The 65,333-nt window shown below is 55.5% G+C and overlaps 8 protein-coding genes across 14 annotated transcripts in view; 4 read left to right on the plus strand and 4 right to left on the minus strand.

Moving 5' to 3' along the window:
• The first annotated feature begins 489 nt into the window (after window positions 1–489).
• On the plus strand, window positions 490–8,348 carry PIGV (phosphatidylinositol glycan anchor biosynthesis class V). Of its 4 annotated transcripts, XR_010607480.1 has the most exons (5): window positions 490–561; window positions 3,404–3,557; window positions 5,069–6,223; window positions 6,821–6,930; window positions 7,170–7,254. XR_010607480.1 is itself a non-coding variant. In XM_065650658.1 (4 exons), the coding sequence occupies exons 2-4, from the start codon at window positions 3,471–3,473 to the stop codon at window positions 7,458–7,460; spliced, it is 1,533 nt and encodes a 510-aa protein (XP_065506730.1). In that variant the 5' UTR covers window positions 490–561; window positions 3,404–3,470; the 3' UTR covers window positions 7,461–8,348. The 4 variants fall into 4 exon arrangements, 3 of the variants coding, with proteins under 3 accessions (XP_065506730.1, XP_065506731.1, XP_065506732.1); XM_065650658.1 differs by lacking the exon at window positions 6,821–6,930 and having other exon boundaries at window positions 7,170–8,348; XM_065650659.1 differs by lacking the exon at window positions 6,821–6,930 and having other exon boundaries at window positions 3,404–3,479; window positions 7,170–8,348.
• A 222-nt stretch (window positions 8,349–8,570) lies between these two features.
• On the plus strand, window positions 8,571–21,842 carry ZDHHC18 (zinc finger DHHC-type palmitoyltransferase 18). Of its 3 annotated transcripts, none has more exons than XM_065650664.1 (10): window positions 8,571–8,636; window positions 11,529–11,689; window positions 12,966–13,115; window positions 13,944–14,081; window positions 14,496–14,544; window positions 15,008–15,110; window positions 16,830–16,939; window positions 18,132–18,231; window positions 20,394–20,486; window positions 21,294–21,842. In XM_065650664.1, the coding sequence occupies exons 1-9, from the start codon at window positions 8,605–8,607 to the stop codon at window positions 20,433–20,435; spliced, it is 885 nt and encodes a 294-aa protein (XP_065506736.1). In that variant the 5' UTR covers window positions 8,571–8,604; the 3' UTR covers window positions 20,436–20,486; window positions 21,294–21,842. The 3 variants fall into 3 exon arrangements, with proteins under 3 accessions (XP_065506736.1, XP_065506733.1, XP_065506735.1); XM_065650661.1 differs by lacking the exon at window positions 8,571–8,636 and adding an exon at window positions 9,003–9,262; XM_065650663.1 differs by lacking the exons at window positions 8,571–8,636; window positions 20,394–20,486; window positions 21,294–21,842 and adding an exon at window positions 9,003–9,262 and having other exon boundaries at window positions 18,132–18,383.
• A 2,735-nt stretch (window positions 21,843–24,577) lies between these two features.
• SFN (stratifin) lies at window positions 24,578–26,051 on the plus strand. The gene is given in 4 exon segments (XM_065650575.1): window positions 24,578–24,607; window positions 24,609–24,695; window positions 24,698–24,778; window positions 24,781–26,051. Coding segments are annotated over 4 exon segments (969 nt in total). The 3' UTR covers window positions 25,552–26,051.
• A 3,661-nt stretch (window positions 26,052–29,712) lies between these two features.
• GPN2 (GPN-loop GTPase 2) lies at window positions 29,713–35,762 on the minus strand. 2 transcript variants are annotated; one of them, XM_065650688.1, is made up of 7 exons: window positions 35,709–35,762; window positions 34,126–34,571; window positions 32,100–32,256; window positions 31,791–31,951; window positions 31,184–31,297; window positions 30,897–31,027; window positions 29,713–30,387 (listed from the first exon to the last, which is right to left on the minus strand). In XM_065650688.1, exons 2-7 carry the CDS (start codon window positions 34,540–34,542, stop codon window positions 30,315–30,317), a joined length of 1,053 nt encoding a protein of 350 aa, XP_065506760.1. In that variant the 5' UTR covers window positions 34,543–34,571; window positions 35,709–35,762; the 3' UTR covers window positions 29,713–30,314. The 2 variants fall into 2 exon arrangements, with proteins under 2 accessions (XP_065506760.1, XP_065506761.1); XM_065650689.1 differs by lacking the exon at window positions 31,184–31,297.
• Window positions 35,763–36,653: 891 nt separating this feature from the next.
• GPATCH3 (G-patch domain containing 3) lies at window positions 36,654–42,207 on the minus strand. Its single transcript, XM_065650769.1, has 7 exons — window positions 41,868–42,207; window positions 40,870–41,282; window positions 38,436–38,610; window positions 38,022–38,081; window positions 37,623–37,744; window positions 37,349–37,476; window positions 36,654–36,938 (listed from the first exon to the last, which is right to left on the minus strand). Exons 1-7 carry the CDS (start codon window positions 42,205–42,207, stop codon window positions 36,719–36,721), a joined length of 1,458 nt encoding a protein of 485 aa, XP_065506841.1. The 3' UTR covers window positions 36,654–36,718.
• Window positions 42,208–44,739: 2,532 nt separating this feature from the next.
• On the minus strand, window positions 44,740–46,341 carry NR0B2 (nuclear receptor subfamily 0 group B member 2). Its single transcript, XM_065650738.1, has 2 exons — window positions 45,828–46,341; window positions 44,740–45,011 (listed from the first exon to the last, which is right to left on the minus strand). The coding sequence occupies exons 1-2, from the start codon at window positions 46,339–46,341 to the stop codon at window positions 44,740–44,742; spliced, it is 786 nt and encodes a 261-aa protein (XP_065506810.1).
• A 1,490-nt stretch (window positions 46,342–47,831) lies between these two features.
• Window positions 47,832–56,588, plus strand: NUDC (nuclear distribution C, dynein complex regulator). The gene is made up of 9 exons (XM_065650771.1): window positions 47,832–47,973; window positions 49,170–49,247; window positions 51,189–51,392; window positions 52,229–52,312; window positions 52,635–52,748; window positions 53,176–53,370; window positions 53,478–53,561; window positions 53,901–54,019; window positions 55,714–56,588. Exons 1-9 carry the CDS (start codon window positions 47,878–47,880, stop codon window positions 55,763–55,765), a joined length of 1,026 nt encoding a protein of 341 aa, XP_065506843.1. The 5' UTR covers window positions 47,832–47,877; the 3' UTR covers window positions 55,766–56,588.
• A 6,012-nt stretch (window positions 56,589–62,600) lies between these two features.
• Window positions 62,601–65,333, minus strand: part of KDF1 (keratinocyte differentiation factor 1) — a 6,210-nt gene continuing 3,477 nt past the window's right edge. The window contains exons 2-4 of the mRNA XM_065650772.1: window positions 65,049–65,333; window positions 64,088–64,162; window positions 62,601–63,433 (exon numbers count right to left, since the gene is read on the minus strand). The exon at window positions 65,049–65,333 is cut by the window's right edge and continues 829 nt beyond it. Of these exons, the coding sequence (XP_065506844.1) occupies window positions 63,351–63,433; window positions 64,088–64,162; window positions 65,049–65,333 (443 nt within the window). The 3' untranslated portion in view covers window positions 62,601–63,350. The remainder of the gene's footprint in view (window positions 63,434–64,087; window positions 64,163–65,048) is intronic.

A 65,333-nucleotide genomic window follows, 5' to 3' on the forward strand; every position in this document is an offset into this window, starting at 1 on the left:
TGGTCAGGCTGATACCCCGGAATGTCGGGTTTAAGCCCAAAGAGTCGCTGCAGCGGGGCCTGGACCTGGCACTGTGGTTAGGCTGAGCTTGGTTAAGCTGAGCTTAGTGACGGTGAAAGCAAAACGTCGTGTCTGCAGCATCACCTGGATGAGATCTTGAGGGAAACCTGCCCCCCCTCTTTTAATAGTAAGTAATTAATACAACAATAAGCTGGTGATAAGCTGGTGTTACGTATGTCGCTCAGTGTGTTTTGCAGGTTTGGTGAAGCCGCGGCCGCCGTGCGGCTCCATTTGAGGTTTGGCAGCTCCAGGAGCCACAGCCAGGTGCTTTTTTTACTACTGCCTTTCCTTTTTTTTTTTTTAACAAAACCCTTTATTTGGGTGCAGTGTGAGCTGCCCTGGGCCAGCAGGGCCCGCCACACCCGCCCTTAACAAACATGGCGCCGCCCGCCCCTTCCCCCACGTGACTCCGAGGTGCGCGCAGCGCCGGAAGAGGCGTGGCCGGAAGCGGCGGTGACGGCGGGATGGAGCCGGCGCGGGAGCCGCGCGGCGGGCGCGCAGGTGGGGGGAGCGGGTGGGCGGGGCGGGGTCTTGGCTCCTCCCCCTGCACGGGAGGCCACGCCCCCCCCCCGGTACCGGGGGACACGGGGACCGAACCGCCGGGGCCCGGCGGGCGGGGTTTGGGCTTTCGGGCCCTACGCGAAAGGTCCCGGTAGCGAGACGGGTCCTTGCGGCCGGTACCGGGGCTGCCCACGCGAACCCGTCCTGCTCCGGCACCGCCTGGTCCCGCACAGCCCCGGGGATCGATCCGTTAACGGACACACGAGCGTTAATTGTCCCCAAGCTTCGAAACGGTCCCGTTAAGCGCTTCGGCCTCTGCGAATTCCTGGCTTGTGGGTGCCGGGGCGACGGGGACGGCCCCGCGCTCCGTCCCGGCCGCTCGGACACCGGTCGCGGCCGCTCGGACACCGGTCCCGGCCGCTCGGACACCGGTCGCGGCCGCTCGGACACCCGGTCCCGGCCGTTCGGACACCGGTCGCGGCCGCAGCGGCTCAGCCCGCCTGGCGGGACCGGAGCGCGAGTCCCCGGTGTCGCAGCGGCCGCTGCTCCGGATGCGCTTTGCGGAGCGGGGTCCGTTGAGTCTCTGCCCGCGCCGGTAACGGCGGCTGCAGCCCCCGGTGTGTCCTCCCGCTCCCAGCCGGCCCCGGGACCCGCAGCTCCGGCAGCGGCTCCGTCCTGTCGAGCTGAGCGATCGGGTCGCGTTTGACCCAGCGCAGGTCAAATTTTGTTCGCAAATTGTCACCAGAAAAGCTGTGAGAGGCACAAACGTTCCTGTTTGCACCGGGGCTGCAGCCTCCGGACAAGAGGGGGGAAGCGGCTGCGAGGCCGAGAGCTCCGGGGCCACACGAACAGCGCTAAAACAGCGCAAAATTCGGGTTTGTTTCTTTGGCATCCCGGTTAGAACAGGCTCTTAACTCTGTCTGGAGTTTCCCCCGAAGCTCACAGCGCTTGGAGAAGGAGCAGGAGGCGCCCGAGCCGTTTCTCCCCCGGTTTCTGGGTGGGTTTCCCGGCAGGAATCCTGTGCCCGCTCCTGGTTGCGGGGCTTGGAAAGGGCTCAGTGGCGAGTTCCTGCTGCCACCGGCTGGAAATCGGCGTCCACTGCACCTTTGCAGACCTCGCTGAATTCATATTTTCATTTACGTGATCATTTACCCAGCGCCTGTTTTGTTTGTACGTGCGCCCTTTTCTCAGCACCGTTTGCAGAGTGAGCACAACAGCATTCGTATCTGAGAGCAAAGAGAAACGCTGAACGTGGAGGGAACAATACCTTTATTCATGAAGACTTCACGTTTTTTTCTGCTGAAATATTTCTAACCCACTTCTGCCTTTTCAAATCCTTTTTCCTTCCGTGCAGGTGCTCTTTCCCACGCGCTTTTTGGGGCAGAATCACCCCAGCTCTGCCGCTGCGTCCTCTGCCAGAACGGCGCATATTTAAAGCGCCGGGACGATTTTTTGCTGCTGTGCTTTAATAGGATTTGCAGCTGCGAATGCACTTTAATAGAATTTACAGCTGGCCTGAAGTATTCCCTCTCTTAAAGTAACATTGCAGCTTCGGGATTTGGGAGAACGCGCCTCCCACCAGTCGCTGCAGCTCTGGAACAAGAGGAGAATACGAGCAAACCCCAAACTTTTGCATGTGGCTAAATCAGAAGCGTAATCCTGTGGCTGAGACCTGGAACCATAAATGAGCGTCTTTGGATCTTGTTTTGTGCTTTGCTCTTGTTTTGTGCTTTCTGCTCTCTCCTGCAGTTCTTAACCTGCCAGGGTTTTTTTCTCCATCAGTACAATAGGAACAGGAAAAACTCGGGTGTTTTTAGATCGTGAGGTGATGGGTTTGGGGATCTTTATGTATCGTGAGGTGCTGGATCAGGAAGGTGGCAGGTGGGAAACGGTGCAGGACGTGGTGTTGTCAGAACTCAGCGAGAGCTGCGGCTCTTGTGCTTCTCAAACTCAAGAGCAGTTGGTGGCTGCGGAACCGACGGAAGAACCGCGTTGTCTTCAAAGAACCGCGTTGTCTTCAAAGAACCGCGTTGTCTTCAAAAGCCGCGTCGCAGCTCCTGCCTGGCTGGCTCCGGGCCAGCGGTTTTCATAGCTGGTCCCAGAACATCGATCCAGAATATACAGAAGTGAAAGCAGGGAGGCTCCCAGGGTGGTTTAAATCCCGCAGGTGAGGTTTGCAGGGAAGAGGTGGAAGAGAAACACCTTTCACAGAGTCCCAGAATGTCAGGGGTTGGAAGGGACCTCGAAAGCTCATCCAGTGCAACCCCCCGCCGGAGCAGGAACACCCAGCTGAGGTTACACAGGAAGGTGTCCAGGCGGGTTGGAATGTCTGCAGAGAAGGAGACTCCGCAACCTCCCTGGGCAGCCTGGGCCAGGCTCTGCCACCCTCACCGGGAACAAGTTTCTTCTCATATTCAAGTGGAACCTCCTGTGGTCCAGTTTGTACCCATTGCCCCTTGTCCTGTCACTGGCTGTCACCCAGAAGAGCCTGGCTCCATCCTCCTGACACTCCCCCTTTCCATATTGATCCCCATGACTGAGTCACCCCTCAGTCTCCTCGTGGCTCTGCGGGGGGCGCGGGGCGAGCGTCACGTCCTGGAGATGCCGTCTCAGAGCAACGGAGGGGCTGGAGAAACCTGCGGGTGTGAGGAGGCTCTGACGGAGCTCGCGGGGTCGGTGCCGTGGAGGCAGCCCTGAAAAAAACCTTTTTTGGTTTTGGGGTGAAATCTGGGCAGAGAGCTGGGGAGGAGACAGCGTGCCTGGCCGGCTGCGAGCCCCAGGCCGTGATCTCTGTCGTAAATGACTTTCTGTCCATGTTTACGCGCTCTTTTTATCGATTCAGGTTTCCAAAACCGGAGGGAGAATTTCCCGGGCGTCAGCGACCTACGGAGGCGACTTGTGAGCGCGGGATGGAGCCGGTGAGCAGGCGAGACCCCCTCCTGCGGGAGGTGCTGCGCTTTGCGCTGCGCTGCAGAGCCCTGGCGCTCCTGCTGCAGGCAAGTCTCCCGTTCCCAAAGCAAAAATGCTGCGACATCGGTTGTTTGCTGCTCCGAGGCTTCTCCTGTTGGTCCTGCCCTGGGCTCTGTGAGTTTGCTGGTTCTCCTTGGGTGGGAAATCGGCTTCTCCTTTGGAGAACCAGCAGCCCAGGGAGGCAGGTTGCTCTTAGGTAAAATTACAGCCATTTCCTCACAACTTAGAATGTTTTCACGCCGCGGTTGCGAGAGGTTTGGCAGCACGAGAAGCTGATATCTCTGTTTGTCCGCAGGAGAGGAACAATAATCTCCTCCTGCGCGTTCCTCCCAGGTCTCATTTCCAGAGACATCTCCGATTTTGGGAGAACTTGGTTCTCGCTCCATCTTCCCTGTGCATACGGAGACAGCCAGCAAAGCATCCCACTGTAGCCCTGGCCCTCCCGAAACAAAATCGGCCCCAAAAAGCTCCGCAGCAGCGGCCGGAGCCAACTGGCAGGTTGTGGCACCGCTGGCACCGCTGTGACCATCAGCGGAACCGTCAGCCGGGATGAAAGGCGCCGCGTTACGAATGCCAGAGGCCTGGTCAGACCAGACGTGTGCTCGGTGGTCAAACGGCGGCTTTGTGCGTCTTTTAGTCCCAATTTGTCCAGCGTGGCCTTTTTTCCTTCTGCCAATGCTGGGGACTCATCCCAGTCTACATGTAGCTAATCTCCACAATTTACCATCTGAGGTTTTGGGGTTTTTTTTTTTAAACATATTTTCATTTGGAATTATATTACAATGCATTAAGTTGCCTACATCTTATCTCGTGAGCTCTCTGGGTTTTTCTCTCGCCTGTTAAAATGTGCTCAGCACCAGAAGCTCTGCAGGCAGGGCGTGCGTGTTCTGCTCGCTCCTCTCCAGAACGCAAACCCCTCGGTGCGTGCTGCGCTAGAGGGGGGCCCTGGGTGTCAGCTGCTGCCTTCTGCCTCCGTTTGCTCTGGGAAAATCTTCTCTAGTTCTATTTCTTCTCCCTTGTACATCAGCTGGGACGATAATGCCCAATTCAGTACAACGGGAGGTTTCCCAGCGCTGTGTACGCAGTGAGATGTGCCCAAGCGTGGGGCTGGGCAGCTTTCCCTGTCCGCTTCTGTGAGGATTCCTGCTGGATGTGTTCGGTTCAGGTGTAAATGCCCCACAAGGTTTTGTTTGCACCTTTTCACAGTTTTACTGGTGTCCTTGCCACAAAGCACCTCAGCCTGGCTTTGTGCTGCTCTTGTCCCTTTTGAAACCCACGAATCCTCCTGCTTGGTGCTTTCGTAGAATAGAATAGAATCGTTTTGGTTGGAAAAGCTCCTCAAGATCATCGCGTCCAACCGTCCCCCCAGCCCCGGCACTGCCCCATGTCCTGAGAACCTCATGTCCGTCTGTCCAACCCCTCCAGGGACGGTGGCTCCAGCACTGCCCTGGGTAGCCTGTTCCAATGCCCGGCAACACTTTGATCCAACCTTTCACCAGGATCTCCGCTGGATTCCAACCCTCTCTTCTTTCTCCAGGCTCTGTTTAACCTCCTGATCCCCGACCACGCCGCAGACGCCTTCTCCCCTCCTCGCCTCTCCGAGCCCGGCCCCTGGGACCTGCTGGTGGAGCGGCTGCTGGGCGGGCTGTCGCGCTGGGACGCCGAACATTTCCTCTTCATCGCCGAGCGCGGATACCTGTACGAGCACAACTGCGCCTTCTTCCCGCTGTACCCCCTGAGCCTGCGCGCCGGAGCCGAAGCCGCGCTGTGGCCTTTGCAGCGGCTGCTGCGTTTGCGGAGCCGCCTCCTGCTCTCCGCCGCGCTCCTCAATTCTCTGTTTTCCGTCCTGGCAGCCGCCGCGCTGTACAAACTGGGCTGCGCGGTGCTGCGCTGTCGCCGGGCGGCTTTTCTCGCCGCCGTTCTCTTTTGCGTCAGCCCTGCCAACGTATTTCTGGCAGCTGCTTACTCGGAGAGCATGTTTTCCTGCCTGGCGTTCGGTGCCATGTGGCGGCTGGAGCGGGGGCAGCGCTGGCTGGGCGCGCTGCTCTTCTCGCTCGCGGCCGGCGCCCGCGCCAACGGGGTTGTTAACGCCGGCTTCTTCCTCTACTCCTGCGCCAAACGCTTCATCCTCCAGCTCCAGGTGCGTTCGGGATCGCTAAGGACGCTCCGTCCGTCGTGGAAGCGGCTCCTTAGCGCGGCGTCCTCAGCCGTTGTGTGCGCTGGGGTGTTTTTGCCTTTTGCTTTGTTTCAGTATTACGCCTACGTGAGGTTCTGCGTGCCCGGCGCTGACCTGCAGCGGGCTGTCCCGGAGCCGCTGCTGCGACTGGCTCTGGACAAGGGGTATCGGCTGGCGGGGGCGCGCGGGGTTCACCCCCCTTGGTGCTCCCAGCGGTTCCCCGCGGTCTATCCCTATATCCAAGATGTTTACTGGAACGTTGGCTTTCTGCGGTATTTCGAGCTCAGGCAGATCCCAAATTTCCTTCTTGCTTTGCCCGTCACGCTCCTGAGCTCCTGGGCTGCCTGGACCTACCTCATGGCAAACCCCCGGCACTGCCTGACTCTTGGTCTAGAGAGGAGAAACAGCGAAGAAGAAAATAAACCAAGAGCTGGATTTTGCTGCCCCGCTGTCTTCGTGTACGTGGTCCACGCCACGGCCCTGCTGCTCTTCGGGTTTTTCTGCATGCACGTGCAGGTAGGACCTTCGCAACAATGCACGGGAGGGATTTCCAGCGCGCTGGCCGAGGAGGTGACAGTCACAGCCCGGCGTGTCCCAGCTTTGCCTTTCCTCCTCTGGAGCGACTTCCACGAAGAATTCCCAAAGCCAGTTGATCCCTCTGACAAAAAATTACCTTAAAATCGTGGTTATATGCAGTATTTGTTCCCTCACTGGTTTTAACTTTTTTCTCTTTTTTTTTTAACATGGGAAGCAAAATTGTTCTAAGCTACCCGATTAATTTATATGGCAGGAATGCAAGTTATAATAAAAATGCCATAATCGGTCATTTTTGGTTCAAGTATTTTACAGCCTACTTCATTTTCAAAGAAGGATTTTTAATGTGGTTTGGTTGGGTTTTTTTCCATACACATTTTAGAATCCTAATCTTAAACAAACCCAAAAAGTCTTCCCAGGACTACTTTAGTATCTTAGCAAATATTAAAGGAGAAGAATAGCTCAAACTGACAGAAAATTTAATTGTTAATTGCTCAAACTGACAAGAAATTTAATTGTTTTGGGAAACTTTCCATTTTGGCAGTGTTAGCTTTATGGTTGGACTCGATGATTTTAAAGGTCTTTTCCAAGCTAAATGATTCTACGGGCTCTATAAATCTCCCCTGAAGCTGCTGCTGAGCGCCTGAGCGGGACGGTGACAAGGATTTCAGCGAGATGGTGACAATTCGGTACCGTGCTTGTCCAAAACCTGGGGACCACTTGGCTGTGATTTACATATCTTAATAAGTAAAGCAGGTTTTGCTGAGAGGGGTTTCGTTTCCACGTAATAAATCCCGACACCATGAAGTGGGGATGTATTTCAGTCCCTTTATCAGCAGCTAAGGCAGAGAGATCTCAGAATCAGGGTTGGTGACATGGGGAACCTGCAATTTTTGTGATTTTTTGGCTCTGCCTGTCGTCTCTCCAGGTGCTGACCCGGTTCCTTGGCTCCTCCTCTCCCATCCTGTACTGGTTCTCCGCTCACCTGCTTCAAGAACACGAACCTTTGCTCTGGAGCGAAGGGACCGATCATCAAACCACGTCTCTTCGGGGTGAATCTCCCGGTTCCCGCGGGAAAGGAGCTGCTGCGAACCCCGTCCTGAGGCTGCTGAGCAACTGGAGGTTCATCACCCCCCTCAGCAAATGCGTCCTGGGTTTTTTCCTGTCCTACTGGCTGCTGGGGCTGGTTCTGCACTGCAACTTCTTGCCGTGGACATAGCGGGGGGTGTTGGTACGGACGGGTGCAGCAGCACTGGTCAGAACTGAAACTCGCTTTGGCTCAAAACCTCGATGTATTTGCGAAGATGCTGTTGTCTCAGTTACAAAGGCGTCACTCCTCGGTGACTACATACGTATGGAGCTGTCGCCGCGTGGCCGTGGCCAAAACGGGCACGTTGTCTTTGCTGGGATGCTCCAGCATCCAGCCGCTGTCATTGCCAATGGCCAAAGTTCCCGTGAGCTGCCTGGGACAGGGAATGTGTGTTGGTTCCTGCGTCTTCTGGGGGAAACGCGGCCTCCGAGAAATAATTTTTGGCGAGGATGCTCAGACTTTGCAGATCACCAGGAGCGGTTGGCAGCAAACCATCCAGACTTGGAGAAAAATCAGGATTTTCACCTTCTGCTATTGGCGATTAGGGCTGGATGTGGGGAATCCTGCGCTCCCGACCCACCGGGACCTTCTGATCTCTGACCTGCCTGAAAGGAGCTTGGAGCCAGGGGGGGTCGGGCTCTGCTCCCCAGGAACAAGCGCCAGGACCAGAGGAAACGGCCTCAAGTTGCGCCAGGGGAGGTTGAGGTTGGATCTGGGGAACAATTTCTTGCCCAAAGGACTGGGAGTTTAATTTGGAACGTGAATAGTTTTGTGCACATTATAGAGCTGGTTTTAGTGGTTATCCCGGTACTGAGGCCTAGTGTCTATTGAACTGAGGGGCTTCCAGTAACCGGTGGCACAAATAGCACTTAATGTCATTAGTGTCATCTCTTCAGAGGAAACGGCCTCAAGTTGCGCCAGGGGAGGCTGAGGTTGGATTTAGGAACAATTTCTTCCCCAAAGGGCTGTGGGGCATTGGAACAGGCTGCCCAGGGCAGTGCTGGAGTCACCATCCCTGGAGGGGTTGGACAGACGGACATGAGGTTCTCAGGACATGGGGCAGTGCCAGGGCTGGGGGAACGGTTGGACTCCATGATCCTGACGGTCTTTTCCAACCAAAGTGATTCGATGATCCGTGTCTGTCAGATCTGTCGGGAAACCCCCGGGAAGGTCGGTGTGGGGAGCGGCTGTCGCAGGGAGGATCCCGCTGCCCCACGCCAGCCCCCGGAGCTCCCCGGTTCCTTCTCTCCGTCAGTCGTTGCCCCGGCTCGGGATGACGCTGTGGACACCGAGCGGACCGCGGCGGTTGGTGTCCCGGCACACGACAGCTCCGGTTTACCGGCCCATCCCCGGGACCGGGACGGGGCCGCCCCGTTGGGCGGGGGGCGCTGCCCGGCGCGGCCGCCAGGGGGCGGTGCCGGGAGGGGCGTGGCGGACCGAGGGGCGTAGACGGGAGGGGGCGTGGTCTGTAGGGGCGGGGGCGGACCGAGGGGCGTGGTCGGGAGGGGGCGGGGCCTATAGGGGCGGGGCGGACCGGGGGCGTGGACGGTAGGGGGCGTGGCCGATAGGGGCGGGGCGTGGTCGGAGGGGGCGTGGCCGATGGGGCGGGGCGGGGCCGACACGTCCGCCGGGCGAGCGGCGGGGCCGGGCCGGGCCGGGCGCTGCGGCGCCATGAAGGAGTGCGAGTACCGGCAGATCCCGCCCGGGGTAGCGGCACCGGGCACACCGGCTGCAGTCACCTCCCCGCCTCCCGCAGCCGCCGGCCCGGAGCGGCCCGGTGCGGCCCGGCGGCCCCGGCGGAAGTGGGAGGTGTTCCCGGGCCGTAACCGCTTCTACTGCGGCGGGCGGCTGATGCTGGCGCGGCACAGCGGAGTGTTCGCGCTCACCCTCGGCCTCATCCTGCTCACCAGCGGCCTCTTCTTCGCCTTCGAGTGAGTCCGCGCTGCCGGGCCGGGGGCTGCGGGGCTCTGGGGTGTGTCCCCCCCCGCTCTGCCGGGGGTCCCTTTGGTGTCCCCCCCCGCCCGGGGTCAGGCCCCTTCCCGGGTGGGGTCTGTCCCTCGGGTCCTTCCCCACGGGGGTCTCTGAGCAGCTCGGGTCTCCCCCTTTAAGCTCCCCCGTTTTGGGGGGGCCGTGGCTGAGCTCCATCCCACCCACACCCTCGTGGTGGGCTGGGGGGCACCACTCTCACCCATGGGAGCCCCAAAGTCCCGTCCTTCTCCCCACTGCCCCCTGAGGCATTCCAGCCCCAGAGCCACACTGTGGATGGTCGCTGCTTCCCCTTGGTCTGCAGGAGGGGTGGGCAGGGGCAAACCTGCACCTTGTTTGCTCAATCTGGCCCCAGGAGGGGTTTAACATCCTCCCAGGTTCTCCTCCTGGTCTCTAAATACCCCCCGGCCTCCCCTCTTGCTACCAAGAACTGGTCCAGAATTGCAGCCAGGACCCCCCCCGAGACTGATGGATTTGGTCCGTAGCAGCAGCAGGAATAGCGATTCTGTTAAAGGTGCCTGATAAATGGTGAAATCCTTTGGGGTCCCACCTCGAGGGTCTGCGCTGGAGCGAGAAGAGGGAGCTGCGTCCATCCCAGCCCCCTTTCCTTTTGGAAAGCTGGTCCTGGGAAGCTCCCGCACCCCAAGGGAGCCCGGAGCACCCCGTTATGTCCCGCACTGCCCGGAGGAGCTGGGGAAGGAGCTCCCTTGGTACTGACACCTCGGAGGGTTCTGCTCTCCTGCCGCTGTGTTTCTCAGGAGGCAGCGAGCTTGTTTTCCCTGCAACGCGGGGGGGTCACGGCCGCCTTCGCATCCCGGCGTTATCTCTGCCAGCCTCCCAGTAGAGCTGCCCGCGCCTGCAGGGAGATGAAGGTATTTGATGGGATTAGGGGTTCTGAGAAGGAGCTGAAGGGGGCGGGCAGCTGCGGGAGGCAGGGACGGCGGCATCCCGGCGCAAAAACTCCTTTCTTAGTGTCATCTGTGCCTCTCTGCCAGCTTTCCTGCTGGATTGGGGCTAGTGGGCAGCACCAGCACAGTAAGGGCTTTGTACGGGGCCAAGCAGAGGACATCTGTTCTCCCCTCCCTCCTTGCATCATCACTCTTTCTTCGTTGAACATGCCCCGGGGCTTTCCGAGTTGTTATTTTAGCCATGTGCTTCTGTTGCACGGGTTACAGTTTGCTGGATGTACAGCAAATACATCTCGCCTGTGACTACCGCTCACATTTTTTTAATGTGATTTCTCATTGCCTGACAGGGGCAAGTGGGATCCAGAGATTCTCCCAGGAAAGGGGCAGCAATAAACTCGCATCTCTCATTTCAGAGGCTTTTCTGTCCCGCTGTCAAGGAGGCGACCGAGGGGCCGGGCAGCAGCGTCGGGCTGAAGGGGTTTTGTTGCTCGGTGGCTGCTTTGTCCCGGACAGCTGAGCTTGGGGGTTGAAACAAAAGTTGTTTAATCCTCTCAAACTGCGGCGCAGACATCACGGCTCAGGCTGCTCGTCTGTCTGCGCTCGACTCCCGGGACTTATCGGGGCTTATAATAGCAAATCCCTCTGCGGAGCGAGGGCCGGGAGGGGTGTCCGGCAGAGCTGTGTTCCTGGGCCGTTGTCACCTGTCACGGAGCTGCCCGGGTGCGGTTGTGCTGGTCCCCGCCTGTGGAGAAACAGCCCCAGGTTGTAGTAGAGTGTAGAGCGAGCCCGGGAGCAGCAGCGTCTGCTGAGGTGCCTGGTGGCTTGTGGCAGCGGTGACAGTGCTGAGAGGTGTCCCCAGCCGCCCCGCGCAGGGCACTGGAGTCACCCAGGGACAGCAAAGCTGAATCGAAGCCAAGTTCCCCCTTGGCTTCACGTGTTGGACCAAACGGGATCGCGGTCACGCCGGTTTGGATCCCTGCGTGTGATCCGCGCGTTCGCGGCGCTGCTGTCATACAAGGCGGTGGGGCTTTGGGGCAGCTGACGGGTTTTTGAAACGCGATTCTGGGACTTTGGAAGGGTAGATTGTGTGCAGGAGCTGCTGCTGCCGACTTTGTGCTGAAGACCCTGCCTTCCCCGTGCTGCTCTGGTGTCTTTTGGGCTGGATCTTGCTGTTCCGGAGGTCTCTGCAGAGCAGCAGCGCTTCAGCCCACCCCCCGTGATAATTCACGGCTCGTAGTGTCCCAGCTGGTGGCCAGTTCTGCAGCCGTGGCTGGTAACAACGCCATTTTTTCTCTTTCAACAGCTGCCCCTTCCTTGCCCGTCACCTCACCTTGGCCATCCCCATCATCGCCGCCATCCTCTTCTTCTTCGTCATCAGCTGCCTGCTCCAGACCAGCTTCAGAGACCCAGGAATCCTGCCCAGAGCCACCCCCAGCGAGGCCGCAGACCTGGAAAAGCGGATCGGTGAGATTTCTGTTCCCTCTCCTGGGTTTGGCCGGGGTGTGTGTGTCTGTGCCACATATTTTGGCCTCAGTCTCTGGAGAAAAGGCCGGAGTATCAGATCACGAGGGAGACCTGATTGTGGCATTTCCAGACTTGAAAGGGGCCGATAAGAAAGATGGGGACGGGCTGTTGTGACGGGACAAGGGGTGATGGTTTTAAACTAAAGGAGGGGAGATTCAGGCCGGACATGAGGAAGGAATTGTTGGCCCTGAGGGTGGTGAGAGCCTGGCCCAGGTTGGCCAGAGAGGTGGTGGCTGAACCATCCCTGGAGACATCCCAGGCCAGGCTGGACGGGGCTCTGAGCAACCTGAGCTGGTGCAGATGTCCCTGCTCGTGGCAGGGGGGGCACTGGGGGAGCTGGGAAGGTCCAACCCAAACTATTCCATGATTCTTTACTGTACTGGTTTCTAACAACATGCTAATGTCTGTCCCCATCACAAAGTGCCATGTCACGCTGTTTCGGTGGTGGCCAGGACGGTGTGTGCAGCCGGCACGTGTGGACCTTGTAGATGCGAGCCGTAGTAACAAATGATTTGGCAGAGCTGATGTGAGACAGCTTGAATCCGTCCCACTGAAGACAGTTGCAAGGCAGTTATTCTACATCTGACTAAAAAAAATGGTTTTAAAATCTCCTCAGAGCGGTTATCCGTGTTTCTATTTATAAATGCCTAGAGCAGTAATCTGGCTGCAGATGCTGCCTGATGTGCCAGCTGTTACTGTTAATATAATCCGCTTATTATCCTCTTAGCACGCTCACTGTTACATCTCTATTTTCTGAGACTTCCTCAGAGTTAGAAAGGTGCTTTTCTAAGAGCGACTAAAAGGAATAACCACCAAAATTGCCAGTGTGATACGGAGTTTTTCCAGCTCACGCTTTTACTGAGCAGAGAAAACACTCTCCAGCTGCCATCCCCAGTGAAAAATCAAGTGTTAGAACACAGGGATGCAGCTCCAGTGTCCCTAAAAATCCTCAATTTTGAGCTTGGAGAGGAGGAATCCTCTTGTGCTACTCACGCACACGTCAAATTTCAATGGAATCTGCCCGGAGCAGTTGAGACCCGCTCGCTGTCCTCCCCACTGTGATGGAAATCCGTCCCTCGAGCCCGGCGGCTCCGGCTGCGGGTGGCTGAGTTGTGTTCTGGCAGCGGCGCTTCAACCCGAACTGTTCTGTGATTCTGTGATACGAGGGTTTGGGGTTCACCTGCTCCGGTCCGACGGTCCCTCCCTGCCCTTGCAGACAGCATGGGCACCTCCACCTACCGCCCGCCGGCCCGCACCATGGAGGTGGTCATCAACAAGTACGTGGTGAAGCTCAAGTACTGCTACACCTGCAAAATGTTCCGCCCTCCGCGCACCTCTCACTGCAGCGTCTGCGACAACTGCGTCGGTAAGTCCGGAAAGGGGAGCGGTGCTGCTGCCTCGTGTGTGTGTGTCCCATCCCAGGCCAGGCTGGACGGGGCTCTGAGCAACCTGAGCTGGTGCAGATGTCCCTGCTCGTGGCAGGGGGGGCACTGGGGGAGTTTAAGGTCCCTTCAACCCAAACTGTGATTCTAAGCTTGGGAGCTCTGCATTTGGGGATAGCCGGGGGTGGCCGTGACTCCTCCTTACGCTGGAACAAGTCTGGAAAGCGGTTGGGGCCGTGTTTGGAGAGGAGCTGTCTGGGGTGCAGACGTGCGACGGGTTTCGTTTGCTCTGGTGTCCTGTGGGACAGTTACCGCAGTCCTGTTAGTCCGAAACGCAGCCCTTTCATTAGAAGGCGGTCGGGAGCGCTTCTAGATCTGTTGTACCTGCCCTGGGTTCCCAGGCAGTTTCTGTGGTTTTAGAGGCGTATCTGTGTAACTTTGAAAACTATTTTCTGCCCCGAAGAAGGTGACGGGAGCTGACGGGCAGAGAGGGAGCAGCGATGCTGCGTGCACACCCAGCGCTGCTGGCTACCGGAAAAACTGCTGCGCTTGCCCCTTTCTCAGTTTTAATAATGGTCAATGTCACCAGTCACAAGGCTGGTATTTATGCCAGGTTTAGCCTTTGAAGATAAAAAAAGGGCATGTGAGCAGGCGGCAGGGCAGCTTCTTGTGAACATGCTGCTGCAGAGAGGTTCTGGTCTCAGGGTGGTGGGTGGAAGCTCCGTTTGTAGCCCCTGGTTTTGGGAGGCTCATTTCGCTCTGTGACGTGGCACGAGGTGTCGGGAACCCTCACCGTGTCCCTTTTGTTCCAGAGAGGTTCGATCACCACTGCCCCTGGGTGGGCAACTGCGTGGGGAAGCGCAACTACCGCTACTTCTACGCCTTCATCCTCTCCCTCTCCTTCCTCACCGCCTTCATCTTCGCCTGCGTCGTCACCCACCTCACTCTGCGTAAGTCGCGGCAGCGCTAGGTCACCGTTCCTGTGGGACAGAGCCCGGGAAGGGTCTGGGTGGTTTACACCGGGCTTTTTGGGGCAGGTTGCCTGAAAAAAAAGGAGGTTTTGGGCTGCAGGGAACCACAAATCCACCCTGCACCTCACTGCAGAGAGACCTGGAGAGCTGGTGGCCGGGTTGTCCCCCCCCAGAGCGGACGAGCTGGTGGGTGCATCTGCTCTTAACCTGGTGGGGAAGGTGACTTTTGCCCATCAGCCCCAAATCTCCTGGAGCTGTGTCTCTGCACAGACGTTTCTGTAAAGCTACAGGCTGCAGACGTTTCTCAGGCAGATCCATATAGCCCACGGGGGGTGGCCGGAGGTGCACGGCTGCCTGATGGGACGTCGTTCCGTGTCCTGTTTTGCTTTGCAGGCTCTCAGAGAGATGGATTCCTCACCACTCTGAAGACGACACCTGCGAGATATCCTTGTGGTGCCGGCAGCTGCTCGGAATGTCGAGCGCCGGTGCAGCAGCACTAACCGTGTAACTGAGAAGTGCAACGAGCCCTTCGCAGGGTCGCCCTGTGTGCTTTCCACAATTTAATGTAGTCCCTGAGCTACCCGGTTGGGGTGGGCAGGCGCCTCTTCAGCGCAGGCTGCTAACATCAGCAAACGGGGAGGACTTTTAGTTCGGCACCAGGGACTAAGAGTGGGTGACAAACCCGTTTCCCGGTTTACAGGCTGTGCCTCGGTGGGTGTCTGCGGAACGGCGCAGGGAATGGGGAGTTTGCTGGGTTGGACTAGATGAGTTTTGAAGGTCCCTTCGACCCAACCCATGATTCACGGCCCAGTGTGTGTGGCCACAGCACAGACCTCTCAAAAGTCCTCCGCCTCTCCTTGCAGGACGACTTTGTTCTTGGCGACTTCCTTGACTTTTGGTTTCACTGTGCTGGAGCTGGTGATCTGTTTTTTCTCAGTCTGGTCTATTTTGGGCCTCTCAGGTTTTCACACTTACTTAGTCGCCTCCAACCTGACAACAAATGAAGATGTAAGTACCTGGATGCTTGTCCTTCTGCAGGGCTGGTCCTGGTCCTTCCAAGGTAGAAATGGGGGGTTTGGGGGATCCTTGGCTGTGGTATCTCGGTCATGCTGCCTGCGTTGCCTGCGATGTTCCACTGCAAAGCATTTCCAAGGCACTTAGGCTGTAGTTTTGGGTGGCTGAGGGCGGGAAGCAGCAGCACCACGCGACACGTCTTGCTCGGCCGTGTCAGGCTGTGAGCGTCACAGGCTGCGATGTTAGAAAGGTCACGTGTGTGTTTTTTCCAGTCCGTATGTGGCTTTGCTTTTAAAATTAGGAGCTCCGAGATTAAAAAAAAAGGAGGGCTGGCCCTAGAGATTGATTTGGGTGTCAGCCTGGGACATGGCTGATCTTAATTCAGCACCCCACGTAACCACAGGTTTCCTCTGAGACCCCGGGCAAGTCCCTTTGTCTCTATCAGTTCCTCATGTCTAATAGGCAAATAATGTACAGACGTGTCCTGATGAGCTTTACCTTAAAGTCTGGGGTGTGTGCAGCCTGCAAGGGCCAAACGAGTGCCCTGAGCGGGGCGGATCGTACGGAAAAGCAGGATCTGTCTGATCCTCAGAATCAAAATTCACCCTTTGGCTAGAAGTGCCTGTAATCCTGGCTGGAAGCTTCCAGCACTGCACAAGGCAGGTTCGCATCCCCTTTTTTTTTTTTTTTTTTTTTTTTTTTGCCTTTTTTCCCCTGCCTTTCCCTCTCCACCTCTCTGTTACGCTCAGAGGTGTTGGCAGGGATGCACAGGGCCGTGTCAGCGAAGCGCACGGAGGTTCTGAGAGCACCAAGCGTGTGGCCCGTGGCCTCTCCGGCCGCGTTGCCCACATTGCCAACCTTGTGCTGCAACTGCGGAGGGGAAGTTAAAATAAAAACAAAAGGAGGAAACGGGGCAGTAAGTGGTTCGCTGCAGCCAGGGGCCTGAGAGCAGTTATAGCATCTGCCCATCCGTGCGCCTGCGCTTGGTGCGAGCGGGGTTTCGAAACCAGAGTCCCGGCGGCAGCTGCTCGGGGTGGGGACGGATGAGGCCGTTTCCTCCGGTCGCAGCGCGGTTTGGGAATCCCCTCGCTGTTTGTTCAGTCCGAGGAGCCCAGGAGGGACCATGAGCCAGAGCTCTGAGCTTTCAGCCTCCTAGAGAACGAGGAGGCTGGCGATAAAGATGGGAACGCGGACAAGCTGCTGTGCAGCATGTGGGGGACGCAGCTTTGGGGCTTTCCAGCCGCAAGGTTGGACCTTGGCAGAGGCGGGAGCAGCAGGGGAATGGTTTTAAGCTAAAGGAGGGAGATTCAGGCTGGACACGAGGAAGAAATTGTTGCCCCTGAGGGTGGTGAGAGCCTGGCCCAGGTTGGCCAGAGAGGTGGTGGCTGAACCATCCCTGGAGACATCCCAGGCCAGGCTGGATGGGGCTCTGAGCAACCTGAGCTGGTGCAGATGTCCCTGCTCGTGGCAGGGGGGGCACGGGGGGAGCTGGGAAGCTCCTTCAACCCAAACTGTTCTGTGATTCTATATTGCTGTCTCCTCTGGCTGCCTTTCTGCAGTGTCCTGCTTGTCAAAGCAAAGAGAGGGAGGACATTTGCAGTAAGACAAAACGTTACACCTCCTGAGCAAGGGTTTGAACCGAGTCCTTTATCGTGTAATTAGCCGCTGTCATGTCTTTCCTATCTTAACCTGCGTGTATCCTTTCCCTTCCAGATCAAAGGGTCCTGGTCAAATAAGAGGGGCTCAGAGTTTGCCAATCCCTACAGCCATAAAAGCGTCCTCACAAACTGCTGCGCGGTGCTGTGCGGACCCTTCCATCCCAGGTGAGAGCCTCTGACCTCCACGGCATTGGGAATCGCATCCTGCTCTGTGAGAGGGGCCTTGGAAAGGGCAGATTTACCACAATTTGGGGGAGACCGTGTCAGCACAAACACATCAGCTCCCACGATGGTGGGGAAACAGTTTCCCAGTCTCTGCAGAGAGCACCTGGAGAAATGTCTAAGAGATAGAACTGTTGCTGCTTCTGTGTTTGAGCTCGACCAGTTCGGGTCACTTTTGATTGTTTCAAGGATATAAGATAAGACACACCCTGCGATTCAATGAGGGGAGACTGATGGCACCAAAGGGCTCAGCAACAGAAGAAATTGTTCCTAAATCCAACCTCAACCTCCCCTGGCGCAACTTGAGGCCGTTTCCTCTGGTCCTGGCGCTTGTTCCTGGGGAGCAGAGCCCGACCCCCCTGGCTCCAAGCTCCTTTCAGGCAGTTCGGAGATCAGAAGGTCTCCCCTCGTGATTAAATGCTCAGTGACACCCCTCCTGAATGCTCTTACCTGCAGCACGGGATTATTTATCGCTGCTGTGTCACCAGAGGGTGCAATTGGGCAGAGTGGGGCCGGTGTCCCCTTGCCCCGTGCTGCAGGAATTAGGAACCTTCCCACCGCCTTGGAGCCCTCAGCCTGTCCCAGGCCGTGCGGGGATCCTTGAGACGAGTTTATTCACTGGGTCCCATTTGGATTTGAGTGGAGCGTCAGCAGGGAGGGCGTCTGAGGCTGTGCAGCTGCAGTCGGGTGTGTTTCACATCTGGCCCTGAAGCACCCCCAAGCTTTTTGTTGGATTCAGAGGCGCTGAAGTGCCAGCACTGCCACTCAGAGATGGTAAATCTGCCAATTCAGGGAGCCGGGCTCTGTGCTGGGAGGTCGCGGCAAGAGAAGAGCGTTTTACTCCAATTCTTTCCTCATTCACGCTGTTTTCCTGTTGTAAAGCCCTTTTGCCAGTTCCCACTTCGGGTTTGTGGTGACCCAAAGCCTGAACTGCCTGAAGGCTCTTTGGTGGCTGGTGTGATAAGTCTGCGGTTTGTCTGCTGGGCCGGGAGCTGTTGTGTGTTATCCGGCACCCCCGCGATGCTTCGCTCCGCGGTTCCCGCGGGGACAGCCCTCCCCGTGCCTTGTGAGCTCCCGTGGGGTCTTCATCTCCTTAACCCCGCTCCCCGTGCGCCCTTCTCTTTCTCTTTTCCAGTTTGATAGACAGGAGAGGATTTATCCAGCCAGACGTCGGGACCCCGTCCAGTCCGAAGAGCGAAATCCCTTCCTTCGGAGCCAAACCCGACACCAGCATGGTAGGCGGCATTCCCTAGCCCCGTGCCTGCCGCGCCTGCACCTCGTTCCAGCCGGTACCGTCCCCTCCGAGCACCTCCCCAGCCTCAGGCGGGACAGCCCTGTGATGCAGAGCTGCCAAAGACTCGGTCAAGCCGTGCATTGCCTTTTTTTTTTTTTTCCTTCCTATTTTTTTATAATTAATTTATTTATTATTTTTTGGTTATTTGTTTCACTGTGATGTGGCCTGTCTGGAATTTGGACTGACAGAGCCCGACAGCATGCAAGACCCTCAGACGCGAGCAGAAAACGGGGCGGGGGGGGGATTCCTGCTGCACCTGGGAAGAAAATAGGTCTGGGGAGCCCCCAGAGCATCTGCTCCAGGGGGTCGCTGTGATTCCTGCCTGGAATAACGAGATGGAGACCGGCAAATGGTTCCTTCTCTGAGCTGGGCTGTCGCCCCTCGTCTTCGGGGCTGGTGGAGGTGTAAGTTGTTCCCTGGTATCCCCGGTATCTCTGCGAACACCTCCCGCTCCTCTGTGCCAACGCGGGGGCTCCGTTCTGTCTCCTCCCGGCCGGGCTCTCACCTCGGCTGCTGCCGGAGCAGCTTTTCTTCTCCAGAAGCTGCTGTGCCTTTGGAAGTCGGGGCTGTTCAGCTGGCTCCCAGCAGACATAGGTGTCCCAGCTCCTGGTTTTTTGGCTGGTCACTGAGGGGGTGCTAAAGAACTCTTGGTGTTTTGGCCCTGCCGGTCAGTAAGAGAACATTTTGCAGCAAGGACATGAGTTAGGGTGACCCTCCTGTTAACGGGGAAGAAGAAACACGCAGTGTTCTGCAGCACTCGTCACGAGATGCTGCTTGGCACGGATGCAGCTGTAAGATTTGGGCAGCTCAGCTTGCCAGCAAAGCCGGGTTCCGTCCTGGCTGTAGGACACCGAAGGGCACCAGAAAAGCGGGTGAAATCCTGCGGCTCGCACCCTTCCCGGGTGGAGTTTTACGGAGGAGGTGGTGAGTGGGTGCTGGTTGCTGATACCCTCCCGTTGTGCTCTTGGTTTGGGTTTTTGGCCGGCAGCCGAGCGCAGGGCTGTCCCCAGCGTGTCCCTGAGCATCGCTCGGTGCCTGCAGGGCCAGGAGAGCTCTGCCATACCGACACTGCAGCGCGGAGACGAGTCACAGCCCTTATCAGCAATACTTGAATCGCATTATTAAAAGCTGCTGGATATTTTTGCACAATTTGTAGAAATTTTTTTTTTTTCCGATGTAGAACATTTTATACTCGGTGCCGGTAGCGTTGTGCATGTTAGCACCAGGGCAGAGGCTTGCGGCGGTTTGTGTCAAGCTGCCTGGTCTAGGTTTCCGTGGGTCAGACACATATTTTGACCTCGGGCAGAGGCCGCACACGTACGGGGGGCTGTCTGTCCCCACCAAACGCCCCAGCGTTGTGCTTTGGTCACTGCGGGTGACTGTACCAGCCCACATGCAGCTCCAGAGATCTCGCTGCTTGTTTGCTGTGGCCACCAGCTTGATTTTTTTTTTTTTTTTTCCCCTCCGGGAAGAGCCCAGATGAGAACACAGCAGCGGAGGCTGCTGAATTTCTGCCGGACCCTGCCAGCCCTGCAGCCTCATGCCCTCTCATGGGCTTTAGCATCTGGAGAGGCCACCCTGCCCTTCCGTCCCCCTTCTCCCGCAGGGGTGTCCCCAGCGGGGCTTGTCCCGGCTGTCCAGGAGCCCCGAGGGGACAGAGTCTGGTGCTGGGGAGAGAGGAACAGTGCGGGGGGTGTCACAGGGGCCAAACTCCTTCCTGTTTTTATTTAAACCAGTTTTGTTACTCAACATAATAAAATTATATTTTTAAAGAGTTAATTGCTTGGATTATTATTTGATGCCTTTCAGACAGAAGAGGGCAGGTGTCTCGGTGTTCCAACGTCTGTCAGGCGCCAGCTCTTTATAGGCTACGAGGGATGCTCAGCAGCAGTTGCTGTTGCCGTGACTTGCTGGAGCGAAGGGATTTTTCTGTCCCATGGCTCCAGGCTGGGCAGGATCTCATCCCTTTCCTGCAGAATCCGTCCCCTCAGCATCCTTTCCCCAGCCACGCGGTGCAGGGCTGAGCCGCGATCTGCCGTCTCTGTTCCTGACCCAGCCATCCCGGCAGATGTCGAGGTGCGTAATCTCTGGTGTCTTCCCCAGGAGGACGCCTGCCAGGACTTTGCCATTTCCTGCACAGCCTGACGGGATCTGTCCCCTCCGCGGACGTTAGCCCTGCTTTCTGAGGGTTAGCTGGTAAGGAAGCGCTTTCTCCTCCTTCATCATCCATTCGAGCGACCCATCTCATCTCCAGTGCATGAGCCCACGGAGCCCATCGCTCTCCAGCTGTGCAGACATCGTGCGCCACATCCATCCCACCCGCATCCCAGCGGCGCGAGGGGTTCTGACACCTCGGTGCGTGGCAGAGGGGTTGCCCGCAGCCGTGGCGAGAAGAAAGGGATGGTGACCCCATCCCTTGGGGCTTGGTGCAGGCCAGAGCTGCCCGGTCTGTGTGTGCGTGTGCATGGTCCCGCTTGGAAAACATTGGCACTGGGGGTTTGTGGAGCCCAGGGCCTGCGGATGGCACTGTGGTGGTGGTTTGTGTATGGTGGTGCTGCTCTGATGGGCTTGGAGGAAGCTGCCTTTAGTGTTTGGGGCAAGCCATGGCCCGAACAGAGGAGCGGGAGCCTGGAACAGATTTCTAAACCCAGCTCTGATCCGCCTCTGTGGTTCAGGGTTCCCTCCGTCTCCCTCTGCCTGTTTTCCTCTCTGTAACACCAGCTTCCTCTGACATGCCAGTGACCATGGTAAGTTCCTTCCAAAGCATGTTGTGGCCAAGTCCTGCTCCACTTGTGGGCATAGAGCTGCCCCTTTCCCTCCCGGCGTCACCCCACGAGCTCTGCATGCTCCCGCCTCGGCAGCAGCGATGAAGGTGCCAGCGCCCTCCTCCATCCTGCTCTGTTCCCGGGTGCTCCGTGCTGCTCCTCACTCATATTTCTGGCACTAACCCTCTCTTTCTCTTCCTCCCCTCTCCTCTCCCTCGCCGTATCTCCCTCCCTCCAGTACGAAGCGCCCTGGCAGGCTGCAGCCCTCTGCCTCTCGCGGACGCGCTGCGGGAAGCCGGGACACCGCGGGGACCAGCCGGGGCCACAGCCGTGACCACAGCCGTGACCACAGCCATGACCACCACGAGTGCCTCCGCTCGCCAGGGCTGCGCGGCTGCACCTCCCTCCCGCTGCCGGAGAGGGGCCGAAGCGGCCGTGCACAAGGAAAAGCTTTTCCGCCCCCGCTGTGGGAGCCGGGACGGCCGTCCCATGGGTTCCGAGCTCGAAGCCATACCAGCCGTCCCACCCACCTGCAATAACCGCAGCTCCTGCTGGCTCCCGCCGCTGGACGGACTCCCCGTACCCGCCAGCCTGACCCCAGCCAGGGTGTCCCCGCTCCCGGAGACGCTGAGGGCGGCGATCAGCGTTCCAGTGGGATTTCCAAGCCAGCGCGTTTACAGCTGAGCCGGTGGTGTTAACGCCCCTGACCCCAGCAGCCTCTCTCCGAGCGTTTCCATGTGTCGGACTCTCCTCCCTGGGTGGGAGTTAGTGCATGGTCAGAATTTACCTTGGAACCCCACCGCGGCCAGCTGCTCCTCTCCTCTTTCCTCTTAGCTCTAGTTTTAGGGGAAGGGGTTTCAGCCCCATGGGACCTTGACCAGGAGGCTGCAGCCCAGGCGGCTGCTCTGGTACCGGTGCTCCCAGTGCCCGGGCTGGGAGCTGCGCAGCCGCACCTGCCCAGTATAGAGCCCAGTAGGATTCACCATCTATTTATGCCTTTTACTTTTGTAACAGAATAAAAATTTCTCCTATTTACTGTATACCGGTGTCTGGCTGTGGCTCTGCTGGCAGAGGGGAGCGGTTCCCAAACTAAAGGAGGGAGATTCAGGCCGGACATGAGGATGAATTGTTGGCCCTGAGGGTGGTGAGAGCCTGGCCCAGGTTGGCCAGAGAGGTGGTGGCTGAACCATCCCTGGAGACATCCCAGGCCAGGCTGGACGGGGCTCTGAGCAACCTGAGCTGGGGCAGATGTCCCTGCTCGTGGCAGGGGGGGCACCGGATGAACTTTGAAGGTCCCTTCCAACCCAAACCCTTCTGTGATTCTATGGCAGGAGATGTGTGCTCGCTTGGGCAGTGTCCCCTGGGGCTGGGGCTTGGGCTTCACTGGGTGTCCCTCTTTATGGGACAATTCACCTTCTGGTTCTGCTCCTTGGGGCACCCACGGGTGCTCCACGGGGTGATGCTGCAGCTGAGCTCCCCCTGCAGCGATCTAGGGCTCTGCCCTTCACCCACCCCGCCGATTTTTCACGAAACCGGTAGAGCAGAATGTTTTTGCAGCCTCCTCTCAGCCAGCGCAACCAAAATTTGGCAGCAGCTCAGCCCCTTTGGCAGCTGAGACGCCTGAGCCGAGGCTGAGCCATCGCACACCCCGGCCAAGCCCCCGTCCTGCCGGGGGGTCCCGTGGGGCCAGGGGTCTCCCCATGGGGCCGTTTTGGAGCAGAGGCAACACGAGGGGATTAAACAGCCCAAATGCAACTGGGTGGTGCAGGATCAGCCCCAGGGTTTGAAGTTCTTTGCCGGGGCTGGGGGCTGCGGACCCCAACCCCACCACGTCCAGCTTTGCTGCCTCACGTTTTTGCAAGAGAAGGAGGTGGTTTTTGGGGGGCTGGGTACATCGGGTTGCCCGTTTATCCCCGAGCCCCGCCATGGGGGCTTGTGTGCTTGGCTGAAGCTCTTAGAGGGTCTCAATGGGTCTGGCTCCCCCCAGCACCTCGCCTGTGGGGCAGGGGGTGGGAGACGGGCAGCGGTTTGTGCGGCCGTTCCTTCGGAAAACGCCTTTTCCCGACTCCGCAGGGCGAAATCTGCTCCCACGGCAGATCCCGTTCATCTGGGGACAGAGCTCGAGTCGCCCGGGAGGCTCCGCACGTGGGGCGGCTCCGAGGGGACACATGGAAGGGCTGGATGCCCCTGTGCTGCTGCTGCGTGTGAACCCCTCGATAGGCGGGGGGGACCCCAGAGCCACCACAGGCCCTGGGGCTTGGCCAGGAGGGGGCGAGCAGCCCCAAATGCCCCTGGCCAAGCTGGGGATGGCGTGGTATGGAGGCTGGGGGGGTGTTTTCCTGAGCCACACGTGATTGGGAAAAGCATCCGTGGGTCTTTCTCGCGTCCTCTGTCCCCAGCATCCTCCATCGTCCCCTCCCAGGGGACCCAGGCGAGGCGGGGGGGATGGCAGGGATGGGGCGGCACCGAGCGCTGCTCGCAGGGTTGAGTAAAGCAACGAGTCACAATGACTAAAAAAAAAAAATAAAAAGCACCTTTTTGCCTTGGCTGGGCGCCGCCGGGCGCCCGCCCCACCCTGCCCTCCCCGCACGGCTCCCGCACGGCGCATCGGCCGGGGTCTGGCGCGGGCGGCGCGGCCGCGGCTTCGCCAGCGCAACCGGGAGCTGCCAGCGCCCGACGTGTGGCAACAAGCCGGAGCAGGTTGGGAGTGAAACTGCAGTGCAAGGCGAAGCCCAGATCCTAATCGGGGCGACGCGTTTCCACCTACAGAAAGCTCATGTAAAAAAATTTTTTTTTTTTTTGGAAAAAAAAAAAACCACCCAAACAGATAACCCAAAACTCTTCAATTCCAGCTTAAGAGCTAATCCCTGGCGGGATGCGGGTGGGACACGCAGCCCTGGGCTGTGGGGAGCCCCGAGTTCAGCGCGGTTGGGGGTTCCCGGCCGCTGGCCGGATCGCCGCTCGCACCCCCGGCGGGTTCCCCATCGCGGGAGGTTTTGGGGGGGTCGGGCCGGTCCCACCACGCAGCGGCTCAGGGGCAACGGCACCCGCTGCGGGGCGGCCCCTCCCGCGGCGCTTCTGCCTCGTTTTCCCCAGCTGTGGGAATAAATACCTGCCCGTCAAGCCCTTGCAATTACCAGCGAGTTAATCACCATATAAAAAACCGACAGAGATATGATTTTTTTCTTTTTTTTTTTTTTTTTGAGATGGGGAGGAAACCATTTTTACGACCAGACACACCCCACGGCCCGTTTCTCCGAGGAAGGGGGAGTGGGAAGAGCTGAACGTTGCTGCATCTTTGCGGACCCCCCCCGAAAAGATAATCCACGCGCTGCCCCCCCCCATCCGAGCACTTCCAGGAGTAGGATGGGTGTCCCCTCACTCCTGGGGGGGGTGTCGGCTGTGGGGGCACCCGTGGGTGCTGCACCCACCACCGACCTCTCCCCAGGGACCTATGTGGTGGGTCAGGGCGTTGCCCACCCCCCTCACCCCTTCCCCAGCACCCACCGCCCGCGGCAATCGATGATTCACAGCAATTTTCCTTTTAAGGCCGGGGCTCGGTGGGGAGGAAGCCAAGGAGGAGGAGGAGGAGGACACTCCTTCGGCCTCACTGGCTCCTCCCGCTCTCGCTTGAGGCTCCCGACGCTCAGCCAAAAACCCAAACCCGGCGCTGGGGCTCGGCAGAGGCTCCGACGGCTCCCGGCCCTGCTCCTCGCCCAAAAGCGTCTTGGCCCTCGCGCCCCGGCGTCCCAACCATGGCAAGAAACCACCAAGTGCAGAAGGCCAAGCTGGCCGAGCAGGCTGAGCGCTACGAGGACATGGCGGACTTCATGAAGGCGGTGGTGGAGCACGGGGACGAGCTGTCCAACGAGGAGCGGAACCTCCTCTCCGTGGCCTACAAGAACGTGGTGGGGTGCCAGCGCTCGGCGTGGAGGGTCATCTCCAGCATCGAGCACAAAACCGAAGAAGGGGACGACAAAGCGCAGCTGGTGAACGAGTATCGGGAGAAGGTGGAACAGGAGCTGAACTCTGTCTGCAACAACGTCCTGGACTTGCTGGACAAGTATCTCATCAAGAAGGCGAGCGACGCCGAGAGCAAAGTCTTCTACTTGAAGATGAAGGGCGACTACTTCCGATACCTGGCCGAGGTGGCCAGCGGAGACAACCGCCAGAAGACGATAGACAACGCCCAGAAAGCCTACCAAGAGGCCATGGACATCAGCAAAAAGGAGATGCAGCCCACGAACCCCATCCGCCTGGGGCTGGCCCTCAACTTCTCCGTCTTCCACTACGAGATCGCCAACGCCCCCGAGCAGGCCATCTCCTTGGCCAAGACCACCTTCGACGAGGCCATGGGCGACCTGCACACGCTCAGCGAAGACTCCTACAAGGACAGCACCCTCATCATGCAGCTGCTCAGGGACAACCTCACGCTATGGACAGCCGAGTGCGCCGGGGAAGACGGCGGCGAAGCTGGCGAAGAGCCCAAGAACTGAACAGCCCCCCCGCACCGCGGAGCCGGGGGACCGGCCCCCACCTGTCCCCGGCCCCCAGTTCTTTGGTTTAATTTTTTGGGGGGTTTTTTTTTGTTTGTTTGGGTTGGTTGTTTTTTTTTTTTGGGGGGGGAAGGTGTGTTGGGTCCCCCACGACCCCCCCAAGTCTGGATGCCAGGAGCGGGGGGGGGGCTGTGTGTGGTGGTTGCTGGGTGGCTTTGGCATGGACCCCCCCCCCAAGCTTTCCCTCATCCTCTGCTCTGGAGGGGGAAAGGAGGGAGAAGAGGTGCCTCCCTTCTGCACCCCCCCACTATTTAACATTTTTTGGTGGGACAACCCAGCCCAGCATGTGCCAACCCCAAACCCCCTGTCCTGGAGGGCTGGAGCTGCGACGAGAGGAGGTGAGGGGCCGAGCCGGGGCGAAGGGGGGGTCCGGGCATCCCCCCCATCCCGAGGAGGGGGTTGATGTTGCCAAAGCCTCTGTGCATCTCCAATAAACCGTCTCCTGCACGCCTGCTCTGGTCTGCCTCGTCTCTCCCCCGCACACGTGTCCGGGCAGCTCCCGCCACCCGCTTTACCTCCCACCCCGTGGGACAGGGGTGCAGTGGGGTCCCCCGGGCTCTGCCGCAGCGATTCGGCTGCTCCTGATTCCCCCCAGCCCCGCCATGGGGTCTGGGGGTGCCCCGGGAGCCCCGTCCTTGGTGGGTGCGAAGCTGCAGCTGGTGGAAGGGCTCACGGGTGGGTTCTGCCTCCTTGGGTGAGGGGTTTGGGTGCTCTGTGGGGTGCACCGAGGTCCCCAACCCTGCAGCGGGGTGTCCCACCCACTTGGTGCAAACCCGCGGTGCCCCGAAACCCGCCGCTCAGGTCCCCAAGTCTTCCCCCACCAGCTCTCCTCTGTGGCCAAGGGTGAAGGGATGGCGGGGGGGGGGTGTCCGTAAAAGCAGCGACACGGGGACAGCCTCGAGGTGTCATCGGGGTGGGGACGTCCCCGTGGAGGTGCGGACGCGCTGGGGCAGGTGAAAGCTCAGCACTTCTGGCCCTGGCGCCTGGCCACGGCGAAGGGCGCAGCTCACGGTCCCCCCCGCCCCGCCAGCGCGAGTTTCGACATGAAAAATAATTACAATAAAATACAGTCACGGCACCCTGGGCGATGAGCTCATCAGATCAAGCGCAGCAGGGCTGGGCAGGAGCCGGCCTTTGATGGGAAACGCCGGGTGCCAGGAGGAAACGTGCGGTGACTCAGGACGAGCCGTCCTGGTTCAGCGGGGTCCCCAGCTGGGGACATGGGGGACATACGTGCGGACATACAAGCCCTGAGCCCTGGCATGGCCAAACCCCAGCTCCTGGGATGCCGGGAGGTACTGAGCTTTGGGGAAACTGAGGCATGAGAAGGGAAGCAACCCCACCATGGGATGGCGGGGCACCAGGAGACTGCTGGTCCCCACGCAGGGGATGTGACGAGCTCCCCAGGGCTCCGTGGTGGGAAAGCACTGGCCGCTGGGGGAGGTTGGGCTGTGCAAACCAGAACCTGTTTGCCCGGGATGGGAAGTGTCACCTGGAGCAGAGCCCAGCCAAGAGGATTAACCCCTGTGAGCCCCCCCAGCCCCTCGCCCACCTCCCCCAGTCCCCATTGTGGCACCTTGTAGAAGCAAAAGTGGGTGCTGCCTTGGCCCCGCTGAGGTTGCAATTTGCTCAGGAGGTCCCGGTGGAGCTGGGGGGGCCCTGGCGGTGTTGGGGAGCCCGGTCAGTTTGAGGGAGGGCAGAGAGGGGCCCTGACGCTTGGCCTCCGCCTGGCCCCGAGTGCTCCCAGCCTGGGAACCAGCCCCAGACCTGTAATTAGCCAAACCGCGGCTGACCGACGTGAAAAACGAGCTGAGGGCTCCAGCTGGCCCTTGACCTGGCTGGGGACACGAGCAGCTGGGACTGGTTAAACTGGGAGGGGGGTGAGATGGGAGCTGGAGGATGCTGGGACCCACCCATCCCTCCCGCTTATTGGGGGTGGCGGGAGGAAAACGGGGCTCCCACCGGCCTCCCAGGAGTTAACCGATTTCGACAGCACCCGAAATTGCTGGGCGGTGCGGGAGGACGATGCTCCCCGGGCTCCCAGCTGGTCCAGCAGCTTTTTGGGGCTGGGAGGGAGCCCCCGGGCCCCCAGAACACCTCCTGTTGTGCTGCTGGGGCACATGGGTGTTCCCTGGGGTGTTCCCCGGGGTCCGCTTGGCCCCGTTTCATACAGGGTGATGTCCCCTCAGATGGATGACACAAGGGAGACATCGGGACCCTGATCCTTGTCCCCTGGCTGGGACCCTGAGGGCTCTGGGTGCTCCTGCCTGCCCAGCAAGCAGCTGCGGTGACACTTCGTGCAACCAGGGCCCCAGCACAGCGACCTGGAGGGGACACAGCAAAGCCCAGCTCAGCGCCTGCACCTGAAGCCCAAATCTTTCGATCTCCCAAAAAAAAAAGTGACCTGCCATGTCCAGCCGTGCCCAGGACGTCCCCTGGGGGTCGGGGTGGGCTCAGCCCGTCCTGGCACCGGGCTCGGAGGGGTTGGGGCAGGTAGGACCAGCTCGGCAGAAAGCCTGTTCCCCCCCCAGGGATGTGCCTCATTCGGGGTGACTAATCCTGGCCCTTCGCCCCGGCTGTTGCTCAACGGGAGCGACAGGAGCCAGAGTGTCACCTCCCTCAGCCCCGAGAGCCTCGGCGAGGCCGTGTCCCCTCCCAGCGCGGGGACGTGTGGGTGCAGGAGCTGGATGTCACACCGGGGGTCCCTGGCCATCCCCACCCGCTCCAGTCGTTTTCTGCTTCGTCCTCCCCGGGAGCAGTGAGTATCGTCCCCGCTGAGCTGCCAGTCCCAATTCAGCCCGATTTCCAAACCCGGGCTGCAAAGACCCCTTGGGGTGAAAACTGCGTTTTTCAGGCTGTAGCTCTTTTAGACCTCAGCGTTTCTTGGCTCAGACACAGCCAAGGTTCCCTGAGCTGAGAGGTTTGTGTCACCTTCGATTTCCATTCTCACAGCGCGGCTGGGGCTGCAGATACCGCCTGAGTATTAAAATAAAAAAGCCAAACAGCCACAAAAGCTTTGATGGCTCTTGCATAACTCCAGCTTGACCTGACAATACCCTTTTAAGCCACCAAATCTCTCGAAGCCATTAAAAAGCCGCCACAAAAATTCACATTTTTGTGATCACATCTTCCATCCCCTTCCAGGGCTGAAAGGTGGCCAGGACAAGTCCCCAAGACCACAAGTCCGGGACGGATTTTTTTTTTCAGCTCTAGTTACGGTTAAATCAGCTTCCAGCCCTTCAGCCCCAGCAAGCGCTGAAATGCAGCCGCAGGTTTCAGCCAGGAATGCCCAGGAAAAGTCCTTGTGCTCTTGGGAAAAGAGCTCAGACACTGACAGCAGACAGGAATTTGACTTTTATATTTGAAATGTCAGCGTAGTCTTTCATTGTCAACTGATCTGCTTAAAACACAAGCGTGTGTGTGTATGGAAACATGTGTCTTCTCCCTCCTTCTCTCCCATACCTCCTTGTCTCCAAATCCTGCCCACAAAGCTGTGAGATGCAGGAAAATTTAGTTTTAATTCCCCACCCTGCTAAGCAAGACCCCACTGACATTTAGATTCAGTGAGCCGGTGATCTGCAATCGCTCTATTGGCCAAACTGTCCTGCGAGAGAGAGAGAGAGAGAAGCCACTTTATTTTATGCAAGGTCTTGGGCAAGACGTGATGCTGAGTCCGCACACGGAGCCGGGAGCCTCCCTCCCTCCCACTCTGGAGAGGGAACTGGAGAAAGCAAGCCCAGAAAAAGCTGGATGGGAAAAGCCCGACATGCAAACGCGCTCCAGCCTCCCGCTGAGTCACACAGGGGCTTTTCTTCATCAGAAGCCCACAAAAGCCGAGCTTGCAGTTCGTGCGTCGCTGTCAGCGCGCTGCGTGCGCACCGAGCTCGAGGGACCTGCTCTCGCGTCCCACGGCCGCTCTTTCCCCGCTCCCTCCAGCAAACGCTTTGTCTGCGCTCAGGTGGATCACAGAGGTCGCAAACGCGGAGATTTCTGCAGAGCGCACGACGTGCCGGCTGCTGTGATGTTCCCACCAGAGGCTTTTTAGCCTCGGGCTTTGTAGCGCTCTTGGTTTTATTTATTCAGGTTCAGCAAACTCACAAGATGAAAGCGAGACGAAAGAGCGTTTTATTAAGAAAGAGCACGTCATTATTTAAAAAAAAAACAACAAAAGAAACAAACAAAAAACCCCAACAAAACCCAAAGAAAACCAACCATCTTTCTGTCCTCCTGGAGACAGACTGGAGGCTGCTCAGCCTGGCTGCCCCAGCGAGCAGGAGGCCCACGCACGCTCCTCCTGCGCAAAAACCCACAACTTTTGCCTCAAATCTCAGTGCAAAAGAGATGGCTCAGACTGATTTTTCTTTCTCTGGATCTATCTTGGTCATGATGGGGAGGAGAACTAGCAAAGCTCAGTCTCCTTTATCTTGCCTCTCTTGCTAACCATGCCTTCCCCTGGCTAAATCTCTTGTTCCTAAGGAAAGACACAGCTTGTCCTGCCCTCGGCTGTCACCTTTCTGCAGAAACGCTGCTCTGTGCAGCGGGGCTGAAGTGCAAAGGCTCAAACCTTTGCAAAGAAGGAGTTCAGCAGCCAGAGCTCTGCCTGGAAAGGTTTTTGCTGGGTCTGAGTCACCCAACGTGGAGATGTCCTGGTAGGAAAAGGAGAGGTGACAAAACCGAGAGCGGCTGCGGCAGAGGCGGGTGTGTTACAGACCCATCACTTCTTCTTCCACAGCTTTGTCCTGAGATTGCACATACTTCTCCTGCACTGCAAGTGTGCTGATAACGCAGTAATTAAGGAAAACAAAGGGCTGGGCTCAAACACTCCCTTCTGCAAGGAGCTCTGAACGTTCTCAGCGAGGAAGCAGCCCTGCGTTAGCCTCAAGGCTGCCAGAAGACGGCGGTACCGGCAGCAGCACGCATCACCCAAGCTAATTCTGGCTCTGGCTGATCCCAGACCCGACAAGTCCAGGAGAATCAATTGTATGGTTAGGACAAGGTGGAAGGAACCAGCCCAAGAGAGCGCAAGAGAGAGGAAAGTTGTCCAAAGATTCCTCCCCCATTCCCAGTATCAATTAGCAACAAATGTGGTGGCTTTGGTGAGGACATCTGTCTGCTGAGGTCTGCGCTGAGCCCTACGGACTCGCTACATGCCTGTCACCAAACTGCATCAGATGGTGCTAGTGACAACCTGGGCCTGCAAACTGCCAGCCCCACCTCCAGCCTTCTCTTCCCCAGGAAGGAGAAATTAAAGCTCAACCCAGCCGGGGATCGGTGGAGAAGGATACGAAGAAAAGTGGAAATCGGCTCCCACCGCTGCCGACATCAGAGCTTCCAGGCTGCGGTGCTCCTGCTCGCCGAAGGCATAGCCGTTGGCTTTGTCCACCGCCTGCATCACCCGCCGCATGCTCTCCTTGTCCTGAAAGGGAGGGAGGTGACACACAAGGAATCTGGTCCTTCCCTGGAGGCCAGAGCTTGTGCTGGGCTTTACCAGGGGTTTTCTCCGAGGCCCTGGGCCACCCAAAGCCCTGAGGATGCTGCCGGCCTCCCTGAGCCCGAGGGGACATGGGACAACCTGGGGCAGCTGCTGTGGAGCCCGAATCCACGCTGGGCTGACACCCTCCAGCCTCTTGCTGCCTTTCATCACCTCCCGTCGCAGCCCACTGGCCTTTGTTGACACTTCTGGAAACTACCAGATTAACATTTTCAGCCCTTCTTCCCAAATGTATTCCTCTCAGCCTTCTAATTATTTTGTGCTCCCTCATTTCACAAAGTTTTAGGTAATTCTTTGCCCAGGTTTGAAATGCAGGCACAGAAGAGCTGAATGAAGGGGGAGTCTTAATTCCCCACCCCAGGACACGAGACCCACCGAGCCCCAAGCTCATTAGCCTTTTCTTTTCCTTTGGCTGCCACAAATCATTTACACACCTGGGTGTGTTTTACTGTCCTCACCCATCCCCGAGTCTCTTCAGAGCTGATTTTCAGCCCTCGTGGCCCTAAGGAGACATAACCCAGCTGCTGCCAAACGTGCTGACTACAGATCACAGAATCATTTTGGTGGAAAAGATCCTCAAGATCGAGTCCAACCGTTAACCCAACACTGTCACTAAAGCGTGTACCTAAGAACCTCATTTCCATGATCCAACACTCCCTGTTCTCTCTGCCCGGCTCCTGCTCATCACCTGGACGTTGAGCGGAACGAAGGACACCAGGCTGTAGTCCTCGATCACCTCCACCAGCTTCTCGTTGAGGCGGCGGTAATTTCTGAAGAAGGGGTCAGAAGCCAAGTGGTCAACCAAGTAAGAGAGATCCAGGACCTCTGTGTAATAATCCAGGTTGAAAGCTGCAGGGAAGCACCAAAAAAGCAATTTATAAATTGAAGAACTTGGTGAGACTTACGCTATCTCCCAACATTACATCCCCATATCCAAGCGGTTAATTTGCACCTAATTGAGCCCAATTCCACAAGTCTCTCTTGCAAAGGCTCTTACCCAACTTGCCGTATTGCTCGATCAGGTCCATCTTGGAGAGGATGTTGACGTGGGGCAGCTCCACATGCAGCATGGCCGAGAGCGAGGTGCAGAGAACAGAGATGAACTTGCCGGGGTCCGTGCAGTAGTGAGAATCTACCAGGTGCACGGCAGCGAGCTGGGGAGCAAAGGCACAAAGGGACAGCACGAGGTGAGATCCGTGACAGGTCCACCCGCCTGGTTTTGGGACAGTCTGAGAAGTGGCCACAGGAAGATCAGTTCAAACCTGACTAGAACCACACAGACCCCCAAGCAGGCAAAATTTCCACCTACCTCAGAATCACAGAATCATTTTAGTTGGAAAAGCTCCTCAAGATCATCGAGTCCAACCGTTCCCCCAGCCCTGGCACTGCCCCATGTCCTGAGAACCTCATGTCCGTCTGTCCAGCCCCTCCAGGGATGGTGACTCCAGCACTGCCCTGGGCAGCCTGTTCCAATGCCCCACAGCCCTTTGGGGAAGAAATTGTTCCCAAGATCCAACCCAAACCTTCCACGCCTGTCGGAACTCTGCAGGTTTTTTGAGGTGGGAGCTGGGCTTAACTCCCCTGAACAACACGACTGCTCCAGATTCCCACCTTCCCCACAGGAACACTCACGCAGAGAGTGCACTCAGGAGCAGTAACCATAGCGCACCGCACTCTGCTGGGAGAACCAACTGTTGTGCGGTTTGAAAGAATAATTAATAATTAAATTAATGAGCAGTTTGATTCCCTGTGTTCTGTGCAGCTGTAACAATGTGGCCCGAGATCTCTCTTAAGTTGCTGCCTGTTACACAACGTTACTCAAAGTCAGGGCTCTACAGTCAGTGTGGCTGAGTCACAGCTTTGCTTCTGCAGCAAAAAAACCCCCAGTTTAAAGCTCACAAGCAAGTGCAAGCACCAAGTGAGCCTCAAAACAGCAGCGTAACTATCTTTTTTTAGTAACTGCAATTTCATGTGCCTTTGTTTGAATAAAAATCATCTGTAATGTGCAGATTCCCAGTGACATTCTCAAGCAAATGAACTTGCCCTTCTTGCTCACACCGTACACGGGTTTGCGCGTTCATGGTTTGGCCCAAATGCAAAACAAACGCAACATAAGCAACTTTGCTTCGTTACGGGACTCTTCTCACCTGCGTTTCCTCATTTGCATCTTCCATTGTGCAAGAAAGCAGAGAGCACGTACAACAAGGTGCAGAGGGATTCGGTTTGGCTGCCGGAGAGCCGGGCAGGGCCTGAGATGACGCCTGAATTTTGCCCAGTGCGCACATTCACCTCCCTGCTCTGAAATACAGCGCCCACTCGGATAAAAAACACGAGGTCTGTGAAGAGGATCATGGGGCACAGCAAGAGTGTGTGAGGAAGGAATCTGTGTTCCTGTTCACAACAATCCCACTGCATTAAACGCCCTGAACGAGCCACTCTTTTGCCAATCCCTCCAAGCATAAAATGAGGAAGAATTCCCCTCCTTCCCTGATAAAGCCGTTTCACGTGAAAAACTAAACAGGTTAGTACAGAAAACAGTCATTAAGACCCACAATCAGAATTCTTCTACGATGAAACACTTCAGTACAATGGGTTCTGAAAACAATTTTTAGCGCTGACCCCTCTGCATTCTCGCTTCATTTGTGGAGGTACACAAGCAGCAACAGTAACAGCCTCAAATATAACTTTCAAAACACAGTGCTTTTGTACTTCAAAAGAGATACGTCCCCATTTCTTTCTTATATGTCTTTTTTCAAGCCTTTTATTTCTCACAAAGAAATATAGAGCTGACCTGACAAAAACACTTTCCTGACAGAGTAATCAAAATTATCCTCCCTGAGTAAATCTGAGAGCTCTTTCCCTGATAGTGCTACCTGGGAGCAGAAAGGCATAGATTTTGTTTGTATATCTTGCAAAAATGTGGACTGGCTCATGAAAGAAGAGAATTATATCTCTTCCAGCTTCCAAGCCCCTCGCGGGGTGCCAGGTGCTGACCCCAGCTCCCCGCGGAGCCCCAAACCTACCCTGAAATTCCACTTGGCCAACTGCGCGAAGACGTTCTTGAGCGCGTCGTGGTGGGTGTAGAGCTCCACCTGCCCCGGGCAGTCGAACAGGTAGTAGTGCCCCCTGAACGCGGCCAGCTTCTCCTGCAGCCAGTCCAAGTTGGCCTCCAGGTACTCCATGCAGTAAATCAACCCCCCGTTGGGTCCCAGCCTCAGGTTCTCCATCACGTCGGGCAGGGTGACGAGCTCGGCGATGTCCACGGCGCACGCGTAGGGCACGGCCTCGTTGGCGGGGTCCAGGTTCACCACCGTCACCTGCCGCCCGATCCTGCCCATGAAGTCCCGCATGCCGTGGCAATACGTCGTCTTCCCGGAGCCCGGCGGCCCGATCACCACCTGCCCGAAGGCCGGAGAGTTCCCTTGGCTGCCCTCAGACATGGCGCCTCATTTCCTGCTCCTTCTGTTGGCTGAGAAAGGAAAAAGCTCCCGTTTAAACATTTGATTGGCGTTTATATGAAGGCGATCCAGGGGAATTCACACCCAGGGTTTAGTTGGGTCTTTCCCGATGTGGCAGTGCCCACACATTCCCTCCCTCATCCCAGTGTGTCCCCATGTCCTCCCCTCCATTGCTCCACATCCCCATGTCCCTTTTCTCCTCCACGTTCCCTCTCCTCCCCCATACCCCCCTTTCCCCCCATGTCCCCTCTTTTCCCCTAGATGGATTTATTAAATAATCAGTTTGCATTCCAGGATTAGTTCGAAGAGACTGTTTTACGTTAAGGGTTCACAGTCCGATGTCTCTCGGTCCTTCCCCCCTGCTGGGGTCGGGCGCCAGCTCCTCAGTTTTGTATAAACAACGTTTCTTCGTTAAACGTTCCTTATCCCTTTTCTCCTCCGCGTTCCCTCTTCTCCCCATATCCCACTTACCTCCACGTCCCCCTCTTTGCCTACATCCCCCTTCTCCCCATATCCCCCACCTCCTTCCCCGTCACGTTCCCCTTTCCTCTGCATCTTAGACGGCTTTGGCAAACGAAGCTCTTGGACCTTTAAAAGATACTTGAGGAAAAAAATGTTGGAGATGATGTGTCTGCATTCTTACTCACTAAGCATACAGCGGGTAAACATTCAAATATACAAGAAGGAAATGTTGATACGGACAGGTAACTTTCTGACTTGTTACTCCATCAAAGTGAAGAGATGGCTAAACTTTCTGGCTTACAGATGATAAATATTGTGGTACTATGATTTCCTAGGGGAAAACTTTCGTTCTCCTCAAATTGTTTTGACAATGCCTTTTCTCTTTTTAAAGCAAAGATGGGCTCTGATTCGGAGTTGAAATAGCCTATGTATAACTTGAGGCGATTGCTTTAGAGAGGAAATGCTGATTTCATCTGGTCAGCTGTCTTTTTAATGTAACATACTGAGTAATGGCGGACCCCCCCATGTCCCCTCTCCCCACGTCCCCTTTCCCCCCACATCCCCCCCTTGCACCCCCACACCCCCTCTTTCCCCCACGCCCCTTCTCCCCCACATCCCCCTCCGTGCCCAGGTCCCTTCGCCCCCCACATTCCCCCATTTCCCCCCGGTCCCGTTAGGCCGCTCACCGCCCGCCGCTCCCGGTGCCCCCGCTCTCGGCTCCGAGTCCCCGCGGGCCCCGAGCGCCGCGTTCCGGGGGAAGAAGCGGCCGCCGCCGCCGCGGGCGCCCCCTGGCGGTCGGAGGGACGCGCAGCCTCTCCACCGCCGGGACTCGAACCTGCGACCCCACAATCGGGGTTCGGTTCCCGGGTTCGAGTCCCGGCGCCGCCATTTGTCGCTCCAGCACAACCCCACCCGCACTTCCCAAGGGGAAATTACTCCCTGCATCCCCCTCAACAGAGCAATAGCCTTAAGGAAGGTACACGGGGCCAAGCTGGAGCGTGCCAGCAATAGCATCCACTGATTCCCATTTAACCCTCCGGTACTGGGTCACTGGGACAAAGGCTCTCCCCTCGCCAGAAGAATGCCTGTGTCAGGAAAAAAAAAGCGGGGCAGAGCACGTCAGAGACCCATGGAGGGAAGCACCCGCTACACCCAGCCGCGGGGAAACGCCTTCCGCAAGATTCCTCCGGAGGCTGCCAGGATGAGTCTTTCATCCTGACAAGTTTCTCCCAGGAGTGTGGGATCGCCACGCCCAAGCAACGCGAAGCTGCGGACCTGCAGCGAGCTTTCTGCAGGACAGTTACTGTGCCACAGCTGGCCCTGTCCGTACTTGTCCTTCCCTCAGACAACTATGAGCTATGAGTTCTGTTTTTTTTAGGCTGACCTAGCACGCAGACTTGGTTGATCCAGGCAGTAGTATCGGCTTTAAACCACCAGTCAGAAACATAACACCCTTCCCTGTTCCCACTGACCAAACAGGACCAGCACTGTTTCCCCTCAGTGGAATGGTTCAATTAGAAAAAAAAAACAAAAACAAAACAAAACAACAAACAAACAAAAACCAAAAAACACTGAGGCAATTTTTGTTGCAAGTCTATATTTTTTCCAAAAATAAATATATGAATACGCTACTCCAAACCCAGGAGCCAGCCTGGGCTTGACTGGAGCTGAACCAGTACAAAGTGACAGTCTCTGCTCAGCGTGACTGGGCACTGGAGCTCTGCAGAGCCCCGTGTGATGCCCGGACAAACGCCATGTCCTGCCTGTACTTCATGGCAGTGGGCGGCTGGCGCCTGAGCAGCTGGTCACCACTGTCCTTTGGGTCAGGGTCATCGTAGATGGTCGAGATGCGGACAGGAACGTCCCGCCGGGGCTTTTTCACCTTGCTGAAAGTTGGCAGTTTCTCCCCATGGTACCTAGAGGGAAGCAAGAAATGTTTGGCGTGAGATTGCTGAGGCAGTCGGACACCATGTGAATCCCAGCTCATCTGCTTCATGTCCTGCAGGGGAGAAGTGGATCAAAACAGGGCAATAAGGATCCTGGTCCTTATTCCTGGCTGCAAAATTGCTCTAGAACAAGAGCCAGCTCTTGGCGTGGAACACAGCACCGCACAAACCTTCCAAACCCCCGAGAAGGTCAGGGTGAGGTGCACAGCTGCAGCTCAGGTCACTCGGGCTCTCCCCACCCGAAAACCGCAGCAGAGGGGATCCTCGGCCCTTAAGCACGGCTCTCCCTCTCCTTTCAGGCAGCTGTAGAGCTGCTGTGTCAGCACAGGGAGCCCCGGAGAGGCTCTGAACACAGGCCAGCAGGGCAGGGGTGTACTTACCCCAGCCCCCTCTTGCATCTGGGGTTCTGTCCCTCGTTGTCCAAAGCTTCAGCCATTCCAGAGTTGCTGCTCCCCAGCCCCAGCCCCTCCGTCCAGCCCTGCTGCTCCAGCACCTTCCTGCCAAAGCCCTGGGAGAGGGGAAAAAACGGCACAGAGACGCTGCATAAAGCCCATCCTCATCTTCCCAGAGCCCTCCTCCCCCCAGCACACGTCCCCAGATCATCACCACCACTCCAGCTTTTCCTCTCCTGCCCCGTCCCCTCCCAGAACTCACCTTGGTGTATCTCTCAAAGGTGCCAATTTGTTGTCCTGAAACGGAACCGTCCTCCAAACCGTCTCGCAGTCGCTGTTCCAGCCACATCTGGACCGAGTCCCGAGCGTCCTTATCGCCTCCATCTAGGGAGAAAGCAGCGAAAGTCAGAGCAGCACAGCTCAGGAAAGCTGCTCACTACCATCATTTCCCCCCAAGCACCACAGAACGAGGAGGCAGAACCTGTTTCTTTTTGGCAACTCTCATTGCCAGACAAGAAAAACGTCATTTCAAGTACACTGGAGTCTTGGACGCTTTCAAAGGATGACAGAGCCAAAGACTTCCCCACCACAGAAATTCTGCAGGGTCAGAGTTTCCCAACCGGGCCGGTTTCCTGGGGAAGGGGGTTTTCAGCCCAGATACCTTTGTCATAGTAGATGCTCATGTCCACATCCCAGTCATCCGCCGTCTGCTCGTCAAAGTCTGCCAAGAGAAGGAAAGCACTGGTTTTGGTGACGGTTGTGGAAGTCTGACACAGAAAAGCTGTTTGCTGGTGGCCTAGCTCCCTATTTTCTCCAACAAAATAGGAGGAAAACAGTATTAGAGACTCTGCAAATCACAGTGCTCACATAACAGGCTGCCAGCAGGACCCCTGGGGTCTCTGGTCACTGGACTGAACCACCACAGGTTTTGGGATTGAGAGAAGGTTTAAAAAGGGACAGCGAGATGCTCAAATCTGTAGCTGATCCAGAACATGCGTACAGGGTTACACCCGATTTACCCCCAGTTCGTGGTTGTTGTTAGTTTGTGGCTCAGCGACATAAACACCAATGTTACCTCCGTTCTTCTCCTGCCAGTACTGAGCATCCGTGTAGAAAACGAGGCCGGAGCCACCTTTCTCCCACTTCAGCTCAATCTCCTCCTCAAAGAGCCGCTCCTCCACGCGCTCCTGCTTGGTGACATCCTCGTGCAGAGCCTCGTGTCGCTCCCACTCCTCACATGTGTCGTTGTCCTGCAAAGGAGCCAGTGAAAGGTGGGTGATGCCAAGAGCACAAATGTTGCAGAATAAATTTAATCAAACTAGCTTTTAAAATTGTATTCTATTCTTTTAACTGTATGCTTTTGTTTGAATAACCTGTTTTAGCATGAGTGGCCGGGCTCACTGGAATTCCAAGCAGCATATCGTGAATTTATCTTAACCTGGTCACCTGGTGACGGGAAGCCTTGAATACCAGGACCAGGAGATAGAGAGGAAACTGTCAGCAGAGGCTGCAAACCACCAAGAACAGTAAAAAAGCTGCCTGGAGGATGCAGGAAGAGAATCCAAGAAGAAACCAAGAAGCCCCCAGACCCACTGGACCAAAAAGAGCACAGAGAGTGCATGAAAGACACGTGGAGAGTGGCTGCACAGACTGGGGGGGTTTAAAAACCCAAACCTCTTTTGTCTCAGGGTCTGAGAGGCACTCAGTCCGCGCTGCTTCCTTGCTGCAACTTCCCATTTATTCTGTATTTTATTCTCTGATTAAATTATTTTCGAAGCACAAACATCTGAGACTGTGCTACAGGAAACCTCAGGTCAAGAATATTTTTCCTCCTCCACGTTTGCCCGACCCTCACGGCCCATCACAACCCCTCCCGGACAGCTCTGCCGACAGACTTCGTCTCAACCTGCGGTTTTCAGGCACCGACACGACCGGCGCTGATGACCTCATTCCCTTGACTAATGCCATTGCCAGAGTCAGCAGAGAGAAGTGCTGAAAAAATACCACATCACACCCACTTCACAGCGGCTTTCAGCAGCGCAGCCAATCCGTAACGCGACCATGCCCATTTAAGGCACAGGTGTGTTGCGCAGAAAGTCAGCAACAAATTAATTCTGCTCCGGTTGATCCCAAAAAAGATTGTGTCGGTTCCAGTGAAGCGGTTCATTGGCACAGACACAGATCAGCCCGACAGCTTTACTGCTGCCTGCCTGATTTTGGGCAGAGCCCTCCGATGAAAACATTAACTAAGCGAGGAACAGCCAAAAGAATGATGAGAGATCCAGGGAAGAGCCTGTGAGAAAGGGCTGGAAGAGTCTGTTTAGTCTGGAGAAGAAAAAACTGAATAAAAAGTTTGGAAAGGAGGGAACAAAGTGTTCTCTGTCTCTGCTGTTGCTAGGAGAACCTAATGGGGTAAAATTGCAGCAACGATTTGGCATCAAAGTTAATTCTGGTACAGCAAAGAAGGGGAATGGCTCGCCTGGGGATTGTGCTGCTTTGGTAATGACAGAGGTTTGGGAGAACAGGCGAGACGGGCGTCTGCCAGGGGAGGGAACGAGATAGTCCCCAGAGAGCCTGTCCAGCCTGGTTTTCTAGGAGTCTTTGTCACAAAAGACATTGTTCTCAGCATCACAGAATCATTTTGGGTGGAAAAGCCCCTCAGGATCATCGAGTCCAACTGTTCCCCCAGCCCTGGCACTGCCCCATGTCCTGAGAACCTCATCTCCGTCTGTCCAACCCCTCCGGGGATGGTGACTCCACCACTGCCCTGGGCAGCCTGTTCCAATGCCCCACAGCCCTTTGGGGAAGAAATTGTTCCCCAGATCCAACCTCAGCCTCCCCTGGCGCAACTCGAGGCCGTTTCCTCTGGTCCTGGCGCTTGTTCCTGGGGAGCAGAGCCCGACCCCCCCTGGCTCCAAGCTCCTTTCAGGCAGTTCAGAGATCAGAAGGTCTCCCCTCAGCTCCTGTTCTCCAGGCTGAACCCCCAGCTCCCTCAGCCTCTCCCATCACACTTGTGCTCCAGCCCCTCACCAGCTCCGTTCCCTCCTCTGAACAACCAACTTCAATCACAGGAACAGTCAAGATCAACCATTTTTACAGCTCTGCGTGTCGTTTCCAGCACACAAACGTGCTCCCGAGTCTCCGGTCGCCTCATTCACAAGGAACAGCAGCACCAGGTTGATCTGCCACGCAGCAGGACAGAACTCTGCTCCTGCAGCACCAGCCCCCGCCCGTACTCACTCCCCTGGGCCAAAACCTTTCGGCTCAGTCCCTACAACCAGGTGGATTCAGACGAGCAGTTTTGGAGGCGTTAATGCCCCCATTGTTCATGCGCCAAGGGGCTCAGTCCTCCAAGACACGAACGATTATGTTTTAACGCAATTTTTAGACAAACGATGGATACAATATGAAGAAAAGACTAAAAATGAGCTCTGTGAACGCTGTATCAGCCCTCCCAGCTTCGTGGCTGTAATGGCCAGCCTTGGATGGTGCTGGAAAAATGCACTTACATCATCTGAGGGTGACTCCTCTTCCTCCTCCTCCTGCCCCTCCTCATCTTCCTCAGCACCGGCGGAGTGAGTCACCTCAGATCCTGCCTCAGGCCCCTGCGTGATCTCATCCCCCGCGGCCGTATAAACTCTTTCTTCTTCTATAACTGTCTCACTGTCCTGGTATTCAAAAGGCACATTCCCGTACCTGCGGGACGAGCCTGTCTTTGGAAAATCCAGCTGCAGTTTCTTGATGACGCGGGGAGGCAGCCTGCAGGCCCGGATCAGCTCCAGGAAAACTCGCAGGGGGGTGCCCACATTCCCAAAAGGCATGAAGGATGGGGGATTGAACTCGGGCAGCCGCTTCAAGTCCACTTCTGTCACAGATTCGCCTGCGGCCGCCTTGTCCCCACTGTTGGGAAACGTCTCCGTGCCTGGAGGAGAGAAGGGATGGGTTGGGGGGGGAGCAGGCTCCACCAGAGAGGGGTAAATCGAGCATCGGGCATTGCCTCACAGAATGGTTGGGGTTGGAAGGGACCTCTGGAGATCATCCTGCTAAAGTGGGGTCACCAGAGCAGATCACACAGGTCGGTCCAGGGGGTTTGAATGTCTCCAGAGGAGACTCCACAGCCGCTCTGGGCAGCCTGGTCCAGGCTCTGGCACCTCCCAGCAAAGAAGTTTCTCCTCATGTTCAGATGGAGCCTCCTGTGTTTCAGTCTGTGCCTGTTGCCCCTCACCCTGGCGTTGGGCACCACTGAACGGAGTCTGTTCCATCCTCCAACACCCACCCTGGGGATATTTATTGATAAGATCCCTCTCAGCTCCTCTTCTCCAGGGTGAAGAGAATCGTTACGGATTTAAGGCATTAAGGAAACTCCAGGAAGGGTTTTAGCCACCCCAAGCCCTCAGGTTTCCCGCTGGGCCCCGCAGAGGTGGAACCCGGTGCCCACCGAGTCCCCCGACCCCTCCCCGGCCCGTGACGGGAGCCCAGACCCGAACCCCCCGCTGCCCGGTCCTACCTGTCCCGGGGCTGAGGCGGACCCTGCGGATGAGGCAGCGGCCGGGCAGCGAGACCCCGCCGGGCCCGACCCAGCGCTTCCCCGAGTACATGCGGACGAGGCGGCGGGCGCGGCCGGGCCGAACGGCCACCGGGCAGCAGCAAGTGCGCGGGGCCGCGGCCTCCCCGGGCGGGCGCTCGGGCCGGTGCCGGTAGTGGAAGCAGATGAAGCCGCCGGCCTCCAGGAACTGGCTGAAGTAGGCGCGGAGCTGGGCGGAGCGCAGCGCGGCCGGGATGCCGCTCACCAGGCAGTACCGGGCGGCGGCCCCGCCGTTCCCGGCGCTGCAGCCGGGCGCCGCCATCTTGCCCCAGCGGGACGGAGCGTCACCGCGGCGGGGCGCGCGTTGATGACGTCAGGGCGGGCGCCGCCTGGTGGTGAGGAGGGCGGTGCAGGCGCGGGGGGTCGCGGGGGTGGCCGAGCCGGGGCGGGGGGACACAGGACACGGGTCCTGGGGGGGTCACAGGCCCTGGGGGGGGGTCACAGGCCCTGGGGGTGGCCAGAGCCTGGGGCAGGCGGGCACAGGCAGTGGGGGTGACAGATCGTAGAGGGGATCACAAACCCTGGGGGTGGCCAGACCCCAGCAGAAGTCACAAGCTCTGGGGGTGTAAGGAATGTTTAACGAATAACTGTTGTTTTTACATTAGTGGGGACCTGGCACCTCACCCCAGCAGGGGGGAAGGACCGAGAGACATCGGACTGTGAATCCTTAATGTAAAACAAGGTCTCTTCCCGGAATATATACTGATACCTGTATGCGTACTGATACCTGTATTTACAAGTTAATTTAGGGGGAAGGGCAGCCAAAGTACCAGGAATCCATATCTTAAATAGATTGATAAGGGGAAGGGCATTGTTAGAATTAGAGGATGTGCGGCAGGTCGGGTGGTCTGTAAACCCTGCAGGACCAACCAATGGGGAACGGGGAGGGAAATTGCGGCCGGGGTTTAGGGGGATATAAGCAGGGGCTTTTTGCCCTATTGTGTGTGCCGACCTTTAGGTAGATCACCTGGTGTTGCAAAATCGTTATTAAAAAAATTTCTTTGCTGAGAGATCCTGCCTTAGCCTATTATATTTGCAAAATAATTGTTTCCTACAGGGACTTCCAGGCCCCATGGTGGGGGGGAGTCACAGACCCTGGGGGTGGCCAGGCCCCAGGAGGGTGACATGAGCCCTGAAACAGCCAGGCCTGGGGGGACACAAGCCCCGGGGGTGTCAGGGCACTGGGGGTGTCCAGGTCCCCCCCGCCATGCAGTGCAGCCCCATTGAGGGCTCCTGGTTGCCCCCTGGGTAACGCCCCAGCGCTGTGTCCCCCACGCTGGAGGGGTGTCCCTGCAGTGTCACACCTGCCTCGTGGGCAGTGACACGGGTGGGTGCCACATGGGACAGCGGGGCCCACAGCAATCCCGTTCCCGGGGCTGCGGGAGCACTAGGGGCTCCAACGTGTGCCCAAGTGTCTCCCCACCCGGTTCAGGGTGACCCCGGCAGCAGGGATGTTGGGGACGCTGTGTGCAGTGACTCAGGGATGTGTCACCAGGCTGCCCGTGGGAATCATCTGGTGAGTCAGGCGCTCCCTCCCCGGGGAAAACGGCTGTCATGGGGCTGAGATCACGGTGGGAGCCGCCCAGGCCGTGGGGCAGCCACGGTGAGGGGTGGAGGGACAGACTGACACAGCAGTCCTTCCTTCTGATGGGGTCTGCCCAAAATTTGGGGTGTTTCCCTGGGTAGGAGGGTGACAATTGACCCATGTCTGCATCCCAACACTCCCTCGCCATAGCAGATGGATTTTTACAGAAAGCCCCTTTTCCTTCAAGCATCATTTCCATACCGGACCCACAGCTGGTTTTTCTAAACCCCTAGAAATTTAACAGGTCTCTAAAAAGTCACTGTGTTCCAAAATGTAAAACATTTTATTAGAAAATAATTTACTGCATCTTATATACAAACCGCAAGAATGTTCACTTATAAAATACTGACATCTAACTTCTTGCAGAGGCTGCAGGCAGGAGGAGCGAGTTTTCCCGGCTGAAACTCCAGGGAGGGACGTTCGGTTTGACCGCTAAACCAGCTCCACTCATCCCCGCAGTGTTCACAGCTCGGGGGGTCACTTATTGTCACCCAAACGAGGTAAGTCTCCAGCACAAGAGGTCTGGGTGCTCTGAGGGAGCCCCTTGCTCTGTTGTGTTTTGTGGCATTAAGGAGAAAAGAGACAATCTAAGGACAGGAAGGAGGGGTGAATCTGCACACCCCATGAGATTTAATACTCTGGTTTTTTCCTTCTTGGTGCCTGAGGAAGAACCTTTGTGAATATTTCTATGATTTCAAGCACAATTAACAGACCAATACTTCACCCAGACCTAATTCCATCATTTTTGCACTTGGTAAGTGATCCCACTGTTATAAACAACACAGAAACAACCCGTTATTGGTAGTTGAGGACAAAACTCATCTCTCAGAATTAAAAGCAAAATGCAAGTTGATTTAAACAGGACCAAGGATTCATTGAGTAAAAACCAGGACCGGGCTCTAACCCGACCTGCTCTGGGGCCTGTTCACAGGTGGCTGAGCCGCTCCGGCTACACAACAGGGACAGAAACGTGTCACCCACCCACGCTCCTGGACACGAGGACCGGCACGTGCGGAACGGGAGCTGCTGCCCACATCTGAACCGGAGCCGTTTCTCCCCGCACGCTGCTGCAGCCTGGCTGGATCCTCTAGCCACAGCCCTACTGAAACGCGTGGTTCCCTGCGGAGTCTGGAGCATTTCTCTGGTTAAATCCCCACTCCCAGGTTCGCTTCACCACCCAGCAAGTTGCAGGGAACATCTACAAGCTGCTCAGTGCGTGCTAGGAGCCAGCGGCCGGCCGGTGATTTCATACAGCATTTCCGCGATGAGCTCGATGATGTCCGCGTTGCCGATAACGGGGCGGAAGAAGAGATCCGTGATGAGAGTGGGAGAGATGGATTTTAAGGTGGAGGAGATGAGCAAAATGCGGGCAAAGCGGCCGCGGTCGTGGGGGTGCAGGGGCTGCAGGAGCTCCTGAAGCGCTCGCTGGGCTTCCCGCTGGAGGCTCTCGATGTGCAGGGAGGCCCTGAGCCCAGGGACGTCTGCGAGGGAGAGGAGGAAGAGCTGGTGATGAAGGAGGCTGGAAAACAGCCCCAGTTTCTCCCATTCCCACCCTTCCACGTTTCTCAGAGGGGTCTTTGAGGCCGTGCTAGTGGAATGTGCTACTGAAATGTAGTGATTTCAGGAGGGAGCAAAAGGAGTTAATTGAGGCAAACTCCTGCTTCACAAATTAAATCCCAGGGTCCTTTATTAGGGTGGGCAAAGGTCTCTCTGGCTTTTCCTATCTGACATCCCCCCTCCCCAGTGCACCTGGTAACACAGAATCACAATCATTTTGGTTGGAAAAGCTCTTCAAGTTCATCGAGTCCAACCGTTCCCCCAGCCCTGGCACTGCCCCATGTCCTGAGAACCTCATCTCTGTTTGTCCAACCCCTCCAGGGATGGTGACTCCAGCACTGCCCTGGGCAGCCCGTTCCAATGCCCGATGGCCCTTTGGGGAAGAAATTGTTCCCCAGATCCAACCTCAACCTCCCCTGGCGCAACTCGAGGCCGTTTCCTCTGGTCCTGGCGCTTGTTCCTGGGGAGCAGAGCCCGACCCCCCCTGGCTCCAAGCTCCTTTCAGGCAGTTCAGAGATCAGAAGGTCTCCCCTCAGCTCCTGTTCTCCAGGCTGAATCCCCAGCTCCCTCAGCCGCTCCCATCACACTTGTGCTCCAGCCCCTTCCCCAGCTCCATTCCCTTCTCTCAACTCGCTCCAGGACCGATTGGGGTTCAGGATTCGGTAACCAACCCTCTCCACTCTCAGAACACCCCCACACCATGAGGTGCGTGTGGAGCTGTCGTGGGCTCGGGCACTCACCGGGGTTGAAGAGAATGGCTCCCTTCAGGTATGCGTATTCCTTGGGGCTCAGATCCAGGCTCCAGAAGCTGTTGAGGCAGCACTGGAGCCGTTGCACAGCTGCCAGCGTGGGCTGCGTCCGCTCGGGCTCCTGCCGTTTGCTTTGGCCATTGAGGAGGATTTTTTTAAGCATGCTGGGAGCCGGGGTCTCCATCACCTCGAAGGTCACCATCTCCTGGACCAGGCCCAGGAGGAACAGGGGAACCCAGCAGCTCTCCAGCAGCAGGAGCTGATCCTCTCGCGGCAGCAGGCGGAAACAGGGGAGGTTTTTCATGAAGCTGATGGTTTTTACCAGCACGTTAGAAGCCGCCTGGCAGGTGATGTGGGGGTTGCGGAGGCAGACGATGCGGCGCTGGTGGCACAGGCAGCGCTGGTGGGCCGGGCCGCGGTGCAGGTTCTGGCTCAGGAGGGTGTAGAGGATGGCGGTTCGATTGTCCTCGCCATGGCACCGGCACCTCTCACAGTCCATGTCCATAGCTGCCCGATCCTCGGCAAAACTCAGCTTCTGTGACAGAGAGATGTTAAAATCCCTTCCGATCCCTCCGTCGCAGGCTGGATTGTCCCTGTCCTCCCCGCCTGAGGCTGCTCAAACCACCTTTATATGGCTGGGTCACCAGTGAAACACCCACGGCAGCCTTGACCGCTCCGCGATTAAGCAGTCCTAATTAAAAAAAAAAAACCACAACGAACTCAGCCGTCCCTGGGCTGATTGGCCAAGGCAAACGAGTTCGTGAATGGCCGTTTTCTCAATGAAACGGGGATGGGGGTGGCGGGTCGGGCAGCCTTATCGCGATTACCCAAAGAGGATAAACAGAGTCATTAACCCAGGCTGTACCATGGCACCAAGGCCCCGCTGTCATCGCGCAGGTGTCACACACACACAGGACGCTCGTCTGGGCCCCACGTTTAACGACCCGAGCGCTCCGGCCTTGGACGGAGCCACCTGGAAGTGGTTTTATCAGCAGCCGTTTGCCCAACCTCGCGGAGAGGAGGCTCATGGTGTTCCTGCTGATTCAACCCCAGGCCGGGCCCGTCCGTTTATGTCTCTCAGAGGAAAATTCTCACATTTTCACCTGGAGTCACCAGGTGTTTTGATCCAGGGCTTGAGGAGCTGCTTTCTTCTCACAGATTTCCCAGTGAAGAGAAGCTGCTAAATTAATGTATACTATGATTAAAAGACTTATCCATCATTAACCCATTGACATGATAAATGCTTTCTGACCACCTGCAAAATGAGGGGATATTTTTCAAGTATTAGATCCTTCTGCATGACAAGATGGAGACAGAAGATTGAGTGATACATTGTTTAGAAGTAGAGTGCTTAGCTTATATTTAACTAATAATTAATAGACATAAGCAAGAAACTAAACAATTATAACTAACATAATCTATTATTTCTTAGTATAGATGTATGCCAAAATTTTCAAAAACTGTAATACATATGTTATAATTATGTGAATATAAGCAACGCAAGGGCCTCCAGTCTCTGGAGTGCTTACGGAGGAGGATCTCCAGAGCTGACAAAATGAAGAATGCCGCTTAACAGTATAACTAAGTCTGCTGTAAGTTTATTTCTTCGATTCACAAGGGTTGGTGGCCGGGTGAGAGACTCCTGCGGCTGAGAGGGAGAAACCCCTCCAGGATGACAGGAAGAGAGGCCCCGGGTCTTGGCCTGTGAGGGGGGGGACACGGAGCAGCGGGGGGGTCGGTCAGAGCCCGGGGCCGCCCCCCGAGGCCTCTGCCCCCCGCCCGCCGCTAGCACCCCAACCCCCGCGGGGCACAGGCCCCGCGCAGCTTTCTGGAAAGGCCCCGGCCAGCCTGTCGCCATGGCAACCGGACCCAAAGCCTCGCGTCCCGCCTCCTTCCGGCGGATTGGACGCGGCCACAGTCAATCCGCAAAGAGAGCGTTGTGATTGGCGGGTTGGGGAGGTCCGCGCGTGCTTCCTTTCGCGCCGCTTCCGGTTCCGGGTGCCGGTGTGAGGGAGCCGAGGCGGCCGGCGCGGCGGGCAGGATGGGGCTGAGCGCGGAGGAGGCGGCGGAGCAGGAGGACCGTTTCGACGGCATGCTGCTGGCCATGGCCCAGCAGCACCAGGGCGGCGTGCGCGAGGTAGCGCCGCCGGGCCCGGCTTGGGGCGGGGGAAGGTGGGGCGGGCCCGGGAGGAGCGAGCGGAGGCGGGGGGGGCAGCGCGGCCTGCCCGGGCCGGACACGTGCGGGACCGGAGGCACGTGACCTCCGCGAGCGGCCATAACGGCCCAGGCAGCGCGAAGGAGGTGTCAGTTAATTAATGCGCTGCTAATGAGGCGCTGAGGAGCTCTGGGCCGCGCCCCCACCGCGGCCTCGCACCTCCCGCCCCCGGGCTGCCCGCGTGTGGGTCCCCAGCCCTCCGTCAGGCCGAGGCCGCTGCCCCCCCGGAGGTTTTGGGGTGCGCGGGCAGCGCCTGTCCCGGGTCCCAGCAAAGCAAAACATGGCGGGGGACGATCGAGCCCCTGTGCCCCTTTCCCAGCACAACCGTGTGTTACCATTCCCCCGAGACATGCTGGGTTTAGGCTGTGACCATGAAGGTGCTTGAACTTGAACATGGGGTCCTGCAGACCTGTGGGGGTGCTGGGGCATGTGGGAACATCCCCCACACAAACAGTTTGGGGAAATAATGGTAATAACGGCTCATCCTGCTGCACTGAACCATCTGGTTGAACTACTGACCGGGCACAACTCCTGGGAGATAAAGGAGAGAGAAGCCAAGTGTGCTGGGCGTATGGATTTCCCCAGGGAGGATCCCCCCAGTCTGGGGGACACCGTTTCATAACTGCTAATTCATCAGTGATAACCTAGCAGGCAGCGAGGAGTTATTTAGTAAAAATAAACTGGAGGGTGAGTTTGCACACTAGGGGGGTTTAGGTGGGCTGAGAAGCAAATTAGGGTGTATGGATCTATGGGTCTAAATACATGTGTCCATACATACATAGCCAGATTTCTGCCTCAGATGGATCTATAGAACAGTGTGGGGTATCAGAGCAGGTGAGAACCTCCAAGGTGACCCGAGAATAAACTTCTTGGCCTTTGTTCCTGTAAACCACACAAATACCCCTTCTGAAAACTGGGAATCCGGGAGCTGGATCTCCACCAAAACCACTGGAAACAGTCCCGAGATTGATTTCAGCGCAAACCAGGCACAGGAACAGACGGGGAGTGCGAAGAATAAAGGCAGCTCAAGACACGTGAGGTGGCTTGGAGTGATCTGGTCTCATTGCTGTTTTTCTCTCCACCCCTTTCTCCCACCCCTCTCCCTGTTTCTCTGCCAGCTCGTGAACACATTCTTTAGTTTCCTGAGGCGTAAAACGGATTTTTTCACTGGTGGAGAAGACGGAGTAGCAGAGAAGGTAAATCCCCCAAATCCTCAAGCTTTTACGTCTTCTAACTTACACACCAGCCATGTCTGTGCCACGCTAAGACTTCCTTGCCTGAACAACTCAAAGCGTTACGGTGCATTTGGGGACTGACAGCCTGTGATGCTGATTAAATATATCGCCAAAACAAGGTAATAACTAGCTGCCCCTCTCTGAGGTGAGGCACATGATGGCTTGTTCCAATGGTACTGACAGTGCAGGGGTTTTTTTTGCCATGGTCTGGCCAAAGGCTTGTTTGGAAAGCAAATCCGCCAGACACGGTGACTTAACGGTGACAGACACCGCGGTGTTGATAACCCTGGGTTACCTTGTTTGTTCAGCTCAGGAAGGGCACAAAGTCCCACGTCTCTGCCCATGCGGCTGCTCTGTTGTCTCAGGGCTGCAGTGCAAGAGCTGAAAAACTAAATTGTTTGACTGTAGGGAAATAACCAGAGCATTCAAACGCAAAATGAAGGTTTCTTGTTTGTGTGTACCCGTACAGCAGCTGTTCCCTTCCTGGGCTACTGGAACTCGACCAGCAAAGCGGCACTGCTGCCCTGTTAAATGCGTTAGGGCAGATGTTAATTGCTAATGCGGTGCGTAACGGTCTCTGTGGAGTCTCTAAAGTGGCCAAGCCAAGGCAGGGATGGACGGGAAAGATGGTTTCAAAGTAGGAAAGATGAAGCCTACTGTCATTTTTCTTAGACAAATCTCCCTAAATTCCTGGGGCCTGTGTGCTCCCAGGGAGTGAAACCCTGAGCAGCATTTCAGAGCTGAGCACCAGCTGGTGCTTTGGGATGTCCTGGCTACTGTTGGTGGCAATTTCAGAGCAAATCGTGTCTGTAAAAGGGGAGCGTTTGTGTCCTTGGGTGGTATTTGTGAAAATGCTTTATGGTCTTTTGAAAAGGTGTGTACACGCCGACAAGCTTGGGCGATGTAAATAGTTTGCTCACGGTGGATCATCGTGTGGTTAAGAGCAGGCTGGGAGATGCACGTCTCGAATTCTGTATCCTAGGAGATGCTGGGCTCACATTGTGTAAATAAATCTCACTTTCCCCTTTAAAACAACACAGAAAAATGTGGTGGTTGGTTACAAAACTGCAAGGTGTGGATGCCTTGAGCTGCCCTGGGAAGGTGCTGAATCCCCCCAAGTAGTTTCTGGGGTATCTATATCAACCAGTACATGAAAGCCCCGTCTGAGAACTCTCTCCACTCTGATTCCTTTTCTCAGATTCTGCCTGTATTGTTTCCTGGAGCAGATTTCAGTTCTCATAAGTGCTGCTTTGCACAGCGCTGCCAGTTTTATCGGCCGCGGGACAATTGCTCTGGCTGCCTGTGTGCTCAGCTCTCCCTTGGAGCAGCCCGGAGCACCAGAGACCTTGAGATCCAGCATTTCTTAGTCACAACGCGAGAACTTGGAGCGAGTTTTGAAGCAAAGATTTATGTAGGAACTTGCCCCTAAGTGTAGAACACTGAGCTTTTCAAATATTTCTCCTCTAAATCATGATGCTGAACCTCCATCTGGTGCCCAGGGAAAAGTCCTGTCATGGGAAAGGTCAGAAGTAGCTACAAAAACTTGTGTCTAGTGTCTCTGTTCTTCCAGTAGCTACATGTACTGGGTTGGGCATCTGCTCGTCCTGTTGGATTTGCACAGAGGCCAGAACAAATGGAGAATTTTTATTTCTCTGTTATCTCCATGGAAATACACTCCCTGTGTAGGGAAGAGCCAGGAAGGGGCTACATTTAAATACTTCGAGTTTTTTCTGACTCTAGATTTTCAGTCAAAAGACTAGAGTGAAAATGAAGGGAAAAGTCACAACATCTGTATGATTAACAAATGTTCTTGTGCTCTGGGTAGACAGTGGGTTGGCTTCACTTGGATTTGAGAAAGTGGCAATTTTTTAAAAGTCTTTGACATCCATTCCTGTCATTCAGCTGATCACAGATACCTTCAACCATCACAACAAACTAGCTCAGAAGGAGCGCAAAGAGAAAAAGGCTCGACAAGAGGCAGAGCGGCGTGAAAAGGCAGAGAGAGCCGCAAAACTTGCTAAAGAAAAGCAGCAAGAGGCAAACGAGCCGAGGATTAAGGAGCTTACAGATGAGGAAGCAGAAAGGCTGGAGCTAGAGATCAACCAGGTGAGACTGATGTCTGGTACCTGCAGGTACCATCTGGGTCATCTCCTCCCTTGGCCTGTGGAGCTGGGGTAGCAGCGAGTGGTTCGTAGAAGATCATAGACTCATTTTGGTTGGAAAAGATTCTGAAGATTGAGTCCAACCATTAACCCGCCCCTGGCACTAACCCGTGTCCCTGAGAACCTCATCTCTGTCTGTTCAACCCCTCCGGTGATGGTGACTCCAGCACTGCCCTGGGCAGCCTGTTCCAATGCCCCACAGCCCTTTGGGGAAGAAATTGTTCCCCAGATCCACCCTCAACCTCTAAACCCGCCCAGGTCCCTCAGCCACTCCCATCACACTTGTGCTCCAGCCCCTTCCCCAGCTCCGTTCCCTTCTCTGAACTTGCTCCAGCACCTCAAGGTCTTTCTTGTCCTGAGGGGCCCAAAACTGACCCCAGGATTCAAGGTTTGGCCTTCCCAGTGCCCAGCACAGGGGAAAAATGGCTCAGAATTGTTCCTTTGCAGTGTCTGCGCCACCAGACTAATGTGCTTCAAAATTAAATTAGCTGAGGCCAAACCATTGCATTTTCATGTGGATTCTCTCATAACTCACTTTGCCTTTCTGCCTTTAGGAAGCTCTCCGATGGTAGCAACACCCTCTGCTCCCGTCCTCACCATGTGCGGACCAAGGGACTTTTCCACTTTCCTGTAACGCTATTGCAGGGGCTGAAAATTCCCCATCAGTCTTGGGTGCAGTTCTGGGTCCTGCTCTTTAGTTTGAGGCCACCTAGTGTCAGATCAGCGAGTGACACCAAGGGCCAACACTTGGCTGAGCGTGTGCCTTCTCTTTTTAAACAGAAGAAAGAGGTGCAAGGACAGACTAACAGTGTCGCGGCAAAACCCTCGGCAGATGAAGGTGAATCTTTGGATTCTAACAAACAGGTAAAGCTCATCTAGGGACTTGATTTTAGGCCGAGAGAAATATGTTTCCGGACAGCTATGAGAACTCCTGTTAATGTGAGGGCATGTCCGGTCTGAGTTTCTTTAAGAATACACACTTAAAGGCTTCGTTATGGGGCGTTTTTTTGCTCTTTTTTTTTTTTAAATTGTGTTTAACAGAAACATTCATTTTGGGCTAAATTTACCTGAATATCAAATACATGCAACTGACCTGAAATTCTTATAAAGTTGAAGAATTGTTGATACAAGTAATATATGGAAACTTGAAAAGCTTCTTTCTTTACACTTTAAATTGGGTGCTTAGGAAACAGATGATGAAGAGGAAGATGAGAAGGATAAAGGAAAAATTAAACCCAACTCTGGCAATGGAGCTGACCTTCCCAATTATAGATGGACACAGACTCTTTCAGAACTGGATGTAAGTTTTGTCTTATTGCCGGGATTTGAGGAATCTGAGATGGGAAATAAGAGCAGGTGCTGGTGGAGCTGATGTCCTGTATCTCGGTTGCCCGTGGAGGATCGTTAATTGTACTTAACAGCAGCATTTCAATAACTGGGGGAGAGCTTGGTAATTAATTAAAACTCCCAGAAGTTGTAGTTAACTTTGCCAAACTTTGGGCATGTTTTAACAAGACATTAAAATCAGCTTCCTTTTTTTATGGTCCCTTTTTATTGGCCAAACTTACTCTTGTATCCTCTCACCTCCTGCAGCACCCCAAAGAAAATCTTACTTGTTCAGTCTTAGTCCAATTAAACCAGGGCATAAAGTCTTAGAATAGCGGCATGAGAGGGTGAGGAGAGATTTCACTGCTCAGCTCCTCAAATCTGCTCTTTGTCTGGTCCAGCTGGCCATCCCTTTCAAGGTGAACTTCAGGTTGAAGGGGAAGGACGTGGTGGTGGATATTCAGCGACGGCGCCTCAAAGTTGGCTTGAAGGGCCATTCGCCCGTCGTCGATGGCGAGCTTTTCAATGAAGTGAAGGTGGAGGAGAGCTCCTGGCTGATCGAAGATGGGAAAACCGTCACCGTGCACCTGGAGAAGGTAAAGCAGAATTAAATCAAACAGAGTTCGATTCCAACAGCTTTTTCCTGTGACTGAGACAAAAAAGTCCAGGAAAAATTAAATATTTTTGCTTCTTCATCCTTCAGATCAACAAGATGGAATGGTGGAACAAACTGGTCTCCACAGACCCTGAAATCAACACCAAGAAAATTAATCCAGAAAACTCAAAGGTAAGAACTCCCCATGTTTTACTGAATGAAGTCTTCTCATAAATGTGCTCATACTCAGCTTCATGTGTCTTTTTTTTCCAGTGTCTTCTATGTTTTTTTTCTACCAGCATAAAAGGAATACTGGGAGTACTGGTGCATATGATGCCATCATATAACATAAGTGCCTCTAAAACTTCAAATGAATGAAGCTGAATCTATAGATTAGTGTCTATATAACTATTTCTGCAGCCCGTGCACACAGTGTAGCGTAACCTCAGTGTATTCATGTTCTCTGCAGGTGGGGTGTGTGGAGGGGATGAGACAAGTTATTCCCATTTTGACATAAGTCTTTGCTTTTAGTTGTCAGACCTGGACAGCGAAACCCGCAGTATGGTGGAGAAAATGATGTACGATCAACGACAGAAATCCATGGGCCTCCCCACATCTGATGAACAGAAGAAGCAGGACATTTTGAAAAAGTGAGTAGACCTCATTAATCCGTGGGTATTTGCTTCCCAAACCCCTCTCCTCTTCCTCTTTGACACAAATACGTGAGCAGAAACCAGGCTGGCCTTCAGTTCTACCCGTGTTCACATCTGCGGTTACGCAGTCAGTGCATTGTTGGGCAACTACCAGTGTCTATAAAAGCCCGTGGGTGTAGAAAGCATAACGGGAAATTCTGGGAATGACCTCGTTCTGGAATTGTTTTAATCTCCTGATTTCAAGTCCAGAAAGCACGTCTGGGGCTGGAGGTGCCATCTCTACTGAACTTTAACATGGTCTTGATTGTTTTCTAATCTCCCTTGACTCGGTAGCCCAGATAATCGACCCTCCCTACACACCTGCCACCAGACAGATGTCTCTGAGCCAACAGCATTTTTATGTCTTTATGACCCTGTTTGGCATAAACGCCCCTTGGCGGGGAAATTACTCCCGGAGCTCCCAAGGCCGTTTGGAAAGGTGTGGAGGCAACTCCGGGTCATGCACCTTCTTCAGCAAGTGCAAACCCACATCTTATTTCAGGATTGGAAGGAGGATTAGTGTAGCAGGCCTGACTTACCCTCTTCCTTGGTTTATCTGCAGCGGCAGAAGCTTCACTCTGACCCATGCACTGATCATAGCGTAGGGTACAACTGTTGCAGAGCAGAGACCAACCTTCCGCAGCGCCTGTGTTTAGCAGAACGGGAGGTTGTCTTCTCCTCCTGGGACATCCACGTCCAGGATATCTAGTTGGCAAAGTCACTTGTTCATTGCTCTGGAAGTTTTGGCTGGTGCACCGTTTGGCTGGTAAAGAATGGAGAGGAAGTTTAGACTTTGTTCAGGCCAGAGGAGAGTTGGTGACGCCCAGGTGGGTCCTGATCTCTGCCAGTGAAGCCCTGCTGGCTGCTGAACAAGGATGCCGCTCTCACGGCACACAGATCATGGAAAATGGAAACACTGCGGTGGCATTTCAGGGGAAACCACGAGGCAGGAGCATGGAGGGAGATGGAGACCTGCCCTTACCTGCACTTTGCGCACGAATCCTACACGGTTTTTTTTATATGTTCTATCCCTTGGTGAACAGGGCAGAGGAGGAAGCCAGGAGCTTCTGCCTGCATTGGTCACTCAGAGTACAGTGTATTGTTCTCAAAACTTTCTGATGCGGCAACCTGAGCCCAAATAGTCCTGTCCACAGGAATTACATTTGAAATCAGGCTGTGCCTGGTCTGAAACCAGATTTCTCTGGTCACGTCCTTCTTGAGTTTTCACTGTCGCAGTACCGGAGATATCCCCCATGTCTCCAGTAATGCTTCAGCGAACAAATTTCAGCTTAAATCATAATCAGCCCTCACAATCTCCCCTCTGCCCCAGATTCGGTGTCATAGCTGCTACGTGCCTGTCCAAGAGGCAACAGTTAAAGGGTGTGTGTTTGATAATTAATCACTCCCGTGTGGCTTGATTTGCTGACCTTGATGGCTGGAAGGATTGCTGATACCACTGACCTGAGGAAAAAGTGTTTGTAGCATGGGGAGTGTGTCCCAAGGAGCTCCTGAGAACAGTCCCTGTTCTGGAGGGTGCAGGGAGGAAGCAAACCTGACAGTGCAGGAAGCAGGGACGACTTACACCCCCAAATGAGCCATTCTGGGGCTCCTGCTGACTCATACCCAAGCTCTTGTCCTTGTTTTCCTTGCAGGTTCATGGAGCAGCATCCAGAAATGGACTTTTCAAAGGCTAAATTCAACTGAGCCCTCCCCTTCTCCCCCCTCTTTCAGTCAGCCCATGGAATGGGGCAGGATACGTGTTGCCGGATACCCCCCACCTTGGGCAAGTACCACTTTCAGCGTCCCCACCCAAGCTCGCTGCGGAGGCAGCTCCACAAAGTCATCCTCAGTTGTCCTGTGCCACATGGGGCCACAGAAGCACCCTGCAGCATCTCCTGTTGGAGCTGCCTGCAACACTTCCCAAAGGGCAGACAGGAGAGGAGGGGTTACAGCAAAAAGGGTGTTAGTAAAGAGCCAGGTTGGGGAGGTTTTGATGCATACCCTTAATGTATCACTCAGCTTCATCTCCTGGTTCCACTCTTTGCTGTTTCAGTTTGGCAGCAGGTACTCTTGAATTTTTACTCCCTCTCGGCTTTCCTGCTCTCCTGTGAAAACAAGGGCCAGTTTATTTTATAAAATAACTCTCCTTCTGCCTCCTTGGGAAGGGAAAACACCAGTCTAAAAATGCAGCTGTTGCTCCTCCTTGCTCTTGTTTGTTTTCTCGCCAGAAGTGGAACAGACTGAGCCCCGCAGGGCTCAGGGAGGGTTGGCCTGCTGTCCTAGGGCAAGGGGAGGCTGAGGGCTCTGTGGCTGTGGGCAGGGAGAGGAGCTGGGGGGTTTTTGGGGTGCTGTCCTTGCTGGGAGTGTCTCCTGCCCCTTTTCCAAGAGCCTCTCTCCCTGCTGACTACTGACAGGCATTGCTGCCTTCTCTTCTGAGTTCCCGCTGACAAGTGGCGTTTCTCTGCATGTTCGTATCTTTGTTAAAACTGCAGTGCAACATAAAGGAAAAAAAAAAAAAAAGTGGTGTATTTCCAGGTCAGAGCGTGTGATTTCCCCCCAAGAAGGGATCCAGGCTGCCTGGGGGGGCTGGGAGGGGGCAGCGCCTGTGGATGAGGGTGCTGGGGGGCTGCTGGGCCAGGACTTGGGGGTCGTGCTCTCTGCAGCCGCCTGTAAATTGCATTTGGGCTCCTTGCTCTGCTCTGGTGTTTGCTCCAGGCTAAGGAGAGGCTTGGAGCTGCGTGTCTTGCTTGGGACAAATTCCATGCCCAGTTTAAACACTCGGGAACGACGGAGGCTCATTGCTCCAGGCTCCCGTCTCCACGTAGCAGCGCGTGACTGCGCTGAGGAAACCACCCTTGCCCCAGTCTCCTTAACGACAAGCTAATGAGGAAAGTGTCACAAAAGCCCAGGCTCCTGTCAGTCCCTTACAGGCCACCTCAGAGCCCCGTTGCTCTGGTTGTTGTCCCAAAACGTTTCCACCTCCTATCAGAGGGAGTGGGCACAAACGGCTGAAAAACCTGTGGGCAAAGTCCAGCTTGGCATTGCACCTGGCCTGTTTGGTTTTATTATTTTTAATAGTAGGACATTGTTTGCATTTAAGTCTCCTAGTTTTATAGGCTCTTGGGGGTCAAAAACCAGCACCCACCCAGCTGAGCAGTGACCTTGTGGGCGAGCAAGGACCCAGATCAGGGCAGCTGCCTCTGCTCTGGCTCCTCCTGCCTGTTCATCTTCCAGCTCACCCTGCACATGCTTTCCTGGCTCTGCTTTGGTCCCGATAACACAACAGGGTCTCCCATTAATGTAAAAAAAAGCCAGACTGGGGGCTGACCTCATTCATGGTTATCAATATGGAAAGGAGTGTCAGGGGGATGGAGCCAGGCTCTTCTGGGTGACAACCAGTGATAGGACAGGGGGCAGTGGGTGCAAACTGGAACACAGGAGGTTCCACTTAAAGATGAGAAGAAACTTCTTCCCAGTGAGGGTGGCAGAGCCTGGCCCAGGCTGCCCAGGGAGGTTGTGGAGTCTCCTCTGCAGACATTCCAACCCGCCTGGACACCTTCCTGTGTAACCTCAGCTGGGTGTTCCTGCTCCGGCGGGGGATTGGACTGGATGAGCTTTCGAGGTCCCTTCCAATCTCTGACATTCTGGGATTCTGTGAGAGCAGAAGAGACCTTGGGCTCTGCACCTGCAGCGGGATGCGCAGCCCTCGCCAGCCGCTCCTGAGAAGCACAGGCAGGATCGGTCACAGACCCACGTGCTTAATGGCACCACCCCAGCCCAACCTGTAGCTTTGTTATTTCCCCGTTACCGCCTCAGCCCTATCACCGACGCCAGAAACCCCCATTCTGCCCCGATCCCATCGCTGGCATCTGCCTGGATCTGGCAGCAGCCACAGGATCTGCCTTGTGCTGCCCCTTCGAAGTGCAAAGCTCCCTCGGCATTGCCAAAACCCAAATCTTGGGGCTGTTATTGTCCTCAGCCTCCCCATAGGGTTGGGGCTTTTGTGGCCATGGCAGCAGTGCGAGTAGTGACAACTGTGAAACTCCTGATTCTTCTAGTTCAGAGCTGGTTGGTGTCACTCACAGGAGGCAGCTGGGCAGCAGCTGAGAGAAAACACAGTTAAGACAGAAAAGGCAGCGGCAGGAACCCCAGAGGAAGCCAGGGGAGATTTTTGGGGGGTGAAGGAGTGTTGTTTTGCCTTCCAGGCAGGTGAAGGGAAAACAAACAGTCCCACAGCTCCAAACCCCACAGCAGGTGAATGCCCGGGGCTGTGTTTGTGAACATGGCTGATCCCAGCGCTACCCCTGGACTTCAACCCTCCGGCCAGCGGAACAGAAGGTGTTTCTCCTGCTGGCCTTGTCCTCTGCAAACATCCAGCTGCCACCAGCTTTCCCCAGGCCCAAGGTGAATCAAAAACACCCTTTTGCTTCCAAAAAGCAGTTTCCCCTGCACTAAACCAGGGCAGGGCATGGTCGCAGCAGCTGCAGAAGTGGCTTAAAGAATGCAAAGCCCCACTTGCTCTGAGTTACTGGGGACCACGGACTGCGGCCTTGTGCCCACAGCAGGGACGTTGGGAACCAAACCCTACAAAAACATCCTTGTGGTGACTCCCAGCAGGTGTTTCCTTGCCCAAGGGCCATGCAGGAGGGTGGCAGGTGATGAATGTCCCTTTCAAGTCACCTGGAGAAGCCGTTTCGGTGCTGCCACCCACCGGAGTCGCGGCTGCCAGCACAGCCCAGAGCTCCCGCACCCACCTGCTCGCGGCTCCCTCGCGCTGGGCCCCTTGTCGTGTCCTTAAAAAACAAAACCTTGAAGGCATATGGGCTCTGCAGAGAGCTTTCCATAGGGTCAAAGTTTCCCCCAGTCTTTTTTTAATTTTAATTTCCTAACAGCAGCTCCTGGCTTAGCTTTTATTAATGAATATTGGGGACTGGCCCAGACTGCAGAGCTGCTTTGGAAAGAGCAATGAAATGGCAAAACCCCAAAGAGCGAAACGGAGGCACCGGGGATTTAACATTATTGCTTTGAGGAGAAGCTGCAGCTCCTCTTACTGTTGTAAAGAATTAGGGTCAATCCATCCACTTTCTAACTCCTAAGCCACACGGCAATAAATAATTCAGTAGATCAGGGTGTGGAAGATGAATTTCTTTCACACTCAAAGCCTCGTGCATCCGTTCTCAGCAGAATTACTGTTTGTCCTTAACCCGAACCCAGGGAACCCCCGGCAGTGGGTTGTGCGGAACCTCAGATCCCACCCAAGTCACTGCACTAAAGAGCAGCACTTGTGGCACAGCGAGGACTCAGACACCGCGTGAGGCTCTGGGGAGTCTCTCAGCAAAACCAAGCCAAATAAAAATCAAACGATGTCTTCAGGAAAAGCAAAGTGCTGAGTCAGGCTGCCAGAAGGAAGTACCTGCGCAAAAAGAGCCTGTTTACACACAGGCGGGCGGGTAAAGGGCTCTCGTGTTTGTAAGATCTCCACCTGGGCAACAGAGTCTTTGCCAGAACACCCAGCACTTGCTCAGAGCAAAAACCACACCAGCAACAGCCGAGAGCTTGATTGGCAGCAAACGCGACCTTCAGCAGACAAAACCCCCCTGTGGATTCATTCCTTGTGAGCAAGGAAACCCACGATCCATGCAGAAAACTCAAAAGCAGTAGAGTTGCTGAGCACAGGACTGACAGCACAGACAGATCGACTCCATCAACGTTTTAAATGCAAAGTTTTCAAATCTTTCCAGAAATTGCAGCAGTTTCGGAGCAGCTAGGGAGGAAGCAGCGCGTTGGGGCAGGGGATGAGCTCCCGCTGAGCACCCCGCAGAGCTGCACCGAGCAGCGATCGGACCCAAAGCCTCCAGAAACAGCCTTTCCCTGGGGACCCAATGTGCCCAAGAGAAGCAGAAGTGACATCGTGTGTCACAGCCACTCGGTCACCCCAGCTGCTCCACTGAGCACCGAGGGAGCACAAAGCACTTCCAGGAAAAGCACTGGAGAAATCTGAAGAGGAAGGGTAGGCAGAGGGCAGAAAAACGTGGCCCAGACGTGCAGGAGGAACTAGCAAAGCAGCTTAGGAGCAGGTGGGGACAGCGGTGACACAGCCACGTCCCCGCACAGGGTGCCAGAATTGGGCCAGAAGCTGCTGCCGGCAGCACGCGCTCCATTTCCCTGGGGAACACAAACCCCTCTCCTCTGGAGACCCTTCCCAGCCAAGGGAAGGCGGCATTTACCTGTTCACGGCTTTAAAACCCTTCTAGGAAACACATCGCTCGCATAACTGCGGTGGACTCTGCCTGCTGCCCAAGGATGGTTGGCCAGATAGAACTTGGTCTTCATTTACCAAAATCAGGACAAGTTTGGGCTCCAGTCTTCTGCCTCTCTGCATGGACAAGACAAGAATCATGAGTCCTTAACAGACCAAACTTAAGGGAAAAATTAAAAAAAGGAGCCTTTAGTGCCAATCCTTCCCACCATCCACCCTCTTACCTCGCAGGGGAACAAGGAGAGTTGCTTTTGTGCACCACGGGGACAAAACACCCTCAAACGTGTCCCCGCTGTCTTCTGCAGCGGGAGAGCGAGGGAAGGTCAGCGGTGGGAACGGGCTCTGCGGGTCAGCGGCTGAGGTTTTGTAGCAAAATTAGAAAGCGCAAAACTGGTCCTTCCAGTCGCAGGGTGAGAGACGAAGGCGGCATCGCTCCCCTCGCAAGTCCTGCCCCACCAGCGGGGACAGCAGCCGCTCCAGAGAAATTCTTGTGTTTTCTAACAAGAGCCGGCGACACTGCAGGGAACAAGCTGGAAATTCTACCCCCACCCAGGCTCTTGTTTTGCAGAGCTCAGTTCCAGCATCGCCCCTCAGGGAAGGTCCAGGTTTCCCTGCGTGCAAACAGGCACTTTCCCAGTGGCTCCTTTATTTGCACCAGCCCCGAATTCCACCCTCTGAACAAACCCCCTGACCACGGGCAAGTGCTGCCAAATGGACAAAAATACCTTTGTCCATGTGCTGCTGGGAAATTGGGGATCAGGAACCCCCGCGCAAACCCCCCCGGCCCAGGCTCCCCCCGCTGCCAGATGCTCGATGGAAGCAGGAATGTAAAGGACACAGCGCAGGTAAAGAGCACATCTTTTGCTTTATAAAAAAAAAAAAGACCGAATCAGACATTTAAGGGCAAGGAGTGCAAAAGAATCCCACAAGACACCACAGGTGCACCAGCTTCAGGGACCGTCGAGTTGACAGTCTCCCTCTTAAGTGAGTTTTTGGGGTGTTTTTTTTTGTCTTTTGGGGAGGGTTTTCTGAAAGCTTAATCCATACATATTCACTCTTCGTACACAGACTAAACGTAAAAAATGTCCTATTGCATCTGGAATAGCGATCGGCAGCTCTTGGTGAGTCCATCCTCACCCCTCGTGTCTCCAAAGCTCCAGAGCGCAGAGCTCCGTGTCAGCGTGACCTCAGTGCACAGGTTTCAGGAAACTTGTCCAAATCCGGATGTTCAAATCCATTCGGAAGCAGGAAACCAAACAGGTCCAGTGGTACGTGTGGCATTTGGAAGGAGGTGACCAAATGCAGCTCCTCGGGGAGTCCCAGGCTGGCCTTGCTTTAAGTCTTTTCCTTGAATAAATGGGGTTTTTCACAAACCAACAGCTTTAAAAACAAAGCAGGGAGGGGAAGCCAAATCCGAGCCTCAGTCTCTCCCTTTTGTTTTCAAAAATCTCTCTCCGTCAGTGTCTCGAGGTGTGGTCTCAGTAACGTCCATGATTTATTAAACCATTCTCTGAAATGCAAGCAGTTCACAAAACCAGGCTCTAACAGGGACTTGAACTGTACATTTCAAAGGGTTTTGGCCAGTTAAATAAGCCTGACCGCTGGTGTGAGGAATTAAATCCTTCCCCCCGACCCAACTGTTTGAAGAGTAATCACAGGCCATGAAATAAAGGCACATTTCAGTCCAATTATGGCACATTTCAGTTGAATTAAGGCACAAAACCACGGTCCACGCCAAAGCATGGGGCCTATTTTGGTTTCTCTCTCCCCAAAAAGTAGCGGGTGTGTTTATTCTACGGCTGGTGAATTCAACTAAGCGTTTTCTATTCGTGTCCAAGGGCAGCCGAACCTATAAACAAGTCCCGTGGCTTCACGTATTTACTTTCTGATAAACAACCGAGTGGCAGCAGTGGTAGGATGCAGCGTGTCCCCCCAAGGCCGCCGGGCCCCGGGGCAGCGATTGCGCTTCTCCTGCTCCTCACTGGCTGCTGGGGGAGCAAAGGGAAGGAGAAGGACCCAGCCGTTCCGCACAGACCCTCTGGAAAGGCTTTCCTTTCAAAATAAGCCCCTTTCAAGGGAGTTTCTAGCAGAATAGTCAAACGGCTTGCTGCTTAATTACGAAAGAGCTGAAAATGAACCGTTTTCCTTCTGCTGTAAGCCGGGTTCAGGGCTCGCCCTGGCAGTCGGCGTGACAGGGAAACGCGGAGGGCTCAGCAGCCGAGGAGGAGCTGATGCCACACGTGTCGCGGTCAACGCGTGGGATCGGTGACAGGTCACATCAGACAGGCAGCGACTGCAGAACCGATCCCCATGGTCCGCTCGGGAGGTGACAAGGGGGCGGCTGTCCAGGCATACCACCCCCTGCAACTGGGGAAGGTTTGCCAAGAGGCCAAAAATTAAACGAACCTCATTACCTGAACCTTCTCCTTACAAGGCAGCAGGAGACAACACCACTAAGGAGGCAGATCTGGCTACTGCAAACACCACAGATAGAAAATTCAACGTTTTGGGGACCAACCCAGCCACTTTAAATAGATTTGGGTCCCTAGAGAGCAGGTGTTTGGCCTTCACCTCAGCATCGGCACAAACACAGAGACACCATCCGGTTATTCCCTACCCGAGTTAACTTCTGCGATGCCAGAAAGTACAACAGATCCTCAAAGGGAAAGGCCTGAGCCACTGAGGTTGTTGAAACTAAATATGAAGTATTGAAATCATAAAGGCACAAGCTAACAGATACTTCCTTGTCCATCTTCTCCCTGGGCACACGTTCCACCTCCCAAGTTCATTAGCTCCACAGTTCAACTTCCTTGATGTTCTATATTCTCCAAAAAAAAAAAAAAAAAAAAAAAAAAAATCCATTGAAATTCAGGCAGCAGGAGAAATTTGGCTTCAACAAAAGATCAAGGTAGACTGGGGGAAAAAAACCAAAAAAACAAAAAAGGGGCATAGCATGCTCCATATTGAAAGAGGAGAAATGTGATTGCGGCAAAGCCTTGAAGCGCCTGCCTGCTGCTGGGGTCCTTCTCCTTAACAATACACCTGAAGCAGAGGCGCCCCAGATGAGTCAGTCTCTGTGTCTTGGAAAGAGGAATCTCTGCTCGTTGGAGAGCCTTGGAGAGGAAAGAGAAGAGACGGTGACATTAGACAACGTGAACTTAGAGCAGCCTGGCAGGTAGGCAAGCAACTGCCACAAAAGGCTTTGTGTATCGAGAGGGAGGAGAAAGCCACACAAAGCCCACGGGCAGGGAACAGCCCTGCCTGTATTGTAGCATCTTCGAGGAGAGATCTGTTATTACGCAGGAGAAAACTTGCCTTTTAGCCCTGGGCTGCTCTTTGGAGGGAAGTGCAGATGCCGCGGGGATCAGGGGACAGCCCATCACTCTGCTCTGCTTCCCTTTTGCACAGTTCCTTTTGTTCCCAGTATAACCCAGCTGTGACCTTTGCCGGTCACACCCCAAATACAGCCCCAAACCTTGTACAGACACCGGAGACTGAAAGCTTTCGGCCCACGTACTGTGCCGTGGGCAGTGAGCGCTCTGTACTTGGGTTTCTTTCTTTTTCAGAAGGACCCACCAGCCCAGGCAGTTTTCTGAGCTCCCTTCGCTCCCCAAAATTAAACTCCTTATGGTAACCTAAGAGGCAGGTGTCAGCTCAGCCTCTGCAGATGGGGAAAACCAAAGGCAAGACACCATATGAGAGGTTCAGGGCATCCTCCTCACTCCCGTGATGCCACTGCAGCTCAGACGCCCGGACAGGTACATTACCTGCGCTGCTGTGTCGCCTCATGTTCCTGGCTAGCACATCTGCTGGTGTTTCTTCCGATATTTGCACAGCCAAATCTGGAATAAAAACCAAGAGCGCCTGAGAAAGGAAAGTTGGGCAGCTGTGACTCAGGGAACACTCGGGGTTCTCCTTCAGCAGGCACCACCCTCGGGTGAGAGGAGAGGTAGAGTCTGACTCTTCAGACCATTGTCTTGGTAATCGCACCTTTATAATCCCTAAATACCAGGAAGCACCAGCAGCCTGACTGCTAAACTGAGCAGCACAACAGCCACCCGGTTTCCTCCGTTACTTCTGGGTGTGTCTTCGCGCCCCCAAACTCAGCTTGTCAAGGTCTTTCTACAACAAACTCTCTTACAACCTGTCCTGGAGTGTCGGGCACTTCGGGCTGCTCCAGAGGAGGAGGAGAATCCCTGAAAGAGCCACGAGGCACTTAAGCTGCGACAACGGCCCTTCCCTCCGCTTTGCGGGGATATTTACTGGCTGCTGCTCACCCCGCAGTGCAGGGGAAGGCTCAGACGCTCTGTCATGATAGTCAAAGGTGGCATTAGCAAAGGGCGCTGGTAGGACACAGCTGAGGAACTGGACATCTCCTGGTACCAGCCAGCTCGTCTGGTCATACCAGTTAAGTTTGACTCATGGTATTTCTGCCAAGCTTAGGGGTGCGGAGGGAAGGCAGAATCATCGCAGCAGAATAAGCCCTGATATTGCTCAGCGCAAACTTCACCAGCGGTGACATACTATTGAGAAAGCCACGACACAGTGACTGGTGAGAAGGGGAGGTCTCCCGTAACATGCAAGGACCTCAGTTCACGCATCCCAGGAAAATAAACCCAGACTAAAGACAGACAGCAGCTTCCAACCCTGCTCCACTGCCATATCTCCATGCCTTTGACAAAATAACCCTCTTACTGAAGCGGTAACACCCAAGGAACCCTCACGTACCGTCCTGGCTGATGACCATGGACTCCAGCATCGTTTCGTTCCCGCTGTCCGGCGCGTTGCCTCTGCTGGACTTCTCCTCGTGGCTCTGGCTGGCGGGGACAGAAATGTGAGGCCGAACTCTGCTTTTCCGGGTGCTGATGCGTATGATGCCACGGACCAGCCTACATTCCGCATCCTGCTCGTCCAGGTTGTAGTCCTGAGTTATGCTATTGATGAGGTCCGAGATCTTGTTGGTCTTCTCCAGGAAGACAGTGTCTGATGTGCACTTGGCCAGCTCGTCAATCT

Source organism: Caloenas nicobarica, chromosome 23 (assembly GCF_036013445.1).
Source record: "Caloenas nicobarica isolate bCalNic1 chromosome 23, bCalNic1.hap1, whole genome shotgun sequence".
Classification (NCBI taxonomy): Eukaryota; Metazoa; Chordata; class Aves; order Columbiformes; family Columbidae; genus Caloenas; species Caloenas nicobarica.

Coding starts and splice junctions, on each gene's coding strand:
- NR0B2 (XM_065650738.1), bottom strand. CDS start 46,341: ATGGACATGGACTGTGAGAGGTGCCGGTGCCATGGCGAGGACAATCGA. Junction 45,012..45,827: donor AGCCATTCTCTTCAACCCCG/GTGAGTGCCCGA, acceptor TCTCCCTCGCAG/ACGTCCCTGGGCTCAGGGCC.
- NUDC (XM_065650771.1), top strand. CDS start 47,878: ATGGGGCTGAGCGCGGAGGAGGCGGCGGAGCAGGAGGACCGTTTCGAC. Junction 52,749..53,175: donor AGACTCTTTCAGAACTGGAT/GTAAGTTTTGTC, acceptor TGTCTGGTCCAG/CTGGCCATCCCTTTCAAGGT. Junction 54,020..55,713: donor AAGCAGGACATTTTGAAAAA/GTGAGTAGACCT, acceptor TTTTCCTTGCAG/GTTCATGGAGCAGCATCCAG.
- ZDHHC18 (XM_065650661.1), top strand. CDS start 9,003: ATGAAGGAGTGCGAGTACCGGCAGATCCCGCCCGGGGTAGCGGCACCG. Junction 14,082..14,495: donor CGTCACCCACCTCACTCTGC/GTAAGTCGCGGC, acceptor TTTGCTTTGCAG/GCTCTCAGAGAGATGGATTC. Junction 14,545..15,007: donor CTGAAGACGACACCTGCGAG/ATATCCTTGTGG, acceptor TTTTGGTTTCAC/TGTGCTGGAGCTGGTGATCT.
- GPN2 (XM_065650688.1), bottom strand. CDS start 34,542: ATGTCTGAGGGCAGCCAAGGGAACTCTCCGGCCTTCGGGCAGGTGGTG. Junction 32,257..34,125: donor TGGCCAAGTGGAATTTCAGG/GTAGGTTTGGGG, acceptor TTTGCTCCCCAG/CTCGCTGCCGTGCACCTGGT. Junction 30,388..30,896: donor GCCGATTTCCACTTTTCTTC/GTATCCTTCTCC, acceptor CTGCGTTATCAG/CACACTTGCAGTGCAGGAGA.
- PIGV (XM_065650658.1), top strand. CDS start 3,471: ATGGAGCCGGTGAGCAGGCGAGACCCCCTCCTGCGGGAGGTGCTGCGC. Junction 3,558..5,068: donor CCCTGGCGCTCCTGCTGCAG/GCAAGTCTCCCG, acceptor TTCTTTCTCCAG/GCTCTGTTTAACCTCCTGAT. Junction 6,224..7,169: donor TTTTCTGCATGCACGTGCAG/GTAGGACCTTCG, acceptor TCGTCTCTCCAG/GTGCTGACCCGGTTCCTTGG.
- GPATCH3 (XM_065650769.1), bottom strand. CDS start 42,207: ATGGCGGCGCCCGGCTGCAGCGCCGGGAACGGCGGGGCCGCCGCCCGG. Junction 38,611..40,869: donor AGGAGTCACCCTCAGATGAT/GTAAGTGCATTT, acceptor GCTCCTTTGCAG/GACAACGACACATGTGAGGA. Junction 38,082..38,435: donor CTGGCAGGAGAAGAACGGAG/GTAACATTGGTG, acceptor TTCTCTTGGCAG/ACTTTGACGAGCAGACGGCG.